The 50,793-nt window shown below is 46.3% G+C and overlaps 3 protein-coding genes across 4 annotated transcripts; 2 read left to right on the top strand and 1 right to left on the bottom strand.

The window, feature by feature from the left end:
* Positions 1–17,997: 17,997 nt before the first annotated feature.
* On the top strand, positions 17,998–42,654 carry wdr33 (WD repeat domain 33). The gene is made up of 21 exons (XM_030751029.1): positions 17,998–18,199; positions 23,389–23,607; positions 23,729–23,797; positions 24,079–24,183; positions 24,291–24,386; positions 25,526–25,677; positions 33,473–33,570; positions 33,686–33,812; positions 34,513–34,667; positions 34,755–34,833; positions 35,238–35,348; positions 35,604–35,698; positions 35,785–35,871; positions 37,566–37,705; positions 37,790–37,945; positions 38,827–39,627; positions 39,748–39,805; positions 39,937–40,240; positions 41,013–41,173; positions 41,586–41,765; positions 42,215–42,654. The coding sequence occupies exons 2-21, from the start codon at positions 23,404–23,406 to the stop codon at positions 42,364–42,366; spliced, it is 3,330 nt and encodes a 1,109-aa protein (XP_030606889.1). The 5' UTR covers positions 17,998–18,199; positions 23,389–23,403; the 3' UTR covers positions 42,367–42,654.
* A 2,007-nt stretch (positions 42,655–44,661) lies between these two features.
* sft2d3 (SFT2 domain containing 3) lies at positions 44,662–45,630 on the bottom strand. Its single transcript, XM_030751084.1, has one exon. The coding sequence runs from the start codon at positions 45,609–45,611 to the stop codon at positions 44,925–44,927; it is 687 nt and encodes a 228-aa protein (XP_030606944.1). The 5' UTR covers positions 45,612–45,630; the 3' UTR covers positions 44,662–44,924.
* A 120-nt stretch (positions 45,631–45,750) lies between these two features.
* LOC115795254 (dual specificity protein phosphatase 18) lies at positions 45,751–49,502 on the top strand. Of its 2 annotated transcripts, none has more exons than XM_030751088.1 (2): positions 45,751–45,819; positions 48,459–49,502. In XM_030751088.1, exon 2 carries the CDS (start codon positions 48,459–48,461, stop codon positions 49,071–49,073), a length of 615 nt encoding a protein of 204 aa, XP_030606948.1. In that variant the 5' UTR covers positions 45,751–45,819; the 3' UTR covers positions 49,074–49,502. The 2 variants fall into 2 exon arrangements, with proteins under 2 accessions (XP_030606948.1, XP_030606947.1); XM_030751087.1 differs by lacking the exon at positions 45,751–45,819 and adding an exon at positions 46,706–46,724.
* The last annotated feature ends 1,291 nt before the right edge of the window (positions 49,503–50,793 follow it).

Here is a 50,793-nt window from a genome sequence, read left to right as displayed (position 1 = left end):
TGTTTACCCCTGCATTGGTCCTGTTACTCCTGTGGATTCCCCTCCATCCACAGTTGTACCAACTGAACCAATCGCCACCTTCACTGGCGACACTGCTGAAGACCTCTTATCAGCACTTGAACACCTCGATCCCCTTCTTCCTGCTCCACTGCCTCAGGAGCCTGTCTTCCTTCACTCAGACCCTGGCTCGGGTCCTGCTACTCCTGTGGATTCCCCTCCATCCACAGTTGCACCAACTGAACCCATGGCCACGTTTGTGGGTGACACTGCTGAAGACCTGTTATCAGCGTTTGACCACCTCGATGCCTTTCTTCCTGCTCCACTGCCTCAGGAGCTTGTCTTCCTTCACTCAGACCCTGGCTTGGGTCCTGCTACTCCTGTGGATTCCCCTACATCCACCCTGCTGGCCTCTCCAGTCTTAACAATCAAACCCATGTCTGCCTTCTTCTGCGACCCTGAAGAAGACCTCTTGGCACTGCTGAAATAGATCAGTCCCTGTGCTTTTGCTACAGAGCCTCAGCAGTCCACTGTTCATGCTACTCGAGACTTCATTGAATTTATGATTTAGAGTAACTGAACTTTTTTTCCATCCATCCATTTAATCTTTATTCATTTGTTACCTTTATTAGCTTCTTATCTTTATTCATTTGTTACCACTATTAACTTCTTATCTTTATTAACTTGTTACCTTTATTAGCTTCTTATCTTTATTAACTTGTTACCTTTATTAGCTTCTTATCTTTATTAACTTGTTACCTTAAACTTCTTATCTTTGTTAATTTGTTAACTTTATTAAATTGTTACCTTTATTAATTTGTTAATTTATCTTTGTCCTCCTCATATCCTTAAATAAATGCAAACTAAACAAAAGAGGTTTCTGTCAGTATGTACAGCAGCACAGCAGGTACAGGAAGAACTAACTTGTGTGTTTGTGTGTAGCCTCATTGCTTCGTGAATGTAGTAATAAACATTTTATTTATAGCTGTTTATCACAGTATTTTAATGATCCCATTGAGTGCCCCCACAAAAATAGTTTTGAAATTGCAATTTTTAACACTCCAAACCTTAGTTAATTCTTTTTCCTTTTCAAACATCTTCATCATATAACACGTGTTCTCTCAGTCTCCACTAGGTGTCAGGGAAAAGCTAGATTAAAAACACTGGAGTCTGTGGGGAATAGTACATATACTGCCTGTGAAAGCACCGATCACTCTGCAGCTAAGCGTGCAGCTAGCTCAGCATGTCACAGTCTAAACTCAGAAAGGAGCGGGAATCAAACCCTGAATTCAAAAGCTGGTTGGAGCCGCTTATCGGTGACACACTGAGAGGCTGATGCCTATGTGAAACTTGGTCACATGACATCTCAAAAACATACTCAAAAGGCAAAGCCTCACAACAGCCCCACCCAAAGCAATCTGCCATCAATGAGTAAAGGTTTTGATGAATGAATCAATTACATGCGGCAGTTGTAGCAATATTTTTAATCAGCAGATCAGTCCATCTCTCTTCTGCGGCTCAACTGCATGTTCACTTGATATATTTACGGCTCCAAAAACTAAAAATATGAAGAAAAAAAAGATTGCTCGTCCTTTGTAGTTTGTACCTAATGGCGTGGTTTCACACTCTCCCTGTATGCACTTTTGAGTTTTTCTCTTTTGCAGAGAGAATAAACAATGAACAACAAACAAGAATTTGACCAAAAGCATTTTCTTACCTTGAAAGCCAACAGAATACTTCATAAGAGATATTGCTGGGTCCAATAACACTCATTATAATATATCCTTGTATTATAAGCATTTATGTTTAACTAGTAAATATAGTTGTGCAGTAAAACGTGCTTCCTTACACATCCGAGAGTTTGCACCTGACTGTAGTTTTAAAAACACTGTCACTTTCTGTGATTGGCATTATTATGGTAAGAACCGTAGTCGGACATTCCTGTATGACCATAGGGGTTTCTGGCTAATATTATACTTAACTCGATAACTTGTTAGCTTTATATGCCATGGAAATAACATTGAAGCACACATCCAGCAAAATTCTTATTTTATCCGTCCCAAAAGGCCTGGCTGTTTGTGAGTGAAACACCTTTTTGATGCCATTTTTGCTGGGTGGTCATAAAATAAAGAGATTATTAGTATATCAGCTGTGTGATGTTTTACCTCAAACGTGCAGCACGGTCTTCATTACAAAAGAACACTGAAGAAATGTTTGAGGTTGAGAAACGATGAAGGTTCTTATGGGAGGTGACATATATGACCAGTCTGTGTGCAGTGACCGACACCACGCTGCTTTGTGGACTTGAAATGACCAAGCAGTTAAGTTTTTAGTGGCAAAACTAAGTAACCTTTACAATCACTTCAAAAGCCACATTTTTAGGTGTCACAGCCACAAATGCTCATCAGTGTTAAAAATCCCTGCCCTGAAACACCCGAATCACCAGAAGCAAACATCATGTATGAATGCTGAAGCACAATGTTGTATTACCTGCACTGGCATGAAGTACACATGACCAAACAGTGATTATAAAGATCTTATATTACAAAGTGTCAGCGATTGTAGCTCTCAGTAAGAGCAGCCTGTATGGTATCCTTCCTGATTTGCCTGCCTGATGATGATGATGATGATGATGATGATGATGATGATGATGATGATACCCCACCAGGCAAAAAATTGGAAATTCCTAAAATGCTGCTTTTGTGCTGAAGTTGCAGCGTAATTGTGACTACACTGCAGATCCTCTCTGACTGAATAAGCTGTAAAACATCCAACGGGAATTCAATGAGGACAAAACACCAAAATGGATCTGATCAAGTTTTGGTTTTAATTCTGATGAAAAACTGACAGACCTCTGCCCCGACTCAGAGCCTGAAGAAAACCTACATGCTGGCAGTCACAGGAACGTTTCCTGATCTTAGAGACATTGTTGCTGTAATCACAGCTCCCCCCAAAATACTAAAAACAGAAGTTTCTCTTCTCATCTCAGACTTCAGGTAAGTGCTTTTTAGAGTGAAGGCACAAAGGCTTCCAAGTGGGATGAAACGTCAGTGACCTGACATGCTTGGTTACAGAGTTGGGTTTCTGAGAAACGGGTACTGAACACGCTCAGTGCTGCAGGAGGTCAGAAGAGAAATGAGACAGAAGAGGTGAGTGATGGCAGCAGAGCTGCAGGGTCAGAGTGGACCGGACTGACGGGTCAAACTGTGGTGGCAGTTGTGGCGTTCAGGTACTTGGCGTGGTGCTTGATGTGGTCGTTCATGAAGGAGTAGATGAAGAAGTAGCTGTGGTCATAGCCCTGCACGAGACAAACACCTCGTTTTAACTCAAGCTGTAGAAGTTTGATGTGCATTACTTCTTTTAAACTGTCTTTGAATAACACTAAATAGCTGCATAAATATAAGACAATCAGAAATGATAAACCAATCAAATTTCTCTCAAATAAAAATGTTACAATGACAAGCTGCTGTATTAAGGAACGGACCGGCTGCAGCCTGAAGACGACGGGGATTTTCTTCTCGGAGCAGACGCCAATCAGGTTGTCGGGGAGAAGCTGGCTGGCTGACAGGAATTGGTCGTCTCGGCCTTGATCGATGAGGACGTCGAGCTGAGGGCCAGAATACGAAGCCGCCAACACAGTAGCATCGTACGCCTGAAAGAAAGAGTTGGAGAATTAGTGTGATGACCCTAACTGCCCTTTCCTTCTCCTCAGGTGGCTGAATTCTCATCCTCCGAGATTTTCATCCAGCAGTGTGGGGGTAATGTTTTCATAGGCCACAATCTGCAGTGTTCTTACCTCCCATGTGGACCTATCAGAGCCCAGATATCCCGAGAAAGCTTTCTGTCCCCAGGGACACTGCATCGGGTTACAGATGGGAGCGAATGCAGACACAGCCTGCAGGAGACACATCAGAATCCATCAGCACCGTTCAGTCATTCACACAATGTGAATGACTGAACGCATAATCACTAACCCATCAGTTTTGCTTTGTAGTGCACAAACATCATTGTCATATCCAGCAATAAGACACACATGCTTAACATTACATGGATGCTGTACACACATACTAACCAGTTAGAAAATAACATTTCTGAACACTAGGACATCGGGGTAGACTGCCCTCAGTCCGCAGTAACGTAGGGATTATTCTGCCCTCAATAGTTACTGTTCCTACCACTAGTATAAATCAATTTAAAGTCTTTTGTCCTTTTAGAGAACAGCTCACAGCTCCAACATCTATAATAAGTGAAACTTTATAGTGTACCAGTACAACTTCACTTTAACCCTTTTTTTTTTTTTTTTTTTTTTTTTTTAAACAAATCAGTCTTCTATAGAAATAATAATAATAGAACTGTATGGCATGCAACAGGATTTGCCTTGTTAACCCCTGAATTTAGCAGAACAGTAAATTTAACAAATGTCTGAACTCAAGGTCTCACCTCTAAATATGTCAGTGAACTGGAACACATGAAATACAGGACCTTGAGTAACTAAGTGTCTCTGTACCTGAGAGGAATTCTCACTACTCTACCCCGGGATGTAACTTGTGAACCCTTACATGGAGTGGAACCCTCCACCACGGGGCTCGACTGTCTCTGAGCAGGGCTTCTGGTTGGTTCCACTGGGGAACTGGGTGACTGCAGCTGATCCGATTGATCAGTGGACTGTGGGACGGCTTGCAGATGTCTCCGATTCCGTCGCAGCACCGCTCCATTCTCTGTCTCCACCAAATAGGATCGTGGCTCGTTGCATTTGGTGATGACTCTAGCTGGGGTTTTCCAACCTTTTCCCCGTCCAGTTTTATTCTGACATCCTGTCCAGGTTGTAGTGTGGGAAGGGGTTGTGCAGAGTGACGGCGGTCATGAAAAAAACGATAAGCTGTCTTTGTCTGGTCGTCCTTCTGCTGAACCTGTTGCCTGTCCACCAGAGTAACTTGCAATTTGTCCTCCAGCATTGGAAGTGTAGTTCTAATCTCTCTTCCAGTCATAAGCAACGCAGGGCTCACACCTGTGGCAGCACTCTGGGTTGCTCTGTAGCACATCAGGGCGAGATGTGGGTCAGGCTGCTTCAGGATGTTTTTAGCAGTCTGAACTGCTCGTTCGGCAGCCCCGTTGGCCTGGGGATAATGGGGGCTAGAGGTTGTGTGCACAAATCCATACTCACGACAGAAGGCCTGGAACTCAGCAGATGAAAACTGAGTTGCATTGTCACTGACCAGCTCCAGTGGTATTCCCCACCTCACAAATATGCCCTTAAGTCGACAGATGACATCACGGCTGGATATAGAAGGCAGGCGAGCTATTTCAATGTCTCTGGAGTAATAGTCTGTCACGATGAGATAATTCTGTCCCTCAAACTCACACAGATCTGTAGCTATGCGCTGCCAGGGGCCCTCGGGCAGGGGCGTGGTCAGGAGAGGTTCACGCCTCTGGGTAGGTTTGTTTTCAATACAGAATTTGCACGATGACACTGTCTGTTTAATTTCGGCACTGATGCTCGGCCACCACACTGCCATCCTGGCACGTGCCCGGCACCGTGTTAGTCCCTGGTGTCCTTTATGCAAATCTGCCAACACTTCAGCTCTCTGTGCAGCAGGAATGACCAGCCGATCCTGATATAACACCAGTCCATCAGTTTCTGAGAGATGTGCTCTTGCAGAATAATAACTGTGCAGATGTGGGGACAGCCTTGTTTTGGGCGGCCATCCATTTCTGATGAAACCTGTAATCTGTTGCAGTTCATCATCAAGCTGAGTAGCCACACGGATCTTGCTGAGTCTTTCGGATGAGACAGGTGCATTCGCTACTATTGACTCTACATGTGCTTGTACTACATGATCTGTAGTCTCATCACTCACGTGTTTCTGCGGTCTCCTGGATAGAGTGTCGGCCACCACCAGCTGTTTCCCTGGAACATGTTCAGCTTCCACATTGAACCTTAAAAGGCGCATCAGGAGTCTCTGGCACCTTGGAGGGGCTTTGTCAAGGTCATATGTATTTATGAGCGGCACCAGGGGTTTGTGGTCTGTTTGCAGGCGGAAACTGTCCATTCCCTGAACGTAGCGTGCAAATCGTTCACACGCCCACACGCCCGCCAAACACTCCTTCTCAATTTGAGAGTATCTCCTCTCGGCATCCGAAAGCGTGCGTGAGCAGAAGGCCACCGGCTTTAAGCCGTCTTCGTGTTGTTGTAGTAGCGCTGCTCCTAAGCCGTAGCTGCTTGCATCAGCGCTGATGACAGTTTTCCGATTTGCATCATAATATGCAAGTGCTGGGGCTGACACTAGCATGGCTTTGACAGCAGTGAACGCCTGTTCTTGCGGTTCGTCCCATACCCACTTGTTCTCTTTCCTCAACAGGCTGGTGATTGGGTGTAGTTTGGTGGAGAGGCCTGGTAGGAATCCCCCTACATAATTAATCAAGCCCAGAACTTGACGAAGCTCCTCCACATTTGTAGGACTCTGCATCCGCGTGATGGCTTCCACCTTAGTCGGGTCTGGTTTTATGCCCTCGGCACTGATGATGTGCCCGAAGTATCGAGTCTCTGATTTGCTGAAATGGCACTTTGCTTTGTTCAGCTTCAAGCCACTGTCCTTGACGGTCTTCAGGACTGCGTTCAAGCAGTTGGTCCTCTTTGGTTGCTCCATAAACGAGGATGTCATCCATCACTACGACAACGCCTTCATGATCGTTCAGCAAAGTGGATAGCTGTCTTTGAAAGATTTCTGGAGCTGACGTGATTCCAAATGGCAGCCGTCTGAAGCAGAATCTGCCGATGGGGGTTATGAATGTTGTCAGTCTCCTGCTGCCTGCATCCAGAGGGATCTGCCAAAATCCACAAGAAGCATCCAAGGTGGAAAACACTTTGGCCCCAGCCAGCTTTGGGGCAATGTCTTCCAAAGTTGGCAAGATGTAACGCTCTCGTTTTACTGCTTTATTTAAGCGTTTAAGATCCACGCACACTCTTACTTGATCTCTGTTTTTCTTTTCAACAGGAACCATCGGGGCACACCAATCAGTGGGCTCAGTGACCTCTTCTATTATGCCCAAAGCTAGCATGCGCTTCAGTTCTGTTTCAACCTTAGCAAGAAGGGGAAATGGGACACGACGTGGCGTTGTCAGGCTGTAGGGCTCTGCATTTGCTTTTAGTTCGATTTTAACAGGGTCGCATTTAAGCAGGCCAATTTCTCCAAAAACGTCCTCTAGGAGGTCTGTGTCTATGTTGTCAATCCTCTTAACCAAACCCATCCTCCTAGCAACACTCCCTCCCAGCAGGTTATGTGCATAAGGTCCCTTTATGACAGTGACCCAGAACCGGTATTTCTGTCCTTTAAACTGAGTTGTGGCCAGAAACTCGCCCACACATTGGACTTCACCCCCTGGGCTGATGACAAGTGGCATTTTACCTGCAGTGACCATTCTTGGGCTGCTTGGCAGTCTGTTGAATGCAGCCTGTGACATTACTGTAATGTCAGCACCTGTGTCAATTTTAAATTTGACAATACAGCCATTTATGGGTAACTCCACATGCCACTCATTTTCTGAATCTGGCTGCTCGATTATAGCTGGCATAGTATCGATTACTGCTCCAAGAAAAAACATGTCGTCCCTGTCGGCTAGGTTATCTGAAGCCACTGTCACCTCTTTCAGCATTTTTGTTTTGCACACTGCTTCAAAGTGTCCCGTTTTATTGCATTTTCGGCACCTTTTGTTCTTGGCTGGGCAGGCCTGCGTTTTCCCATGTTGTCTGTTACAGCGAGAGCATGGAACTGGATTTTTGGACTCACCGAAATCCTGCTTTCTCCGCCAGTGACCATCGTTTTTGCCCTTGTTTGTATGAAAATGCCGTCTCCCTTGACTCATGCCGTCCACAGCATGTTCTGCACACAGACTCGCGCTCTGCTGCTTGATTTGTTCGCTCTGGCGCGCTATTTGAATAGCTCGTTCAAGTGTGAGGTCTGCCTCGAGCTGCAGCTTTTGGGAAACATCACGGTCCAATATGCCAATCACGATCCTGTCTCGGATTTGTTCATCTTTGGTCCCTCCGAACTCACAATACTGTGCTAGCTCGTATAAACTTCTAACAAACGCTTTGACTGGCTCTCCAGCTTTCTGCACTCTCCTATGGAAGCACGCTCTGTCGTGAATAATATTCCGTTTTGGCACAAAATGGTCGCTAAATTTTGCCATTACCGTCATGTAGTCCAGCTCGGGATGAGTTTCTGTGGGTTCCTCATCTGAAACTTCTTGGTTCGTCTCCTCCTCGTACACGAACGAGTCGTAAATAGCCTCCGCCTCTCTTCCCATAGCGTAGAGAAGCGTGTTAACCTGTACTTCCCCGCTCTCTCTGTCCAGCTTTGATGCCACTCTGAAACGGTCGAAGCGACGGCGCCACATCGGCCATTCCGCCAGGCGGGAAAAGTCAGAGGGGTCTGGCGGTCCGAACTTTGCCATATCTCACTCCGTAGGCATCCTGTCGGCCACTTCTGACACCATGTCATATACAGCTATTGTTATTAATGTGGACTATAGTGGTGCAGCTTGTTGAACTCCTCTTTATTCTTTCAGTGACACCTGTGGATGTACAGCGCATGCTCACCAACAACTCCCGCACTACGGAAGCCTGTTGTGACATCTCACTACAATCATCAAGTCAGTGTATTTATAATATCTGATCGATTAATGAAGAGGTCCAGGAGTGGCGTTCACCTCCTGAAGGTCATTCCAGGCAGCCAACCAAAATTCCAGCAGCTACAAGAGGACCTTGTAGTGTTTGCAAGAACCAACCAAAGAATGCAAGCGACCGATGATAATTTATAAATCGATTTTCATATAAATAATATCACTTCATCTCATCTGTCAGCGGTAAAATAGCAGAAACTTTCCTTCCATTTGATAAGGCTGTCAAACCCACACCAGACCAGATGAACGAGAACTTCAGTTAGACATTAATTTCCTTTAGACATTAGTTGCTAATAAGTTGCTAATAATCTTGATGAGCTTTTTAATGATTCATAATTCTGTTTTCTTTGTAAAGAAGATGAAACTATGAAAACATAAGGCTCAGGAAAACAAACACAAATCCCCTAAAAGCACACAAAAAAATGTCAAAGGAATCAACCTCATGACAGACTTGACAGCATTAATTCCACATATAAGAAATACACCATAATTTCCCATGTTTCCATGTAGATTGCTCCAAAAGTGTGCCCTCTATATTTTATCAGATAAGTGTGATTACAAATGTACCTCCTGCCCCTTTAAAGCGAGCCTGTGCTTCCACCACATGAAGCGTCTAACACTCTTGGACCAGCAGGTTTGTGTGAATGAGGAATGATGTTTTTGGTTTTTGTTGTTGTTTGTTGTTTTCTGTGCAGCTTGGAATCCAAAGCTTGAGCTACTTAAAGATTCAGCAGTTATTAAAAAAAAAAAAAGATTCATAAATAGATAAATGCTTCCACTGGATCGATTTGACAGCTGCCAAAACAAACTCTTCTTCTCCTGTGATAAAACTAAAGGATTTTATGTAAGTGTACTATATGCCTGTGTACATAATATTTATCACGAGGATTTTCTCTTGAATTTGTTTGTTTGTGTACTGTATATTTCACCATGAAACACTCACATTAGCAAACATAAGCGCCTGTTCCTCATAACGTTCTATGCATTCATTTTTTTTTTTTCACCTTTTTCAACACTGTGGGCAGCTTGGTGAAAAAAATCAAAGGTTCAAACAGTGAAGTGCTTTTATAGCCTCACAACAGTGTTATTTTTACCTTGAGGTTAAATTCGGTGAAACTGGAAAAGAAGATGATTCTTCCATCCATAAATCCACTTGCTGCCGTTTACCTGGGTCACGTGGGCAGCAGGCTAAGGCGACCGACCTCTGACTTCGCTGCTGCCAGCTCTACCTGTTCCAGAGGCGTTCCCAAGCTGAGAAGGAGTCTTTGCTGACTCCTTGGAGTGTTTAGGAAGAAAAGCTCCTTCCTGCAACCATTTTTTTGCAACTGTGGATCAGAACACCAGCTCCTTCGCTGCTCACTGTCACCCAGTCCACAAAGCACTGAATGGGGTGCCACCCCCTACTGGGACTAGCATACCTACTGGGGGCCCTACTGCCCCTGAACCCCTCTCTGAGGTGAGTTCACTTGGGGTGTTTTGAATCATTCTTAGCCAGTCCTCTTTACCTAGGATCATAGGACCAATTTGCCTTGGGAGGCTCTACCAGGGGGCCGTTACCCCCCCTGAAACTATAGCTCCTGGGATCGCTTGGGCATGCAAACCCCTCCACCACAATAGGTTGGCAAGTCATGGAGGAAAACATGTCTTACATTCTTGATATCGAAGCTTTTCGATCTACTAAAGTCCCAACAGTCAGAAAACTACCATAATGAGGATCAGTGCCAGCTTTAGCTGTGAGATAAATAAGGGAGCCGGATGATTCCAGTTTGCTGATTTTGAATCTGTATCTACATTTCTTCACATAATCATGGATTTCAGTCATTTTCCACATGATGTCACCGCGTTTAGGGAAAAAGCAATAAAACCAAACTGGCTGCTTCCCCGACAGAATCTGCACTTTAAACTTGTATTTATATCTTTGTTTTGGCAACTGAGAAAATCTGAAATCACCTTTGAAAATGAGATGGAGAGCTTAAATGGCCAGTGTGTGGTGTTTAAGGGGAGCTACTAGTAGAAATGTAGTATAGTATTGTATTATTGTATGATCACTTGTAAGTGAAATACTGTCTCTAAAGAGGGTGTCTCAGTGACGCTCACTGCAGGAGAGATGTACGCCTCTCGATGCCACTAAATCCTGCACGCTGGTCCTTTAAAGTTTGAAACATGACGCTGGTGTAAATGATGTAAATGTGTGCCTGCTGAACCTAAAGCAGTGTTTTATTGTTTTTGTTTTGTTCTTAATGTTTCTTTTTTGTACAAATCTATTGTCCAGAAACGGCCTGTACTCACATTTTTGTACTTTGACTGGGAGCAGATTTATTTTTTATGACTTATTTTCAGGTTTGTTCAAATTTGGATGTAATATACCCTTTTGTAACTCTTTGTGAACATTTGTTTAATTCTTGTTGTACAGCAACTCAAATCTACATGCATGAATAATCCCTGTAACGTCGCCTTAACTGCTGTGAATACTGTATATACTGTACTGTATTTCACTTTATCAGTAAAGACCTCACCTGTTGAAACAAACACCTGCTGCTGGATCACTTTTTGTAAGATCTTTTTCTTTCTCCTCCCTTGAATGTTTTTTGGGGGGGCAGGAGTGATGCTCTTTAGATGCAGGATTTCTTAGATTGTGAGTCTCCAGGGTAAAAAATGAATCTAGCATGGGTTTAATGGCAGAAGAAACTAGAGCTCCTAGAAAGCACAGGAGAACATGTGCACCTACAGAAACTCTGTCTGGGTTTGAACCCGGGTTTGTTGTGAGGCAATGGTGCGAGTCCACCAAGCTGGGCTGGGAGGTTTAAAAAGATCAAAGCTTGCTAACTCAGTTCAGATTTATTTATATAGTGCCAGTCCACACAAACAGCTGCTTCACAGTGCTTTAAATTGCAAGGCGAAGGCCCTATAACAGCGATCCCCTTTGAGCAGCACTTGGCAGCAGTGGGGAGGAAGAGCTCCCTTTTAACAGTCACAACACAAAGTTCATGATGACACAGAACATTATAAGCTTCTGTATTTTTAATCAGTTATTTTCCAGACAAATTTCTCAGGGAAGTAAACGTACGTAAGTAAATGTATGTAGCATATATCATATTCCAACATATGTCTGTATGAAAACTAGAGTGCTATTAAAATTGAGGGGACAGATGCATGATGAGCACCCGACTGCCAATCAGCAGTGCTCATCCACACCTACCCCCAAAAACCCTCAATGTCTAAGGTGCAGATAAAACTGAGGGGCAGACAGCAGCGAAGAAGTGAATGGGATCACTTCAGTAGTCCCACCACGCAACTTCTGGGGAACATGTCTGCCCCCTGACGCCTTATGTGTATGGTGACGTGTCGTTAGCCGTAATGTCTATAGTGTAATTAAAAGGGGGAGGGGTGGGTGGCAACGCGGCACAGTGAGCAAAGCCATGATGATGGCCATACTCACTGTGGCCGACCCCCCCAACTGGGGACAGGCGCTCCCTCACCAGACCCCTTACCGGGACAGGCGCACAAAAGGCCAGTCACCCGGCTCAGAGCCGCCACTGCAAGCACCCCAGGTCCCTCACCCCAAGATCGCAAGACCCACCCAGGCCCCCCACCATCACCAACCAGGGCAGACCCACAGACGACAGCCAAAGCCCTCCAGAAGCACAAAGTCAACAGCCGCCCACAGCCCAAAGTCTACCCCCAGCCACCTGTAAGGAGCACGGAGAGACGAGACCCCAGTCGACCAAGTTGAAGTACTGGTTCAACTTTTTTACTTGAGTAAAAGTAAAAAAGTACAGGCTCTGAAATGTACTCAAAGTAAGAAAGTAAAAGTAGCAGGCTGTATAAATGTTGACTTCAGTCAATGAATCTAAGCGTCAGCAGCTTTGATTCAAACTCGTCTCTGCTACACTTCATGTAACTCTGACCATGAACACAGACACTGTGCACCAGTCCAGCACAGAGGTTTACTGTCCATACAGTACAGCAAGGTGACCTGTTTATATATTATATGGAACATAAATTACATTGTTTTGCCTCTTTGATATGTTTGTATGCAATGAGCCCGTCCCGTGATGGAGGAGACTCCAGTACGATTGTCTCTTATGCAGGGGCGCAGCTATATACTTTCTGAGGTGTATGCAAATACATTCATACACCTGTTATTTTATTACTAGTAATTTAAACTAACCTGAGTATTTAAAAGCCTCCTCTTGATACACTGACATAACTTACCAACTGTCTTTAAACCACTTTGAAAAGCTTGAAAAGTGGTCACATATCCAGTCAGAATTATTTAACCAAATATGAGTGGAGGTTCATGTATGTATACTTTTGATCCTGTGAGGATTAAAGAAAAAAAAACAACTTGTGCACCAATTCCTGTTTTTTAAGTCATTAAAGAGAAGGTGATTTTATTTGAACAAACAGTCCTATTTTTAGAGAGGTCCCCCCCCCCATGGCCCAAACACATGCAGTTAGTGGAGTTAGGTTCATTTGTTTTCTTCAATAACTGATGAGCTACTTTGCATATTGTATTAGAAATATTGAGAAAAATATTGCTCCAAAAAGAAAACAAATATTAAGATTTTTGAGAACTGGTTTGTGTGCTTATAATTTGGTTTCTAAGGGAACAAGCATTTTTATATTTTTGTATTACTGTAGGGTCTTTACCTTACAATGAAAAAAAGCACCATAAGGCAACTGTTTGCTGTGATTTGGTGCTATATAAATAAAACTGAATTGAACTGAACTGAATTGAAGTGAACTGATATGTACTGCAGGCTCAGTGAGGGCCTGCCAACTATTTTCTGCCCTGGGGTCCCTGAGGAGGTTGATCCAGCACTGAAGACTGTGGCTGAGGAGATGCTGCAAACAGACAGGAGTGGAATGGAATGTTCAGAACTGATGTAGCTGTTCTATAGAACCTTATAAAAAGATTCTTTAGGTTGAAATAATTCACTTCACCAACAGACGCCGCTGTGTCAACACCTACTCCGAAGAGCTACAAACAAACTTTTTTGAATATTTTACAGCAAAGTACAGAAAGAGCACCTCAACCTCCGTCACGAAGATGGACAGAGTAATGGTTAACTGTACTGCAGAGGATGCAACATTTAACCTTTTGGGGCAAACACCCACACTGTTTCAGTGGCCTGTAAATTGTGTCCCCACAGTAGCAGCAGCAGCACCCATCATTCATCCTGCTGCTCCTTCAAACCTAGTAAGTTCCTGTTCTCACACTGCGTTCTCACACTGTTCTCTCACATGTTCAGCTTCAGTGTTTCCATCTAAGAGGCAGGGTAACTTCTGCCACCTGGTCAGTAGATGATACTATTGCAGCTTGTCTGATCACCTGTTCTGTGGTTTGTGTGTTTTCAGTGTAACAATGTGCTCAAACTCCCGAATTACGTGGTCGAGTACCTCCGTCCTGTTGGAGAACTGTAAGTAAAACACACAAACACGTACATGAGAGAACACAGCTACCGAACACCTGTATCTTCATAAACTCTCTCTTTTCTCTCATATCTGCGTAGGAACGGAGTCTTGGTGTCTGACTTTGCGTCCTTTGCTCCTCCGCTCCGCACACCCTCTCCAAAGTAAGTTTGCTCTGCTGCTTTTAGACCTTTTTTTAGTGGGACTGGCTCATGGTCTACAGCTATCTGTCATTTATCTGCTGATGCCTGAATTATTGTAATCAGCCTCCTTTAATGGTGCTTTGATTCAGCTATACAGATTTACTCCTGTTTTTAAAATACTTTGCTCACAGCTGCACACAGTGGTAACATGCACTCTTACTCTGTGTTTTACTCCTATAGAAAGAGGAAGCGTGATGGCCACCAGGATGAGGACAGGCCATACGTTAAAAAGCCCCCGAACGCCTTCATGCTCTTTTTGAGGGAGCAGAGGGAAAAAGTGAAGGCAGAATTCAAAATAAAGGGGAGTGCGGCTGTGAATGCAGTCGTGGCAGAGAGGGTAAGTGTGTAACTCTGCATAGATTGATGCATCTGTTAATGTTTTATGCTCATGTTTGTGCATGTGTACCAGCTGTCCTGTAGTTATGCGTAGTAGCAGTGTATATGCTGACAGTGTGTTCTTCTGTCCACAGTGGAAGTCCCTGTCAAAGGACCAACAGGACAAATACTATGAGCAGGCCAATGAGGAGAAAATGCTCCATAGCCAACAACATCCAGGCTGGTCTACTAAAGACAATTATGTAAGTCCAAAGTGAAAACATACATGCCCACATCACTGCACTTTCAGTTTGTGTAAGCTCATCTCATGTGTTTGTGTTTAGGGCAAAAAGAGGATGAGAATTCGGGGCGCGCCCTGCAGCACAGGTAAGAGAAGATTTTGTTTCATATGGACTGAAATGAGAACAAGACAAAAATGCAGTCTTACCGGATCAGATCAAAGATTGTAAATTCTGTGCATTTCAACAGATGACATATCTATTTGGGAAATATTTTTACACCTTACTGAGACTTATAACCCTGACCTTCACCTGAAGGTCTGAGTGAGCAGGTTTCTCTTGTTTTAATTTGAATGTTCAGTAGCACTCAAAACGCTAAACTAGTCTCAGTTTTGAGTGCTACTGAACATTCAAATTAAAACAAGAGAAACCTGCTCACTCAGAACCTCAAGTGAAGGTCAGGGTTACTACAGATTTTCAAAACACTGGAAATGTTACAATGACAAAACAACTGTCCTCCAAAACAATACAACTGATGTACAGAACCTCCTCATTTCCTGAAAAACTGATCTCGCTGTGACTCATCTCAAATGCCAATTATTCAGTATTTCTATTGTATGTTGCTTACTGCAGATTTAAGAATCAACAGCTTGTCTTGAAGGTATTTTTAAAAGTCTCTGAAGACTCATTGAGTTTCTGTTTGTGTTGCAGCATCTGCACCTAAACCTGCGCAGGAACCTGAACAGGCCAAGTGGCCAAGTGTGAACGTGCCTGTGTATGGCACGTTCCACTTGCCGCAAGTAAATCACGTCCCACCTACAGCTCATACAAACCCCCCTGCATCTACATCATACTCTCCTTATGTTTACCCCTGCATTGGTCCTGTTACTCCTGTGGATTCCCCTCCATCCACAGTTGTACCAACTGAACCAATCGCCACCTTCACTGGCGACACTGCTGAAGACCTCTTATCAGCACTTGAACACCTCGATCCCCTTCTTCCTGCTCCACTGCCTCAGGAGCCTGTCTTCCTTCACTCAGACCCTGGCTCGGGTCCTGCTACTCCTGTGGATTCCCCTCCATCCACAGTTGCACCAACTGAACCCATGGCCACGTTTGTTGGTGACACTGCTGAAGACCTGTTATCAGCGTTTGACCACCTCGATGCCTTTCTTCTTGCTCCACTGCCTGAGGAGCCGGTCTTCCTTCACTCAGACCCCTGCTTGGGTCCTGCTACTCCTGTGGATTCCCCTACATCCACCCTGCTGGCCTCTCCAGTCTTAACAATCAAACCCATGTCTGCCTTCTTCTGCGACCCTGAAGAAGACCTCTTGGCACTGCTGAAATAGATCAGTCCCTGTGCTTTTGCTACAGAGCCTCAGCAGTCCACTGTTCATGCTACTGGAGAATTTATTGAATTTATAATTTAGAGTAACTGAACTTTTTTTCCATCCATCCATTTAATCTTTATTCATTTGTTAGCATTATTAACTTCTTATCTTTATTAACTTGTTACCTTAAACTTCTTATCTTTATTAACGTGTTAACTTTATTAAATTGTTACCTTTATTAATTTGTTAATTTATCTTTGTCCTCCTCATATCCTTAAATAAATGAAAACTAAACAAAAGAGGTTTCTGTCAGTATGTACAGCAGCACAGCAGGTACAGGAAGAACTAACTTGTGTGTTTGTGTGTAGCCTCATTGCTTCGTGAATGTAGTAATAAACATTTTATTTATAGCTGTTTATCACAGTATTTTAATGATCCCATTGAGTGCCCCCACAAAAATAGTTTTGAAATTGCAATTTTTAACACTCCAAACCTTAGTTAATTCTTTTTTCTTTTCAAACATCTTCATCATATAACACGTGTTCTCTCAGTCTCCACTAGGTGTCAGGGAAAAGCTAGATTAAAAACACTGGAGTCTGTGGGGAATAGTACATATACTGCCTGTGAAAGCACCGATCACTCTGCAGCTAAGCGTGCAGCTAGCTCAGCATGTCACAGTCTAAACTCAGACAGGAGCGGGAATCAAACCCTGAATTCAAAAGCTGGTTGGAGCCGCTTATCGGTGACACACTGAGAGGCTGATGCCTATGTGAAACTTGGTCACATGACATCTCAAAAACATACTCAAAAGGCAAAGCCTCACAACAGCCCCACCCAAAGCAATCTGCCATCAATGAGTAAAGGTTTTGATGAATGAATCAATTACATGCGGCAGTTGTAGCAATACTTTTAATCAGCAGATCAGTCCATCTCTCTTCTGCGGCTCAACTGCATGTTCACTTGATATATTTACGGCTCCAAAAACTAAAAATATGAAGAAAAAAAAGATTGCTCGTCCTTTGTAGTTTGTACCTAATGGCGTGGTTTCACACTCTCCCTGTATGCACTTTTGAGTTTTTCTCTTTTGCAGAGAGAATAAACAATGAACAACAAACAAGAATTTGACCAAAAGCATTTTCTTACCTTGAAAGCCAACAGAATACTTCATAAGAGATATTGCTGGGTCCAATAACACTCATTATAATATATCCTTGTATTATAAGCATTTATGTTTAACTAGTAAATATAGTTGTGCAGTAAAACGTGCTTCCTTACACATCCGAGAGTTTGCACCTGACTGTAGTTTTAAAAACACTGTCACTTTCTGTGATTGGCATTATTATGGTAAGAACCGTAGTCGGACATTCCTGTATGACCATAGGGGTTTCTGGCTAATATTATACTTAACTCGATAACTTGTTAGCTTTATATGCCATGGAAATAACATTGAAGCACACATCCAGCAAAATTCTTATTTTATCCGTCCCAAAAGGCCTGGCTGTTTGTGAGTGAAACACCTTTTTGATGCCATTTTTGCTGGGTGGTCATAAAATAAAGAGATCTGAACACATCTGAACACAGACGGCATAATGAGCGGCTCAGAATCCCCACGTAGCGGAGCCTGGCAGCCTAGTGAAGATTTGACCGAACCGAGTCGCGCTGGACAATCATTCTTACTAAAAATGAGTAAGAATGATCGTCCCTCTTTACAGCTTGCAAAAAATGGTTGGAGGGTTGTTTTTTTTTTTTTAAACAATAAAACTCAATTTCCCGGAATACTTTGCGCGACGACTCAACGCTCTCTCGACCGTTGGGAAAATCTCCCGGCATGCCGTGCAGCTGGACGAGAAGAAGCACCGTGATGGAGTCCGCGGGAGGCTGAGCGAGAGGCTGAGGGCCCAGCGAGCTCCGATCCGAGCTGAATGCAGTTAGAAGCCCGCACTTCTGCGGAGAGCAACTTTACGAAGAACCGCGACGCTCCATGAGCGCTAGATAGCCCCTGCTGTGGATACTGTCGGTGAGTTCACGCAGCTGCGGCGGCGCGTTGTTGTTCCGCTCCGGCCGCCATTTAACCCCGGCCTCCTAACAACGCGCAACACCTGAGCTCGCACGCTCCTGGTACACCTGCGTCGTCTCATCTTAGCGTTTAAATCCCACCTGTACCTGCGCTCGGAGACCCGTGGGCTGCGGAGCGTTTCCTGGCGGAGCCGCATGTTAATGGTTAGCTCGTGCTAACAGGGTTAGCCGCATTAGCGGAGCCTCTACGGCCGGACCGGGAGCTTTTCACTCCGGGACACACGGCTGCGGCGGTGTTTCACCTTCGCAGGTGAAGCCGCTGTGCCCCACATGTCTCTCAGGTGCTCTTGTGAGGTGTCCTCCGCGTGGCGCATGCGGTGTTTTACAGTAAACTGTCCGCGTTGTCGTTCTGGGACTCGGTCTGAGGGTTTGCGGGGTGCCGCCTGTAAGCAGCGTCCTACAGGACCGGAGCTTTAAACCCTTCGTTCTTCCACTCGGTGTCTCTGACCTCTCAGGAGAACACGGAGGAGCCCCTGCTGGGCCTCTCGTGAGATGGAGAGCAGAGAAAACGTGAGATGTGTTGTAGTTTCAGATGTGTAAACACTGTCAGCGCCTCCAAACTCACCGCTTCACGATAAACAAAGTTTCCGGTAAATTAGGTCTCCCCTGAATATTTACGGCAGCATCTCTTCGAAGTCCAAAAGCTTCTTAGGGATCAGTATTGAGATCAGCCGGATTGACTTACTGGTCAAAGTGTCTCTCTCGGCGTAACCTCTCAGTTGTATTCCAAAGAAATGAGTCGTTCCGTCATTAACAGTGGGGCAGGCCACACACACACACACACACACACACACAGGTCACCCCCTGCTCTGAGCCGGCAGTGTGCAACACCAGAAAGCGCTACACACATTCCCGTGCTCGCCTGCACCTCCTCATACGCTATTACTGAATATTTATTTTGGTTTGTGTTTTACTTTGCTGTTGCACGCTGTGGAGCAGCTAACTATCCCTGCGGCCCACGTGACAAACTGGGACTGATGTCGCACCAATAAGCTTATGAAGGGATAAAATTAATACTTAGCAGAACTGAGTTCAGCTTATTGGTGCAGCAATCCACAACAGTCTGCTTCTCACATGGGTCCTGGGGAAGGGTAGATGCCCCCCCATCAGTGAGATCAGATCATCTGTCACTGCACCATGGAGGGCGACTCATTCTCATTGTGGTTTGCTCATCTTAATGATATGGAAAGGTGTAGCTGGTGTTATCAAAACATTTCTTACGAGGTTTCCGTTCCAGAACGTATGAATTTTTTTCCCACTGAGCCTTGAAAGGTGAATCAATGTGCTTCCTTGACTGAAAGTCTTTTCCAGAGTTCTTCCTCATAATTTTGACTTAAATTGAGTTTTAGCCCCCTTCATGCAGCACCCTTAGCTTTTGTTGCTGCACTAATCACAGCCCTCAGCTGTGGAGGGAAAAAAAGCAAAAGTAGTGCCATTTCTAAGTTGTTGCTCTGCTCGCTCACAGTAACATAAGTAACGCCAACACTGCCAAAGCTGTGATGAAGCCCCGGGAGTTTCAGCCACACTAACATCAGTGAGAGGATGCAGCCAAAAGGCATCTGAAGGCTTCAGTGAACTGTCCAGGGGGCCAGACGGGACCCTTTGGTGCACATTTGACCCCCCTGGGTGTAAGGGTTTTCTTAAAAAAAAAAAAATAAACCCAGCTTGGATCGATTGCTTTGATGAAACAGACCTGATCATGTGGTCATGAGCATGAAATGAATCGATGATTCTGTTTTTCTTTTCACTCATTACTTGAATAATGTTGAACGTGGCAGCTTTAACGAGGTGGAAATGGTTCCACGCTGCAGTGCAGGATCCAGACGTGCGAGTTGGGAAATCATTTAAAACGAGACAAAACTGCTGCTTCAGATTATTCAGCTTTGTTCTTATATTTTAATTTTTAAACCTTCTGATTTGTCTTCTATTGGTTTTTGGTGGTGGTTCATGGCTTTGTTTTGATCCACAGAGGCATGTGAGGGGATTTTGGCGACTGTGTGGTGCAAACCTAATATTTTTGTAGTGCTGCACTTTGCAGATGGTCCCTGCACACAGAGGCCAGCCTGGTTTATCCAGCTCAAATGATTTGGATGAAGATGTTTGTATGGTGATGTAGATATCTGGATCATCCATTAAAGGTTCCTGAAGCGCTGATTGAAGTCAGCGACTTCATGTTACATCAGACGGCTCCGTTTGCTGCAGTTTCTGTTGGTGTGTTTAGAGGCTCTCTGTATTCTCTCCTCATAGTGAGAATCATTCAGTTTGACTGATGATCTGCACACAGAATAAAGCAGCTCATGCTCACAGATTGAAGGTGGAATCTGCTGGTTTGATTGATGGTTGGATTGGGGCAGTTCGGCCCATCCAGCCCCCCCCCCCCGAACTGCAGGCTGTACAGGGAGGACCCCTGTTTTTAGTCGCTAATCTGTGTGACCTGATACCTCTAGCATCACCATCCTGCTGCTTCCTGTACCACTGAGAGCGGGGCTTTATTGCTGCTTTTTTCTGTTAATGTGAAAATACCGACTGTGAGAAAATGTTTCTTAGTCAGGCTTTTCTTCACAGGTGAGCTCATACCTGTGAGTGGTCGTAACAGGCAGCAGACGACTAACCCGACAGTTTTACTGGTCCTGCGCCATTCATCACATCCAATACTGCATGTACTCTTGAGTATTCCTAGTAAAGTGCCAGGGTGATGAAGAATATGGGAGTTTTCCTGGAGAAGTGTTAGGCTGCCAGCCTGGGAGGTACGGCAGCGTTGGTCTTAAATTAATCACAGTGCAGATGTGTTTTTTAAAAAAAAAAAACAATCAAGCATTGTGAAGATGTTTTTCTTCAGTTATTTTATTACATCTTTTTTTTCTGAAGCATTATTTAAATCCATCTGAGCTTTTTTATTTTTATTTTAGATGTGATGGATCTGCAGTAACTTAAGGCATGGAAATAAAACTCAGAGAAATGAATTAATTTAAGGATTCATTCAGACATCAGAAGTTCTTCAGAGAGAGTTTGGAGCTTCCAGAAGCTGGACTGGGAGCACCAGGATGTGTTTTTTTTTTTTTTTGTCCATGTGCTTCTCAGAGTTTAAATTCAGTGAGTACTTTGACCTCCAGCAGGTACAAAAATGAGAGAACTGAAGTCAAATGTTTGGCACTTTGTCGTTCCCCGCTGAAGTCGCCCCCTGCAGGAGGAGGTTCAGCGGCAGGTTTAACTCTGATCACGGCAAACAGACCACAGAAACGCCAGGCACCGTGAAGTGGGCGGGTCACAAGATACTTTCTCAACTTTGAGTTGAGCAGTTGAAGCAGCTACCAATAAGAGCAGTGGATACTGCTGATAGATACGCTAAAGGATTACCCAGGCAACCGAATCCTGGGAGTGATGCGCAACAAGCGAACCACACCCAGAGTTGATTCTGCTTTTGGCCTGTGGAAGTCTGGAGAGGCTCAGCAAACTTTTTCTGGATTTTTGTGGAATGCTGCAGGGAACCTCTTTAATGTCATCAGGTTTAAAAGCAGGACCGCGTGAACTTCCTGTCACCTGCACCAGGGTCTGACCATCTTCTGTGTTCTATCAGTGTCTGTTTAAAAACAATAAAAGGAAAATGAATCAATAAATGCTGACAGAAAAGTGAGTCCTCGTGACAGCTGTGTGAGAATGTAGGAGGAAGTGTTTAAAAAGCATAATATGAGGAATTCTGACTAATACCAATGAGATGGCAGCTGAGTGCAACACTGAAATCTGAGCATTGGTTTCTCTTCTTCACCCTTTCTTTTCCTTGTTCATCACTCGACCATCTTGCTACTTTTCCATTTGACCCATTTAGTCTAATGTTATCATGGCTAAAAGTTTTCATCATGTTCATATCTGTAGAATAAAGTATAATAGTGGGTCGTTCCAGTTCATCAGACACCTCCCACCTGACCATCTCACATGTTCCTGCATCAAGTCCAGGTTAAAGTGCCACTTCTGAAGCCTTTATTTCCCACGAGCCTGGCAGTGTGTCCATTTTACAGGTGCTCTGTGAATGACTGTACCTCCATTACCATCAGCAAAATCAGCTCCTCCTAGCTTACCATGTGCTTCACATTACCAGAACGCTGTAACCATTTGGGCTGCAGAGAACATTCAGGCCCTTTTTCCACGGACAGGGTGCCGATTTTACTGGCACCGGCAGTAAAACGGGTTCAACTCAGGCTCTGCAAGCTAGCTGGTCTTGAGCCAGGAACCTGTGACGAAAGCAGCAGAAGGGCGTGACTTTGCAGTCTCAACGTAAAGTTTTCTACCGCTGTTTCACCGTGAAAACTGCATCGCTTTTCTCATGTAATACACTACATGAGGAAAGCGATGCAGTTTTCACGGCTGTGAATTAGGTTGGGCTCTAAGGCTGAACTTGCTGCTTTGTATCAGTTCATAACAGATAAAAGGACACAAAGTGCATACTTGTCGTCTTGCTGTTTAACTTGTGCCGCGCACCACGAGAAAGAGGAGCGTGCTCTCCCACATTTGTGCTCTTCGACTTCTGTGACGAAGACCCGCCCACACTCATACGTAAAGGATCAGTTCACAAACCGCAGTGGAATCGCAGGCTTGTTAAGCGTTTCACTGGTTCATTGAAACTGGCACCGGCACCTTGGTGGTGGAAATGTATGAGATGACAGCAGGTTCAGAGGTCTGTATCAGCTGAATGTTTCACATCTTCATCCAGCTTCAGGCTGATGTTCCCCAGGTGTGACAGCATGGCGCAGACCCACAAAGAGCAGGTTTCTGTTCATGCTGGTTCCAAACTCTGTGCTGCTCGCTCTCATTGTCCCAGCAGGAAATCTGAGACAATTTAGACTTTTTTTTTTTTTTTTTTTTTTTTTTTAAAACTTGCTGAAGTAGAATGACTCGACTGAGCTCCATTCTATCCAGGACTGTATGAAGGTTCCCGGATCTGCTTGGAATTATTTTCTTCTGTCCTCATTAACGAGCAGCTACAGTTCTAATCCGGAGAACATCATCAACCTTCTCCTGATGTCAGTCCTCATCTCCCTGTTGGTTTAGGAGTAACAACACTGGATATTTTTCCACACTATTCCAGGTTTCTGACTGACGTCTAACCGCCGGCTCTCTGCTCTCCTCCTGCAGGTTTAGCTGGTTATCATGGCGACAGACGTGGGCTCGCCGCAGCGTTTCTTCCACATGCCGCGTTTCCAGCACCAGGCACCGCGGCAGGTGTTCTACAAGAGGCCGGACTTCGCGCAGCAGCAAGCCATGCAGCAGCTCACATTCGATGGCAAGCGTATGAGGAAGGCTGTGAACCGCAAGACCATCGACTACAACCCATCCGTCATCAGATACTTGGAGGTACGCGCCTGTAAAACTTTATTTAAACTTGCAGTTCTGGAGGTGGAGATGGAAGCAGGTTGGCAGATGTTCCGTTTTCAGGCTTTAGTCCTCACTGTGTGTGTGTGTGTGTTCTCTGCAGAACCGTTTGTGGCAGCGAGACCATCGAGATTTCAGGGTGATCCAACCCGACGCAGGATTTTACAATGATGTGAGTCTCATTCTGCCAACAGGAGGCGCCGCAGCCCTCAATCACTCCATCAGATTGTCTCAGACAGCGCCATGTCAGCTCATATTATTCAACAAATATGTTCAGTAAAGCTGTGAAAGAGACTGTGAAAGTATGATGGATGAGTTTAAACATGACTGAGTTCACAGGGTGGATGTAATGAAGCGGTCTGAGTTTTTTTGGGCAGTAAAAGTGTTTGTTTTATGCCATCCACGTGCCACACGGGTGTTTAATGATATTAATGTAAAACGTCTCACCTGCAGCTCGTTCCTCCCATCGGCATGTTGAGCAACCCAATGAATGCGGTCACCACCAAGTTCGTCCGAACCTCCACCAACAAAGTCAAGTGTCCCGTGTTCGTCATCAGGGTGAGCCCCAGTACTTCCTGTTCTCCTGTTTGTGCAGCAGAAATGAATCTTTGCTCTGGATATTTGACATGTGACTGCTGGCGTTTGTGTTTCCTGTCCGTCTCCAGTGGACGCCCGAAGGCCGCCGCTTGGTGACCGGAGCCTCCAGTGGGGAGTTCACTCTGTGGAATGGACTTACCTTCAACTTCGAGACCATTTTACAGGTAAACATCTGTCGAATCAAAACGGAGGCCTTCGGTCCTCCTGCACGTCTGCTTCAGACAGGAAGTTCAGAATCCTTAGGGCCAGAATTGCAAAATAAAAGAAAATACAAATGCTGAGCGACAGCTGTAACAGATTGCTGCTGTTGCAGATCTGTTCACAATAAAAGCAAACAGAAAGCTTTTAATGTGAAGCAGTGGGGTCAGGCTGAGAGGAGCAGGTGGGTGGAGCTTCACAATCATTAAAGGAGACATATCATGCAAAATCCACTTTTTTAGCCCTTAAATACATTTTGTTGTGTACTTTGAGTGTGTAGCAGTGCAGGAAATTTAAAGGCATGCTGTCCTGGTGCTGCGTATAAATCTTTATATTCTTTTTGGGTCATATTTTTCAGTCTGTTCAGTTTTCTCTATGTTTTCTTTCCTCTTACGTCACAGTATTTGCTGTTTAACTGCTAAACAAGGACATGGACTTCCGGCTTACCGATTTCGTGAATCCGCCTTTTTTTTTTTCCTCGCAGCAGTTTTGTAGTCCAAGTTAAGTTATGCCGAAGTTGCAAGTAGACAAGTCAAAATGTTCTGTAGTTGGGTGTATTAACCCACACGATTCCTTACATTGCCCCTGGCATCAGAGCCTCTTCGAAGTGCAGGTTTCTCTGCCGGTAGATAATTGTATCGCTGCTATCAAACTACAAAAATGGCCGAGCGGGGTGGAGTGAAACGCTCTGCGACCTGGAGGGGGGCGGGGCGTGAAATGTCTTATTCACATTTAAAGAGACCGCACCAAAATGAGCTGCTCTAAGACGTAGCTCAGAAAAGGTGTAAAAGAGGGGTCTGTGGAGCTACAATAACGAGGAAATCAGACCAATGCATTGCAGTTCTACTTTACACAGACCGCAATGAATGATTTACATATGAAAATGAAGGATTTAAAAGCATGATATGTGCCCTTTAAGGATTTTAACTGGCTGTTGTCCTGTAAAGTACAAACAGCCGATGGATGCAGCTGACACTGACATCATGTGTCTAGGACAGGAAGTGAAGACTGTAATGAAAGATGTGCCCATGGTGCCTCAGCTGGCAGCAGGCCTTACCTGTGTTCACCTGTACTTAACATCCTCCTCCTTTCCTCTGCCCTGCAGGCACACGACAGTCCGGTCCGGGCCATGACGTGGTCTCATAACGATATGTGGATGCTAACAGCAGACCACGGCGGCTACGTGAAGTACTGGCAGTCCAACATGAACAACGTGAAGATGTTCCAGGCTCACAAGGAGGCGATTAGAGAAGCCAGGTTTATACCCAATCTCCCCTTCTCTGTAGTTCAGGCCAGTCTGTGCTGCTCACAGTCTGTGCTGCGCCCCCGTCGGCCACACGGGGGCGCCGCCTCATGTTGTGTGTTGTGGTTGATTAATGACAGATGTAAGCGTGTGCTGTTGCAACACTGCAGTGATCTGTTGTTGATATTCTTCCTGCTGTGGGTGATGAGCTGTTATCTGTGTACACAAATAAAGTGATCACTCATTGATTATCTGCTGCTGGCGCGCCCGTGCTGTGGGTGGAGAGGAGATCAATAAAGGCTCCAATAAAGTTTGAGCAGGGATGAATAAAATAAAACTGTAGCTTTTTAAATAAAGGTTTGAACTCCAAGTCTGCACCTTAAACACAGGGATCCTATCTTTCCCATAATGCAGCTGGGCCTTCAAATTTGTGACACCATTAGGGTACAGATGACTTCACACAGCGGGACTCCGGGCTTGGTTTGCTGGTCCTGGTTAGTCAATCGTAGGGGGAGCAGCTGGGACCAGAAAACTGAACTTTGACCCTGGCAGGAACAATTGTACAGAGTGATGTCAGCAAGTATGACACTCCTAAGTCCTCTGCAGGTGTTCCTGTTCTGTCCACCTCCTATTACCTCACTGTCAGGTGACACTGTAACATTTGGCCAAAGAGTTTTTTTTTTTTTTTTTTTTTAGCATGAGGGGAAGAACTACATTACCCATGATTCTCAGAGCTAGTGCTTCAGTTCATAGAAGTCCACAAGGAAGCCTAGCTTAGCATACAGGCTGTAACTAGGGGGAATTGTTAGCCTAGCTTAGCGTAAAGGCACTAACCATTGACCTAACTCAGTGTAAAGACTAGCTGGGGGAAACTGTTAACCTGGCATGCTAAGCCAGGCTAAAGGCTGTAGCCGGGGGAGCTGTTAGCCTACCTTAGCATAAATATGTAATTAGATGGAACTGTTAGTTTAGCTCAGTGCAGCAGCTGGGCCCGTGGGTAAAACGTGAGCGTGATAAGCTGCAGCACTTTTAATGAGTAACTCCTAAAAACTGCAGCAGAGACTAACTGAAGCTCCTGCAGCAGGTGGTGGAGAGCGCTCAGAGGGTTCAGGAGGATGAAAGCTTAAGTGTTGTTAAGCTGTTAGACCCAAAGTGAAACGAGCAAAAAGGTGCGGCTCAGAGCTGTGAGCTTGTCATTGTTTCGCTCAGGTTGTTATATTTCCCAGCCTGGGCGAAACGTCCTCTACGCTGAAGGGGAGCAGCTCACAGAAGACGAAACCTGACCTATGACCTGGAGCACATTCAAAAAAACATGAAATCTCCCCTAGACGTGAAGCTCCGGGTTATTCATGCATAAGAAGCATGTTGTGTACAGCAGGTGAGGTAAAAACAGTAATCCTCACACTGGCATTGAATCGCACTGTCTCTCAGCTGCACGCTGTGAAAATGTTTCAGCTCACAGATGGAATCAAAGCTGTTTTCTTTCCACTGGAAAAACCTTGAAGGTGGTCCCACTAGTGTAGCTTCCTGTTCTTTTTACCCCATAGTGGGCGGGGCCAGTGGCGTAGAGCACTGCTGTTGGGCAGAAAGGGTTTTCACCTGTGCAGGCAGGTCAGGATCCATGTGAAAGTCCTGATGTTAAAAATGTTTGAGTTCCTGTGAACATCAGCTGCTCACACACCTGACCGGGACCACCTCCACGTTAGCTCACCTGCTCCCAGTTTATAATCCCAGCTAAACACTCACCTGTTTAGCCTTCGATTTTCTCCGATTTACAGCTGTACACATTTATTTCTGATTCTGTTTGAATTCTATTTTAACCCCTTCCTGTTTTATTTTTGGCAGCGTCTGCTGTGCTACAGGAGATACAGTGATACATTTCACTTACTACATAATGAGAGTTCTGAAAATAAAAATATATAATATATTTCTGAGTCCACAGCATGTAAAAGTTAAATGTGTTTGGCAGATTCACATCTGTTACAATAGAAAGCACCTCAAGCTGTCGTCTGTTGGGATAAATAAATAAAGCTGAACAGAACTGATTTCAGTCTGTGCAGCAGTTCTATTTCAGTCAGGAAGGTCATTATGAGGTCGCCACAGCTCAAAGTGCTTCTCAGGTGATTTGAACAGTCTGTGCTGGGTAAAAAAAGTAACACCGGAATCAGTGGAAAACAGAATTCTGCACACCAGAACGCTCCTTGAAAAATATTTAATCTAAACAGACCTTACAAACAAGTGACTAAAGTTTCATCTTTCTGTTTAGATTAAATATTTTTAAAGGAGTGTTCTGGTGTGCAGAATTCTGTTTTCCACTGATTCCGGTGTTACTTTTTTTACCCAGCACAGACTGTTCAAATCACCTGAGAAGCACTTTGAGCTGTGGCGACCTCATAATGACCTTCCTGACATTTTCTGTCATTTTCCTGCACCCTTTACTTTGGATGTGCATGTTCTATTGAGACTAATTAAGTAACACTGAAAAGAGAAGCCAGGAAGGTGAGATCAGTAAGCAAAAAGAGCCTTAATTACAGAATGAAGCGTGTGAATGAGCCTGATGCGCAGAGAGGCGGCAGGTAAACGTGTCCAGGTCGTTTCTCTGAAGCTTAATTTGCCAAAGCATTGCACGGAAAACCTGCACATCCCGCTCTCCTGGAAGCTCCATCAGTGTCACAGAAGCTTTTTATTGATCACGTCTCCGATCATTTCTTTTAGACTCACCTGAATGGGCCTGTGCATCAGGTGGGCACCAGCGGTCTTTTATGATAAATACTGCTAAAAGTCTTAATCCTAGTAAGATTTAAACATGATAGAGCATCAAGTTCAGTGAGTACATCAGTGCGGCATGGGAGGGTGTTTGAAACGGGGCTGCAGCAGGCGGAAGCTTCAGGATGGCGATGATCCCGATGATTTGTTGTGGTAGACGGGGGGGCAGTTTAGAGTTTGCGGATCCTATCGGACGGATATTTCTTTGGTTTCTCTTTTCAGCCCGTTGGCTCCGGTCGCTCTAGTTCTCATGAGTGTTTGGGCTCAGACAGCGCTTTGCTTTCAGGCGTGTCTCAAACTGTGAAGATCCACTTTTTTTATAACTAATAACTGTTCCTTCACACGCTGCCTCGATCAAATTCATCTGTGTCTCAAAATCAGACCTGTCAGACATGCACTGTATCCATGGTGATGATGCTTTTATTGTGTGATTGGCTGGCTGGCTGGACTCGATAGGCCTGCAGATATCAGGAAGTCACCATTCAGTGTTTGACTCTGAGAGGAGGCAACACGAGGGAACGTTACAAAGTCTTTTTTTTTTTGTTTTCTTTTTTCCAGAGTAGCACTTCCTGGATTCAGATAGCTTTTGTTGGTGGTGCTCTTTGGAAAGTTAAAAAGTCTGTTTCAGTGTGTGAGCCTGGCCTTTTTTTTCTTTTTCTTTCTGGTGATAACCGGGGTGTTAACAAAGAGTCCACAATATTGATCCACTTTACCTCAAGAGCTGCAGGTTTGTAAGAAGCAGTAAAATGTGAGCCGGTACTTTGCAGCCTGTCAGGTATAGAAACGCGTTGGCCAGGCCGCCTCTGGTTCCCCCTCCTGGTGGGGAGGGAAGCATGTGGTTCTTTCAGAGGGCTCGCTGAGTAGTTCAGATTTAAAGCCTTGCAGTGTGAGTCTGTTTGTGAAGCTGATGTGTTGCAGTCAGTTTACTTTGTGTCTGGCATGTTTGCTGTCACCATGACAGCCAAGAAAGCCCCTCTAAGAACTGGCAGGTGTGTCATTGTAACCCGAGCCTCAGTTTTTCAAACTGGCCTGGAGAGTTGTCATGTGACCTCAATAAAAACAATAATGCAGATCTGTGACACGAAGGGCTGGGACTGGAGACAGGCTTGTTTGTTCTGAAACAGGTGTGTGTGTGTGTGTGTGTGTGTGTGTGTGTGTGTGTGTGTGTGTCAGGGCTCCACAAACATCTGCACTAAAGCCTCGTCAGGCTGCCGAGATGCCGAGTGTCCCCAGACTGAAGATTATTATAGTTCACTGAAACTAAACTAAAGAATAAACTAGAAAATAAAAATTAAAAGCAACAAATGATTTTATGAACTTGAAAACAAAATAAAATACAAATAAAGAGGAAATCTCTTCAGTTTAATCATCTGTTAGTCTGGTAATATTTTATTCCACTGCAGCTCAAACTAAACTGGAAGAGGAAACTCACGGACACTAAATTAAAAAAAAAAAGTGCAAATGAAATAAGTTTGCTTGCTGCTGTTCGCATTTCAGTTTTTATATTTAAGATGAACTTTGTTTCAAATGTGCCTGCAGCCGAAGCAGGAAGCGCTAACAGCCCAATAAATACAGCACGATGGCGACGTGAACGACACAATGAGCTCATTTCAACAGCAGACAGTGACTGAATCTCTGAGGGTAACGAGACAGTAGATGCAGGTGTTGTGATATCAGCTGATGTTATTTCAGTTAAACTGAAGTGTGTATTCACACCCAGAGCCCACTTTAACCACACTCACATGGTTCTCCCAGCAGCACCAGTTTTGCGTGTGTGTGTGTGTGTGTGAGAGAGTAAATGTGGATATCAGGGGGCAATGGACCCCACCTGGCCCCCTCAGATCCAGCTCTCTTTAGATTTAATGAAGCCACATCATGAAGGTCCTGGGTTCAAATCCCCCCATCAGATCAGAGTTTGCATGTTCTCCCCATGTCTGCGTGGGTTCTCTCCGGTACTCCAGCTTTCTCCCACAGTCCAGAGACCTGCAGTCAGTGGGGTTACGTTACCTGGTGACTGTAAATTGCCCACAGGTGTGAGTGACTGGCCGGCAACCTGTCCAGGTTGTGCCCTGCCTCTCGCCCTCTAGGCTTCGGCGACCCTGAAGTGGTGAAGTAGAAGAAGGTGGCTGGATGGACATTTTACCTTCATGGGTATTTTCAGAGATCCCTTCAGGTGCACACGGGTGGGTTCAGTTCTGGAGCATTTTTTCTTGTACCTTCCAAAGTACCGAGGACATCCGCATGAACCTTTCAGGGCTGAAAATGATTACAGTGGGAAATCACAGCAGGAAGACCATCCTGAGGTCAGAGAAGACCTTTGATATGCTCTACCTTGTTCTGCCACTCGTCCCACATCCTAATACCGACCATCAAAGTTTACCCAGATCCAACATTCAGGTTTTTCTATAGATGTTAAGCTGTGGCTCTCAGAGTGGGTGTAGCATTCATGTGGATCTCTGCTGGACTGATGAAGGTACGAGGATCAAAATTCATTAAAAAAAAAAAGGGCCTGAAACTCGCTGCAGGTTTCACTGCCTGTGCTGCTTTCAGCTGTCATTAAGCTCCAGGTTTTCTTTCACCATCGATGGCTCGTTAACGTGCTCGTGATGAACCTCGGCCGACTCGTGTCTGGCTGCTGTTTCTCTGCTGCTGTGACCTTTCTTTTGAAAATAATCACAGGAAACAGAAAATAAAGAGTACAAAAGTATATGGACAGCTCCGCCTCATACTTCTAATACATTACTCAGTACATTTCAACCCCACCCATAATCCTCTGCTCCCGCTGCATGTAGTCAGAGGGTCAAAGTTCAGTTAGGGAGTCCCAGCTGTCCACACAGTTCAGCACTGTGTGATTGTAGTTTGCGTTGTCCTTTAAGGTTCGCTCCTCTCAGTGTCAGTTTGGTTAATAAAAGCTCAGCTTTGGTTTTGGCGTTTCTTTCTGGTAACGTAACTGACATTTAGCAGATGTTGCCTGCACAGGTTTCTTTATGGAGCTGCTTTAGGACAACATCTGCTGTCCTGACACCACCTCAGGCTGCTTTTTAAAAAATTTTTTTTATTAAAGCTAAAAGGAAATATTAATTTAAAGAAGTAACAGAAAGCAAAATCCCCCCCAAATGAAGTTGTTCATGTTCACATGATCATTGATCAGGCAGATCAGTTTCTGCAGCCCTGCTCCTCAGAGACGCGTGTTCAGGCCTTCCTTCACGCCTGAACTCGGTGCAGTGTCAGTGAGTGTCCAGCAGGAGGAGCCATTAGAGCAGCAGCTGCTTAGAGGAGGAGGATGAGGAGCAGTTCAGTCTGACCTGGGTCAGTCGTCGGGTTACAGTGTTTCTCCCTGCGAAGACCTCGGATGTCCAGATGTGGTGATGTTGGCTGTTTGAAGTGTTTGTGTCCAAGCTGAGAACTTCCTCTAGAACCAGGGTTCTCAGAGTGCGGTGCATTTCAGCACTTCTGTTCTCAGATTAAACCTTCACAGCATTAAAGTTTAAACACAAAGCTCTTCCTCAGTCTTCCTAAAGAGTATAGAGCCTTCAAACCTCTTGAGAGTCGGGCCGTCTCTCTCTCTCTCTCGGCTTTCCAGATGTGGGAGGATGCTGCAGCGTAGACTCCTTCATTAAAGCTACAGGCGACCGTAGAACCTTCATTTCTGATCCAGAGGAAGTTATAAAGCTACTTAGAGACAGCTGGTCAGTAACCTGATCATTTTAGATAAAATAAGGGAGTGAGCGCTTAGTCGTGTGTTTAAATCAGGTGATGTGTACCACGCACTGCACTAAAACTAAAAATTTAAAATAAACTTTTACAAAAAAAATTCCAATAAATGAAAAACTGAAACTCTACAGGAAGCATCCTTGAACATCAGAAGCAAAATAAAAATCAGTGTTTTCCTTTTCTGGCCCAAAATATTTTAAAGTTTCCGTCGTTAAAAACAAGAACGTGCAGTAAAAGGAATTTAGACCTAAATATGAATGCTGTTGTGTTCTCCCGTCTGGAGGGTCTGTGTGCTCTTCTGCTTCCTGAGTTCGCTGATCTGATTGGACCGTCCAAGTGAGAGCCGAACGCGGGGTTAGGATTATTTAGTTACTGGTAACTCTACCAAATTAAATCCAAGCTAAACAGCTGCTGCGACAGCAGAAGGAAGTCTGAGAAACTTAAACTTTATTTCACATCCTGCTTTATGAGCCCGACAAGACGACAGTGTTGGTTAAATAAAGTTTCCTGGGGGGGGAAGCAAGCAGCTGCTGCCGCTAAATGAGTGATTCAAATGATCAGCGTCGCAGTAAAATCCCGACCGGTGCTCTGAAGTCTGATAGTTTGAGGTGTGGAGGTCGTTAAACTCAGACCCGTCACTCTGTAACTGACCAATCAGAGCTCTCTGTTCTCTCAGCCGGTGGCATCTCCACGGTTTCAGCATCCCCTTATTTTCTTCGCCTGTTCTTCAACTGTTATTCGTGTCGTCCCAGAAACTGCGAGCACTGAGGGACGTGTCCGGCTCTCAGGTGTTTAAAGGCTTCACATGTGCAGCAGTGAGCTTCTGCTCCAGATGAAGACCTGACACACAGCTGGAAGGTCTGCAGGAGGGGAGGGCTGCTGAGCCTCCTGCTTGTACTTTTTTCTGCAGTACACAGAATACTTCCTGCTGTACCGCTCAGACAAGAACATCAAAACTCAGATGCCATCAGCTTGATGCCATCAGCTGATCAATCATCCTGAAATAGAAACTGGGATCGGGGCTCTGAGAGTTTCAGCTGATCGGTCAGCTGTGGTTTCCTATGAGGTCACACCCCCTCCTCCTATTACATGAATCAGGACACAGTTTTTAGGAGGCAGTTAACTGTGGGGCGGGGCCCTCTGATGGGTCGTGAAGGATGTCAATTAGTTATTCACTAGAAATAAGTTGTGGGTGTGCACTTTACCTCACTGTGTGACCTCTGACCCCAGGGGCTCCTGCATGTTTGTGTGTCACATTATTAATGAATCTTTGCTGTGATTGGCTGCTGGTAGACACACGTTTGACTCCTCCCTCCTCTTCGTCTCCAGTTTCTCTCCGACTGATAATAAATTTGCCACCTGCTCGGACGACGGGACGGTGCGGATCTGGGACTTCCTGCGCTGCCACGAGGAGCGGATCCTCAGAGGTACAAACCAAATGTGAACTCTCAGATCAGCCGGCTGCAGTTTAGCTTCAGCTCCATCTTTTCCTGTAATATAGAGTTCACCTGTGTGTGTGTGTGTGTGTGTGTGTGCCCTCAGGTCACGGTGCTGATGTAAAGTGTGTCGACTGGCACCCCACTAAAGGCCTGGTGGTGTCGGGCAGCAAAGACAGCCAGCAGCCAATCAAGTTCTGGGACCCGAAGACGGGACAGAGTCTGGCTACACTGTGAGTCCACTGCTGACCGCTGACCTTGACCCAAACTTAAGTGAAAACAGGGTCCTGAGGGTCAAAAAAGTCTGAAAATCAACACAAAGCAGCTCCTGGGTGTTAAAATCAGAGATGTTGTGTTTAAGAATTGTGGGAAATAATAAATTCTCCCAAACACACAGATCGAGGCTCTTACCATGAATGTGCCACACGGCCCGTGCAGAGCTGCTGCCGAGTCAGATCATTCACCTGTAAACAGTTTGAATGTCATGAAACAGGAAGTACATCCTCTGTCAGCTGGTCCTAAAGTTACTCAAATACAACTATTACATGATTTTAGGAGTCATAGTTATATATGAAAACATGCAGACTGTAACTGTACTTTAGATAACAAATAAAGGTTTTTCAAACTGCAGTCAGAAGTCCAATGAGGCTCTCTGCCCTGTTGGGTGTTGCAGAGGGTGGTGCTGCATGTAGGTTTTTATTCAAAGATCCCACCTCTTGTAGCGTCAGGGTGCAGAAGCTTGAAACTGTTTTTAATTGAAGCGATGACTGACTGCAGCTCGATGATCAGTGCCGTTCATCCCGGAGTCACAGCCAGAACATGAAACAAGACTTAACTCCTTATAATAAACACCAAAGTAGAAAAGAAGCTGAGAAAAATAGAAAAACATGATTTGTTTGCATGAGCACAAACTGAAAGTGCATCTCTCCTCAGCCACGCCCACAAGAACACAGTGATGGAGGTGAAGTGGAACTTGAACGGTAACTGGCTGCTGACGGCGTCACGTGACCACCTGTGCAAACTGTTTGACATCAGAAACCTGAAGGAGGAGCTGCAGGTGTTCAGGGGACACAAGAAGGAGGCCACAGGTGAGCATGGGGTACGCTTCAGGTGAATGTTAGGGTCTGGCCCCACCCCTTCTCATTCTCACTGCTGTCCTCTCTCTGTGTTGTCAGCGGTGGCGTGGCATCCTGTCCACGAAGGCCTGTTTGCCAGCGGAGGCTCCGATGGATCGCTGCTCTTCTGGCACACCGGGTATGAAGAGATCGGTATAGGCCACGCCCATTCGCATCCTAAAAATGCTCCTGCCATTTTGAATGTAAAGGTCACACTTGATTCACCAGAGTTGGTGCATATGCTCATTGGGTGATGCCTGTCACTGCACCCATGTTTGATCTGAGGTATCAAGTATCATTCTTCATGACTGACTAATAAGCATTTGTGGGCGTGGCCTAAGCCATTCAAACTATTAAAAACGAGACCCAGGTGTGGCTCAGGTAGTCAGACCAAGGTTACCAGTAGCACGATTATCAGTACTGGAATACACTTCAAACCAGAATAATAGCTCCACCTTGTGGTCATGTACTGAACCACAGCCTTCTGTACAGCAGTCTCAGCGGCTACGCCGGGAGTTTGAATTTTTCTGTTCGTGATCTCAGGGTGGAGAAGGAGGTCGGAGGGATGGAGATGGCTCACGAGGGAATGATCTGGAGTCTGGCCTGGCACCCGCTGGGGCACATCCTGTGCTCCGGCTCCAACGACCACACCAGGTACGCACACACCTGGGCATATGTTTTACATCCATCCAGTGATTCATTTCCGACTGGCTCTTATTTTGAAAGTCTCCTCCTCCATGTTGGAGGGCAGCTGCTGGTGGTTGCTCTGGTTCGGTTCTTGGGGGTGGGGCTGGGGTTCCTGAGCAGAACTAGGACTACCAGCTGCAGAACAACATGGAGGAGGTGGAGAAGAGGAGGCTGATTATTGGATCCATCCCTGAAGTCTGCTCCCATCTTTAACATTTTCAGTAAGTTCTGGACGAGGAACCGACCTGGCGATAAGATGAGAGACCGTTACAACCTGAACCTGCTGCCCGGGATGTCGGAGGACGGCGTGGAGTACGGTGAGCTGCAGAGGACAAATAAATCTTAGGTATTTATGGGTTTATCTATTCTCGGCTGATCGTCCTATGCGCCTTTGTTTTTTCAGACGACGTGGAGCCGAACAGCATCGCCGCCATCCCCGGAATGGGCATCCCTGAGCAGCTAAAGGCGGCCATGGAGCAAGAGCAAAGCAGTAAGCCCGGAATATCTTAGAACTTTGACTTCATTGAGAGAGAGGGGCGTATCTTAAATATTTCAGCTTGCATTCAAAAAACATCAGAAAAAGATCAGGAAGAGTTAGAGCCACATTTGACCATCTCATGTTTCATGAATGGATCATTTTAGAACGTCGGGTCAGTGTACAGCAGTGAACGTCAACTGGAGGCCTGCGGGCCACATCTGGCCTTTTCATCTGGCCCCCCCAAATATTACTGAAATCAAGATTAGCCTAGTGAGGAGGAAAAAATTTGAAGTGTTCAGATGCTAAAGCCACTAAACGCCATCCTTCCCACGTGTGCTATATGCCAGTCAATCATGTAACCTGTTAAGTCTCTGACTAGTCTGAATTATTCCCATAAAAAGCCTCCATGTCCCTAGAACCAATCAGAATGCAAGATTGGACCATGTGACTTCAAGTATTTTCACTGAGCAGCTGGCTTTTGTTGGTGTGATCACATTGTAAACACAGCTGAAGGTGACTTGTTTTGTGTAGAAAAATGTTCAACGATCAAACTTGTCTAACTAAAGGAAGTGAAAATCGTAACGAGGTTTCCGTCGGTGAGCCTGTAGAACGATCGTTACTGGCTGCCGAGCCTACTCCCCGGCCTGCGAGGGTCTCCCACACTGTCTGCTCGCGGGGAGACCGGACGGCTCAGCATCTGCATCCCTTGGTTGTCACGCGGCCTGTTATCTACTATTCTGTTATTGTTAAAATAAATGTGCTGCCGTTTTGTGCCATCGCAGCTGTGCTGTGTGAATCTGTATAGAAATCTTTTTTTATCAGAGTCTGATATTTGTGCCTTTTGCCTTCATTCACACTGGGCAGAGGACGGACTGAAGATTTAGCTGGCTTTGCCACAAAACAGAATATTAGTTACTAAAAAGAAGGTAAATTACTATATTTACATTTTTGAACCTCACCTCACGACTGCCTGTGAAATGAAATTACTGAACTTTACCATAAAGTCCAGATAAAAACAAAACTCTTTTAAAAGGCAGATTTAGAAGTTTTTGCATCTGAACTCTTTATTAAAAATAAATCAACAACAAAAACACTTCTGAAAAGTAGATTGTGCAGAGATAAACTCATGTAACATTTCCTGTGCTCATCATATCTATAATGAGAACAACCACGCACAACTGCGGTATCCCCATCACGTCAGTAAAAGTGGTCTGAGTTTGAAAGGTCAATTGATATATCAAATGATAATATTACTTAGGTTACAATATTACTTTTATTTTGCTTTATGAGAGCACCTGGCCCTCACTGTCTGCCGAGTAACTGCCTGTCCTTGGACAAATGTAGTTGATGACCCCAGCTTTAAAGACTGCACTCGGAGTCCATATTGTTATTTATTTGGATTATAGATGATATTATCATTCAGTGTCCCCAAAGTTTTCGAAGTTATCTTTCCATGTAAAGCTTCAGTTTCATGTTTCATTCCTGGTATGGGATGTAACACAAAGCTGAAGCTTTATCTCGTAATATTTCAGCTTTTCTGTTGAGTTTCACACCAGTTCTGATCATAAAACTGCTCTCAGTGATGTGTAAATACGCTCTTAAAGCTTCCAAATGATATGTGAGGACTTCAATGACATTGTGATGTCAACACTGATGGTACCGAAGGGTGCCTTCCTCAGTCTCACACAGGTGTAACACGTCCACAGGTAAAGAGGCAGATCCTGAGGTTGAAATGTCCATCCCCGGGCTGGACTGGGGCATGGACGAGGTCATGGGAAAAGACGCCAAGAAGGTCCCTCAGAAGAAAGTCCCGTACGCCAAACCGATCCCAGCACAGTTCCAACAGGTGAGCTGTCGACACCGTTGAACTCCGTATCCTGAAAGTGTTGCAGTCACCATGCTGAATGCAAACTTCACTCTTTGTCTGCAGGCCTGGGCGGAGAATAAAGTACCCATGATGCCTCCTTCTGCAGATTTGTCCAAAGACCGGAAGGTGGAGCAAAAAGTGGAGATGAAGAAGAAAACTCAGGCAGAAATTGAGCAGGAGATGGCGGCTCTGCAGTACACCAACCCCATGCTGCTGGAGGTAATCAGCTTGTGTCCTGCCAGCGGCGACATGTGCTTCTCATACCCAAACACGATAGTTAACAGGTCAACAGCTACTGATCATTTTAGCTTCTCATTAGGACTACATGATTTCACTAAATCTTCAGACAAAAGGACCTCAACATGACCAAACATCTGCCTGCTTTATCAAACAGTCACGTACCTGCAAACTAATAATTAATAAAAAAAAATCTGGTCCATTCAGAATAAGTTACCAGCAGACATTTAAGACACATTTAGCTATATCTTCAATTTGAACGTTCTTTAGAGCCAGGTTCCAGCCCACACAGCTAATCACACTTTAGATACTTCATGGCATTCATTTCTGACAGCTTCTTTGACCCTGTTATCTGCTTCCACATCATTCTTCATTCACTTTCTGGACATTTTCACATTGATAAATTATCCGACCTGCACTAAGAACCATTAAACAGTGAAACCTTGTTAAAATCCAGTTTAAAAACCACTGAAACCTTCATTAAGCTACTGAAGCTTTTATGGGTGGCTTTTTGGGTGGCTGTAGGAGGTAGAGCAGGTCACCTACTAATCAGAAGGTTGTCAGTTCAATTGCTGGCTGCTCTGGGCTGCATGCCAAAGTATCCTTGGGCAAGATACCGAACCCCAAGTTGCTCTCCGACGCAAGCATTGGAATGTTAGACAATAAAAGCACTTAGCTTAGATACACATGGAAGTGCTTGTATGGATGGGTGAATGTAAATGTGTTGCAGAAGCGCTTTGAGTGCTCAGAGTAGAAAAGTGCTATATAAGAACTAGTCCATTTACCATTTGCCAAAACTGCCTGGAAGCAGTCAAGAACCTGTTCTGATCCTAACCCTGGTTGTGTTTTTGTTTCCTCTGCAGCAAATGAAGATGGACCGAATGAACCAGATGAACACTGATGGGAACATGGGCCCCCCACAGGGACAGGGCTCTTTGCCCCCCTTCCCGGGCCCTGGAGGTCCTGGAGGTGCCATGCCTCCTGGCCAGCAGGGTTGTCCTCAGAACATGCCCCCTCAACAGATGTCCAACAACATGGGCCCCCCCATGGGCCCTGGAGGCATGCAGCCTCCATTCATGGGCCCTGGACAGATGGGTCCACCGTCTGGACCCCAGTCTCACCAGGGCCCACCTCAGGGCATGATGGGCCCACCGGACATGCAGGGGCCCCAAGGTATGCAGAGACATCCCGGCCCTCCGAGGAATATGGGTCCCCAGGGGCCCCATGGTATGGGACCCAGGGGGATGCAGGGGCCCCCTGGTGGAATGATGGGTCCCCCTCCTCGAGGAATGGGTCCAAGGGATCCTCAAGGGCCCCCAGCTCAGGGGGGAATGATGCCACCTCAAGGGAACATGATGGGTCCCCAGGGTTCTATGCAGGGTGGGATGATGGGGCCCCCACCAAGGACACATGGCAACATGCCAAACAACTATGGTATGGGCAACATGCAGGGGCCCCCAGGAGGGATGCATGGACCTCCAGGAAATATGCAGGGGGCCCCAGGTAACATGCAGGGGCCCCATGGAAACATGCAGGGGCCCCCAGGTAACATGCAAGGTCCCCATGGAAACATGCAGGGGCCTCCAGGCAACATGCAGGGGCCCCATGGAAACATGCAGGGACCTCCAGGCAACATGCAAGGGCCCCCGTACATGCAGCATCAGGTGAGTTCCTGTAAATGTCAGATGTTTTTGAGCCAGGATGAGTTTCAGTAGTGGAGCCCTATCCCATAAAGTTTCCGTATGATGCAGACTGACTCTCTGACTTTGATTTGGTCTCTGCAGGGTCAGAACTCTGGGCCCATGATGCACGGGATGGGGCAGCAGGGGCCCAACAGCAAAGGTAAAACTATGAAAATGTCCCAAGTCAGATGTGGTGTTCCTCAGGATTCCACATCAGGCCCCTGCTTTAGTTTTGTCTTCTTGAGGTTTGATCAGTCCTAACAGCCACTGTTGACTTCTCTTATCAATCAGACCCTCGGGGCCCACCACCAAATCACCACATGGGCCCTCCAGACCGGCAGGGTCCTGGGGGACCAGACCAGGGCTCAGGGCCTTACTGGGGGGACAACCAGCAGGGCCGACATGGGTCACAGGACTTTGATGGAGGCCAGGACTTCCACAGCAGAGAGGAAGGTTGGAGGCCAGGACCAGGATATCAGGGAGGAGGAGGAGGTGGCCACAGGGGGGGAGGACACCGAGGAGGAGGGAATGGAGGGAACTGGGGACCTGACGACCGGTTCGGTGGGGAAGGGTTTAGAGGACGGAGAGATGACAGGTGAGACTCTCTGAGCCTGAGTGGAAGGCTACATATAGACTGTAAATAATAATAGACATAGCTTCATTCATGCACTGTGCCTAATGTCCAGCAGTGGGTGGCTCACATCTAATTGTATGGAAAAAATGAGCCTCCTGCTCACCTGGGCTGCATTCCAAAAGTCCCTCCCATCTCCTTTTCTTGCTCACCTTTTCTTGACCTCGATGAAGGAAAGGTGGGTACGAGTTAGGAAAGAATGGTGTGCCGAGAATTCAAATGTCCTCATGTGACGTGTGATGCTGGATGTCCACTGCGTCAGAAGATGGACTGCAAAATGATCATCTTCCTTTACCAGCGTGTTGTAACCGTGCTGCCTTCTGCTGGTCGTTCAGACGAGAACAGCCTGTGAAAAGTAAGGTTGGAGTTTTACTGAAGCAGGAGGGCTTCTGTCTGAGTTGAGGAGCCAGAGAAGGCTCAGATTCACCTGCAGCAGCTCAGAGTCTCTTCAGATGTTGCAAAGCTGCTGATTCACTGAAGAGGCTCAGTGTCCGTTTGGGACTGAAAGCTGTGAGGAGGAGGATTTTTGGCAGATGTGTTTGTATGAGTTTCACTTCCAGGAGGAGAATATTTGAATGAGTCACACAAACATGGATTACAACTGCTGCGGCACACAATTTACTGCAAATTGAAGGTGTCTGATCTTCAGTCTGTGCTCAGCTACATGTTGTTCTGGGTTCTGTTTGTTGTCTGAAACTCTCAGGAACCTCAGAGTGTCGGGTTTGGACTGTTTCAGGTTCAGAGGAGGCGGTTCTGGCCGGCCCAGCGTTCGAGGTTATCCCGATGAGTACAGCGGCCAGGAGGAAGGTTTCGATGGCCCAGAGGAGATGGGCCGAGGCTGGGACACCGGAGGCCATGGAAGGCCACCTCGAGGAGGAGGACCACCCAGAGGAGGAGGTGAGTCTGCTTCTTCCTGTGTCCCTGCTGCTGAGTCCCTGTTACTGCAGGCTCAGGAAGGCCAGAATCATGTTAGAACCCAAATATAGTCTCAAGAAACTGAACCAGAGGCTTTTAATAAGCTCTGAGACGCCACCTCCTCAGAGACACCGATCCTGGACTCTGGGCGGGGGTGTATGTCTCCTTCTGTGTCTTAATTTGAAAAAAAAATCTCAACTCATATAAAAAAAAAAAATAAAGGATCAAACATTAACAAGAAGAGCCTGTTGAGAACCTATAGAGCTCATCTTGAAAGAGCAAATATGTTTGGCACACCAGTGCATTCAGATTACAGTTCTGCCAGACATGACAGGCTTTAAAAAAAAAGAAGAACACTGAACTCTTATTTTGGCTGTCCACTTCCTGTCTGTAGGTCACGATGGTTATCGGGACGGGCAACAGATGCATGATGGGTCGTCACCAGCTGGCCGAGAGCGCCCATCATCCATGCAAGGGATGGACATGGCGTCACTGCCCCCCCGCAAGCGTCCCTGGCAAGATGGCCCAGGAACTGGAGACCCCCGAGAGCATGACTCGGCGGGACCCGAAGGAGGTGAGCGCACACACACACACACACACACACACACACAGTTTCATGCTTTTAGATTGTTTGGGGATTGTCTTCAAGCCGCCGGGTGGGCAGGCAGCTTTGAATATTCTGAACGTAATGACTTAAGAAGGATATTCAAATTCATACCATAGATGCATCTACTAAACATCTTGGACAGGTTTGAATCTTGGCCACCTTGACTCCAAGGTAAAGGCAGCGGACAGTATTTGTAGTTTTTATTTAACTGGGTTCTTACTAAGATTCTTAATAAGAGTTCATTCTTGTTTTTTAGTTGAATATATTTTTCTTATTTTCTCTCATAACACTTGTTATAGATTTTTTTCTATTTTTAATCTGTCTATTTTATCTTCAGTTGAATTTTCTTGACATATTTTTATATTTTCTGTGTTTTTAATAATTTAATGTTCCCTGCTCTGTGTCTCGTTGAGCAGGTCGCCCCCCTCAGAGGGATGACGGCGGTTATGGCCCGTCTGGTCGAGGTGGACGAGGTGGTTGGGGTCCCGGAGGAGGACCGGGATTGGGCCCCAGGAGAGGAGGACCACCAACCAGAGGAGCACCGCGGGGGGGCAGCCGGGGCCGGTAGTCACGAAGAAAGGAGAGAAATGAAAAAAACAAAACGAGTCCCATTATCCTCCTCTCCACTGGTCGTCTCCCCGCCGGTTCCTGCACAGACCTGAGAGCAGAACTTTCTGACGGACTCGTGGTCATGTGACAGGCTGAGGCCTGTGCTGGGTTGTGATTGGTGCTGCAGAGACTGAACCTGCATCTCTTTTATTCACCTCATCTGCAGCCGTTTGTCCTTTTTGTAACAGATTTCTATGTTTCTGTGTTTTCACTGAGGTGGACAATAAAGATTCACACTTCAAACTGTCGTCACAGCAGCTCCACCTGTGGACCGGGGGGGGTGGGGGGGTTGGATAAGGCTTCAGGTCCATCGCAGCAGACCAGAACCCGTCACTGGTGGCGGTTTTTGGGTCCATGGACCCAAATTCTGTTCCTGTTCTGTCAGTTTGAATAAAGTTTTTTCCTGTTCCCAGGGTTCTTAACTACAGCAGCTCAGTGAGATCAGATCAGCACAGAAATATTATCCTTATTTAAAAATCAGCTCTGAACCTTCAGAAGGGTTTCAGGTGGTGTCTTTGTGGAGCGAGGGCTGATTTATGGTGCAAGTGAGGATGCGTCTGTTTAATTCCTGACCTTGTTCAGGCGAATGGACGTCTGTGTGTGTGAATGTGATGATCAATATCAAAACCAGAGGAGGCCAAAGGTTTAAGACCAAACCAGAAGCTCCTGGAGCCTGGACCCTTTCAGGCTTTATGAATGATGTAAACAGAAAACTGTAATGAAATCTTGATTTCTAGAGTTTAATAAGAAGCTTGATAAGAGCCTGCCCCTGCTGCTCACACCCTCACCTGATGGATATTAAGAGGCCAAAAGAAGTCGCTGACTCCGCCCACCCAAGGATGTCAGGAGTACTGCTGCACTCGGAGCTCAGAGATGTCAGAGTGAGGGGTTGTCCTAAAATCTGTTCTGAAACATGGGAGCAGCAGGATCAGGTGTGATCCAGTGTCCTGATTCTGGCTTAGAGCGCCTGTTACAGGAAACCCTGCAAGCAGCTCCTCTCTGACCTCTTGCAGGAGGACTCCATGAAGCCAGAAATGGCTTCAGTTTTACTCATTGGATTTTTTTATTCTCACAGACATGAGTGTGTAATTATCATAACTGAAGGACACATTTGGAAATGGGCACTTCATTTCCTGTCTGATGTCCAGCATTGGTGATGGTTCGTTTACTGGTGACCTCAGTGACCGTGCTGTCTACATAAGCGCACAAGGCATCAGAGAACAGGAACGAAACCAACTGCAGTCCTCACGTGGAGGACACATTTGTGGATGTGGCCACCACCTGAGGACCAAATCACACGGTCACATCTCAGGACGCAGGTCTTAATGTCTGCACTTGTCACGGCCAGAAGTTTGTTGTTTCTGATACTCAGCAAAGAACAATCATAACCATTTCAGAAGCTTCAGGACATTTGCTGGCAGCTCCAAGCTGGTCAGTTAGTGGACTTCTGCTTTTTAAGGACATGCAAAAAAAAAAAAAAGACCTGTAGAGAACAGCTTCTTCCAATCCCCGAGCAGCAGTTTGGTGGTGACAAGCTGAGCATTTTCCAGCTCGATGGATGTGATCATTAAACAGCTTGGAGATCATCAGATTAACAGGAAAATCATCAGCTCTCGATCCCATCCTTTAAAAGCAGAAGCCCACACGGGAATGCATCTCCATCACCAGGAGATCCAGCGGATGTTACAACACCGTTAACAGTCTTGGACTCCTTTAATATCCAGTCTTCGAAACTTTTGAAATGCTTCTGATTCTTGTTGCCAGCATCTATGGTCAAACCCACAGTGATCCACATTTCTTATTGCCTCACTCAACCCCGCCCCCTTGAGTGATGTCACATCTGATTTGTTTTTTGGGGGGGATTTTCCAGCGAGTATAAACTGACAAATGACTTAAAGCAGAGACACTGGTGTAAAAATCAGTTGTTGCCTTGTTTTCCTCCAGCGGCTTGCTGTTCTGTGATCGCATTTGTTTCCTGGCGTGCTGCTAAAATTTATTTTGCCCTCAGAGTGGGGACACACGCATCTGTGGCTGACTCTGAACTCCGACCCCTCAGACAGGAACTTCCTGTGATGTGTTCAAAGACCTCCACTGAAAGAAAACAGTTGACACCCGGTTCCACTGTTATGTAATAATGTCAAACCAGGCCAGATGTTTAAAGAAAAAAACATGAAACCAAACCGATATTCAGGATCTTTTTTTAATCACTGTATTAAACTGAAATCACACTTGAACACAACACCTGCACCCCAGAAAAGGTTTTTTAGTCTTTATTTGGTCCTCAGAATGCCAGCAGCCTGCCCTGCAGGGCAAAGTTCGGGGGTTAGAGCCCTCTGCAGTAAACTATAAGCAGTCAGTAATCAATAATAATAATCAAAGGTCCTTAGATGAAAGTCCTGGCAGGTAATCTGGACCGCTGCAAACTCTTCAGCGGCCCCTGGAGGGCCCCCGGGCCCTGGTTTGGAGCCTGATCGCCTATCAGTGATACCTGTCCACTCTCACGTCTGCGGCTCCCGGTCAGATCGGCATGGTTTTCCCGGTGACGGTCCTTTTGATGGCAGACGCCGCCATGCTCCCCATGAACCGGATCCCGGCGCTGCCTCCGGGAAGCAGTGACACCACGTAGCCGACGATGACAGCGACCTGCAGGGCAGCACCCAGCGCAGTCAGCACGGTGCTATGGAGGCTCAGCGCCGCGTACAGGGTCCCCCCGAGGGCGCACAGGTACACGGCGGCTCCAGGGGAGGTGGGCAGGCCGGCGACCATCCTGCTGGGGCCCCGGAGGATCGCCGCGGCCGCGATGGCGAACACCGAACCGAGCGACCAGAGAAGCGCGAACTTGCGGGCGTAGAGCAGCAGCAGCGGGGCGTACAGCGCCGACAGGCCGAAGCAGAGAGCCGAGAATGACACGCACACTCCGAATGCCACCAGCCGCTGCCGGCGGCTCATGCCCGGCAGGCAGGGGTCCGGCTCGGCCGACCACGGCCAGGAGAAACCGCCGCTCCCACTCGAGCTCTGCCCGGAAGGACTGCCGCCGCGACTCCCTGGCCACGGGCTGGACCACCGCCCGAACCAGCTCCCGGGCACGGGCTCGGGCTCACCCAGGTCCACCGCGGTGCTGGAGCCAGACTGGGAGATGGTCTTGGCGCCGCCGCCTTTGGACTGGGCCAGGTACTCCTGGAGTTGTCGGTTCAGGTCCGCCATGACGGCCCTTCTTCTTCTTTTCCGAGTCTTCGTACAGCTCGGCGCGTCGGCGCCCCCAAAGGTCAGAAATAAAACTACATCTAACCCTAGACATGTATATATTTCTATGCACCTGATCCCCCGGCAGAGCTGCTGTCAATCAAACTGCCGTCACGTGACACTGATGTTTGCTCCAGCACAGGAAGTCCCGTAGACCCGGGGATTACAGGTGGTGTATTTTTGTGTGTCATATGTTTGCTGATGTTGGTGCACAGGCTGCAGAATTCATGGAGAAGTTCATGGAGCTGTTTATGACCATGTTAATTGCACTGACATTATAAATCAGTCCAGCCTTTTGGCCACTTTATAGATGTGTGATGTCATGTTTGTGGTCAGGCCTCTGTGATTGCTTTTACCTGCAGCCGACAAACCCCAAACTGACTGCAGCTTTAAAATGAGCTGAGTTCTGTTCGACAGATTAGAGGCCAGTTTAACACAGTTTAAATCCCAGAAGTCATTTTTAAGCAGGTTTCCATCCCAGATTCTGAGCCCAGCTCCATCAGATGGTGTAACCCCGACCCCCCGCACCTCCCACATTGCCCCAGCACATCACTTTTATTTCTACAGCAGTCATCAAAGTGCCTTGTAAGGTAAAGACCCAGAGTACAGATAATAACTGAGCCCCACCCTGAGCTTCATCAACACAGAAAGTTTAACGTTACAAGTCTGAACATGGAAGCATTTGATCATGTTTCCTGCTGCAGAGTCTGAACCAGCTGTTAATGATAAAATCACAGTCATGATGATGATGATCATCCTGTATTCGACAGGATGATGGTGTGTGTGTGTGTGTGTGTGTGTGTGTGTGTGTGTGTGTGTGTGTGTGTGTGTGTGTGTGTGTGTGTGTGTGTGTGTGTGTGCTGGTGTCTGATTTCTGCTCTGGGATTGGATTAACATCATGTGACTTCAGGGCCAGTTTTCAGCTGTTGCACTAAAATTAACCCTTCAGGTGATTGGCTGGAAGACTGATGCACACAACCATCTATGGCATCTGTGTGTGTGTGTGTGTGTGTGTGTGTGTGTGTGTGTCACTCAGAGCAGCAGTCAGAGGAAGAACCATCAAGCGAGCAGCAGGTAACACACACATTTTTCTTCTTCTTCTTCTTCTTCAGGTGACCCATGCTGTGTAGAGCAGCTGTTCCACTTTGACCCCTGACCCTGTTGTATTGACCCAGGTTCTGATTGGCTCAGATTTACATTCAAACACATCTCTAAGGTCTGACTTTTAAAGCTGCAGCAGGTTTACCTGTCACAGGTGATGCAGACTTCATGTTCATTCAGAGAGGTGCGTTCTAATTAGTTTTCAGTTTTGCTTGAGAAGAAATGTTCTTTGAAATGACGGCTAAGTCCAAACTTAAAAAGGCCTGCTGATCTGTGTGCTCCCACTGGAGCCCAGAGCCGCTGTGACCTCAGCAGATCAGTTTGCCTCTCAGTGCAGGCCACGTGTCCCACATCCTCTCGTGTTAGTTACGTGGGGAGTTTGGATCAGCTGTGAGATTTCCTCAGGACAAACTGTCTAAAATAATTTCACAGTTGTTCTCCATAGGACCCTTTAAAGCAGGTGTGTCAAACATGCGCCCCAGGGACCAAAGCCGGCCCACCAAAGGGTTCGATCCAGCCTGCAATTTAAACCCTTCCCAGACTGACAGGCAGCAACAGTTGCTTCTCCGAGATCACTGCTGGCTTTATGTTAACACACCTGAATGCTCCCGACCTGTAAACTGCCAGAGCATCTGCTTTTACAGAGTTGCTGAGACTCACTGATAATCAGTGAATCAGTGCATTTGATTAGCAGTACCTGGCTGCTGCTTTCCCTCTGATGGCCTGTTCATGCACATGGGTCACTGATCACTGTGTGTCATATAAATGTGTTTACAAGCAACCACAAACTGACGAGCTCACAAAATCACAAGACGCAACAAAATCACAGCAGACAGAAACATCATCAAAGTGCAGTTTGCAGATGTGACGTCACTTTTGTGGTTTGTGAGGTGGAGAACAGCAGCATGAGCACTTTCTAACACTGCTGCTGCTTTCTGGTTTAGTTTTTGATTTCATGATTTCAGGTGATTTCTTCTGTCCTGATATGTAGCCCAGGAGCCTTTGCTATTGTTACACTCATTTGAAACAGCATCACAAATGCAGAGATCTGCTAATCAGTAACATCCAAATAAAATCTTTCCTGGACAGTCTGTTAGTCCAGTGAAGCATACAGCAGCTAATTGCAGTAAAATGCTCCAAAAGGCTCCAAGAGCACAAACATGGTCCAGAGGTCCAGCTAGCAGGTACGGCCACCTGTCAGTCACAGAGGCCACGCCCCAATAATGCAAACTTTAAGCCTTAATCCAATTTAACAGGTGAGTTATAGAAACATCCTCTCCTGTACAGCTGTTATGAAGGAGAAATTAGATACAGAGACCAAAGCAGTTTCTGTATCAGGCTGTAAACATGTTTATTTCTGCTGGAAAGTTTTAATGTGGGAGTCTATGGGGACAGACTCACTGTGGCGCCTCTGCTGGATGACAGAGGAACTGCAGGCTCTGGGGCTGGTGTTTGGGTTAATTTTGTGAAAGATCCTATTGAAATACAAACTGTGATTTTTCTGAGTTCATCAAGACAAATTTAAGTTTTATGTGGCTGGAGGTGAACCTGAGTTTGCTTTGCTCCATATTTGGCTCCTGTGTGTGAGAACATGTGTAGAATGAAGATCTGAGTGCGTTCACAGCTGTGTTGTAAGCTGCCGGCCTGTGATTGGTCGGTGCGGGCATCGCTTCACCTCTCAGTAGCATCTCTCTGTGTCTCCTGTAGATGGCGCTCTCTCAGGTCACCCCCACCCTGTTCCTCAGCGGGGCTGACGCCCCCCTCAACGCGGCGCTGGTGTCGAAGAAAGGCATCACCCTGATTGTCAATGCCACGCTGAGCCACGCCTGCCCCGCCTACCCAGGGGTGGAGTGCCTGCGGGTCCCCGTCTGCGACCTGCCCAGCGCCCGCCTTGGGGATCACTTTGACCGGGTGGCTGAGCGTATCCATGGGAACCGTGGAGGAGGCACGCTGGTGCACTGCGCTGCCGGCATGAGTCGCTCCCCGGCGCTGGTGATGGCGTACCTGATGCGCTACAGGGGCGTGACCCTGCAGCAGGCACACGGCTGGGTGCGGGAGAGCCGGCCGTACGTCAGGCTGAACGCCGGCTTCTGGGAGCAGCTCTTGCAGTACGAGAGGAGGCTGTACGGGAGGAACTCGGTCAGGGTGGCCCCAGAGCCGCCGCCGAGGACGCCGCGGCTGCCGCGGGCGGTGCCCGCTCAGCCACAGCAGAGCAGCTCCTTAACACTGGTACCCAGGTCACCGCTGATGTCACGGGCTCAGGTGACATCAACAGCACACAAATCAAGAAGAGGATCCAAATCCTGCAGCATCAAAGTCTGAGCTGCGCCTCAAACATCTGGATCCTCCACACCTGGACCAGGTCCCTGTGCACCTCCTTACGCAGCCCCGACTCGGCGAGTTTTACAGTTTGTGTTTTTGACACTTTGTGGGTCCACCAGTTCTTTTCATTCTTTTATGACAGTTTTTGTACTTTAGTTTTACGTTTACATGAGTCCTCTCAGCAGAGCAGACTAAGCTGAAAGGCCCCGGCCCCTAGCTGAACACACCGCCCCCTCCCACCTCAGCACCACTAGTGTTATGTTGTCCTGCTTGATTGTTTGTGCATTGTCCAACAAAGTGTACTAATGTGCTGGAACGCAATCAAATAAACCAGCAGATCAAATGAACTGTCACACAGAGTTTAACTACATGTGATTCTCTTACTGTGAAAACAGACAGTATTAAATAAATCAATAGGATGGACCAAGATAAAAACCTTCATGTCATGTCTGCTAATGTGTCTGTAAAAAATAAAAAGCTCTCACAGACTTGTTCCTTATCTGAAGTGTTAATGCCAGTGTGTGACCCACGTGCCACTGAGACACAAACATCAATACAAGAGCAGAAAATTTAGGTCAGCGTAATGAGCAATATCACAGACTGAACACCTCCTGTTACCAGTTTTAATTCATTTTTTATATAACTAAATACATTTATATAAATATGTAACTATGCATACTTTGTGTTATTACTGCGGCCCCCTGCAGCACCATCACGGCCCCCTAGTGGGTCAGGGCCCACACTGTGGGAACCACTAACTTGGAGTAAAGCGGCTGGCTCAGCGTTTCACTGTGATCAGTTAAAATGATGATCCCAGATTCTCCGGGCTGGGTGAAGGATGGCGCCGTGGGCAGCAGGGACACTCCGTGCCTTTCCTGCACCAGCTGGCCATCAAACCAGAGGTGAGGCTGGGGTCCCTCAGAAGCTCCTGACCCCGCTGAAATCTTCGTATCGATGTCTTTTCACTTTATTTGTTGATGTTTTTTTATTTTTAATTGAATGACCTCCAGCAAGGAGCTCCTGATTTTGGCAGCGCTGCAGTCGTGTGTGTCACTCTGTCTGTAAACACCACAGCTGGAAATGTTTTGAATGATTCTTTCAAACTTTATGTGGTGGCAGAGGTCAGAGGTCATGTTATTAATCCATTGAAAGTTCAACTTAGGTGAGGCTGTCCGTGTTGGGGCTGCCTTCTGCTCTTGGGAGGTGGGTGCTGGCCTTGGAGTTGGCGTTATTCTGAGGTGCTGTCGCTGTAGGCCCCGGGCCTGCTTGCCCCCACCCTGCGTTGAGGTGTGGGTAATCAGCAGGGGAGAAAATAAGCCGGTATGGTCCGGTACTGCGTACCACTAAAAGATTCTGCGCCGGTACACAGTACCGGCAAGAGTTCGTGCAGCTGTCTGCTGTAAAGCCATCATTCAGAACCGGTCACAGCTGCACTTTGGGTCAGAATAGATCCGCTAACAATAAGCAGTCTAAAACATGACTTAATCAGTTAATAAATTGCTTTTTTTTCTCATTTCAAATTGTTTCTGAACTGCTCGTGCTATGCTGGAGCCTCAGTTCTCTAGCTTCTCTCCCCTCAGAGATCGAGGCTTTCGTCAACGGACAGCCACGTCCCATAAGCGGGACGGATGTAGTGCATTGTACATGACAGGCTAGACCAGGGGTGGCCAACTCCAGGCCTTGAGAGCCGGTGTCCTGCAGGTTTTAGATGTGTTTTTCC

Source organism: Archocentrus centrarchus, chromosome 17 (genome assembly GCF_007364275.1).
Source record: "Archocentrus centrarchus isolate MPI-CPG fArcCen1 chromosome 17, fArcCen1, whole genome shotgun sequence".
Taxonomy (NCBI): domain Eukaryota; kingdom Metazoa; phylum Chordata; class Actinopteri; order Cichliformes; family Cichlidae; genus Archocentrus; species Archocentrus centrarchus.
Note: the sequence above shows the minus strand (reverse complement) of the source record. Positions and strands in the feature narration are given on the sequence as shown.

Bases quoted from the DNA above. Each gene is read 5' to 3' on its own strand.
- wdr33 (XM_030751029.1), top strand. From the start codon at position 23,404: ATGGCGACAGACGTGGGCTCGCCGCAGCGTTTCTTCCACATGCCGCGT. The intron at 23,608-23,728 runs GTACGCGCCTGT...TGTTCTCTGCAG, and splicing joins CCGTCATCAGATACTTGGAG to AACCGTTTGTGGCAGCGAGA. The intron at 24,387-25,525 runs GTAAACATCTGT...TCTGCCCTGCAG, and splicing joins ACTTCGAGACCATTTTACAG to GCACACGACAGTCCGGTCCG.
- sft2d3 (XM_030751084.1), bottom strand. From the start codon at position 45,611: ATGGCGGACCTGAACCGACAACTCCAGGAGTACCTGGCCCAGTCCAAA.
- LOC115795254 (XM_030751088.1), top strand. From the start codon at position 48,459: ATGGCGCTCTCTCAGGTCACCCCCACCCTGTTCCTCAGCGGGGCTGAC.